General features: G+C 46.9%; 2 protein-coding genes across 2 annotated transcripts; both read left to right on the forward strand.

Annotated features, from left to right (window-relative positions):
* The first annotated feature begins 17,370 nt into the window (after positions 1-17,370).
* On the forward strand, positions 17,371-19,373 carry LOC126541840 (uncharacterized). The gene is made up of 3 exons (XM_055075612.2): positions 17,371-17,395; positions 18,125-19,160; positions 19,260-19,373. Coding segments are annotated over exons 1-3 (1,041 nt in total). The 5' UTR covers positions 17,371-17,392; the 3' UTR covers positions 19,262-19,373.
* Positions 19,374-19,701: 328 nt separating this feature from the next.
* LOC126541747 (uncharacterized) lies at positions 19,702-58,171 on the forward strand. The gene is made up of 6 exons (XM_072286873.1): positions 19,702-19,753; positions 28,341-28,444; positions 33,855-34,878; positions 54,747-54,802; positions 56,386-57,277; positions 58,061-58,171. Coding segments are annotated over exons 1-6 (2,130 nt in total). The 3' UTR covers positions 58,063-58,171.
* Positions 58,172-72,089: the final 13,918 nt, after the last annotated feature.

Below are 72,089 nucleotides of genomic sequence, written 5' to 3' on the forward strand. Positions count from 1 at the left end.
CTGGAAAATTAACTTAGGACCGCTCGGCAAATCGGTTTCAGTAATTCCACTTGCCGCACAAGAGGGACGTCAATGCTAGTGCCCATATGACGAAAAATCTTGTGAGCTACATTACTTCGTGAGAGCCTGTCGCACTGTGGCCAGTCGTACTGTTGGAGTTATCAGAAGGCAATGCGGTCAACGAATGGTAAGAATCACTTGACACCAAAAAAGTTCGTGAATTCGGTCCAAGAAGATCTCGCAGTGCATACCATGCGATATTGGAACAAAATGTAAAGAAATTGTGAGCAGAGTGATCCGTTGCAGCACAAAACCTATTTTTCATGAATTTACGCCTATGCGATTTGTTATATTCGAAGCAAAAACAGCACTTCAGAAACGGAGATGCCAATTATCAAAAGCCATGGGCCCTTTATGGTCAAATTGGTTGAGACGACGTACTTCTGTTCTATTAATGTCATTATCCCTCTGCAACTAGCCCAAACATTTTCTGTCCCCGTCCACTTCGGCAGTCTCACACGCTGCGTCACAGAACAGCGACAACACCTCTTCTCTCCACAGAGGTGAACAGTGTTTGGTAGCCTCGTTCGGCTGTTACATGGTTTCACGCTTGATCGCAAGAAATATTCCTCGATTGAAAGTAAACCTGAGTAGCCCATACCTAGGTTCATCTCGCTACACTGAAGACGCGTAATGGAAACGCACCTGGTGAAGCCGATCAGTTGTTTTCCCTGCGGATGCCATTTCGCTGTCACTGAACGATATAGCTGGGTTGCCACGGAATCGACGAATTTGTCGCTACAGCTTTAAGAAGTGGAGTCCTTCCTTTCGTTTCTAAATGTATTTGAACCAAAGCCAAATTTTCTTTCAGTAGCGTGCAACTGTTCATTGGTTTAGCGTTTCTTTTCATTTTCAATGGCATCATGCTATACAGCCCCTTTAAAAAACCATGCTGAAATCATCCAAGATGACTATGTAAATAAAAGAAAAGCTTTGTTATTCCACTCAGTCGTCCGTGAATCACTGAAATGTAACGGATAAACAAGCAAGACAACTAGGAAATCTCGCTTAAATTGTTGATGATTTTTCGATGTTACATGCATGAATTTTCACTTGCGACCCTATATGTGTCCACACTTCATTGCTGACCTGCAACATGTCCATGCTGGCGGGCTGAAATGCATCCTCGTCTCCGCATCCGTTCACTTCCGATAGCCAACTTTGCCGCTTCCAACAGTCCCCCAGAAAGCTCGCCGCGACAATGACCAGCCCGTACAGAGTTTGGCCGTTGGGTCCCTCGTCTGGCTCACACCCCAATTCCACTCCACTGGCTTCATTACCAAGTTTGCTACCAAGTATGACGGGCCATACCGCCTCTTCGAGGGCCGGTCTCCCGTCCCCAATGTCATTGATTCGGTCAACCGTCTTCGGACAAGCGCCGTCCCAGTCAGCCCACCGTCCACGTCAGGCGCCTAAACCCGCATGACGGCCCTCTCATCATCGCATCGCCTTGAGCCGCCAGAATGGCTCCCCTTTACTTCCGGGGCTATTGTAATGAAGAAGAACAGGAAGCACGTATCGGACGGTGTTAGTTTCATATGACGCGCCGTTGAATATGAGCGCCAGCTGCAAGCTGGAAAATGAAGCACGCTTTACCACGTTTATAATTCCGTCATACCTCGTCATAAAAGAACGGTGCATAACGAAATACCGCGTATAACGAAGCAAGTGATGTTTTCTAAAACAGCTCATCTGATTAAGCATTTAAGACCCTCTTTTACCCAAAGTAGAATTGCCTTGCCAATGAATATTAAGAACTATAGGTTAGTTGCTATAAATAACCGAAGTTCCACGGATGTACAGTCTCGTCTGCTCTTAGGGGAAACACGTGAACGCGTGTCTGGGATCCACGGTGTGCCACATACAAAGGCCAGGAGTACGGCCAATTTATGAAAAACAAAAAAAAAACGAGAAAAATGGTGGGGCCTCCCACGTCAGGCGGGCTGCAATGGGAGAGCGCATGTCTCAGCCGTAGTTGCATTCTAAGCCGCTTGGCTGGGCCGAACGGCGCTAGTTGTCGGGGACGGGACACGTCGGTTTCCACGGGCGACGGCATTCGAAGCGCGTTCCTCAAGAATTTCCTATGCTCATCCCAGACAACAGTCCCCGACTGGTGGAGTCGCGGCGGACAACAGCGTTTTCGAGGCACGCGGCAAGCCGCACTTTCCTTCTTTTCTTTTTTTTTTTATCCAGCGGCCGTAGTAGAACGTTTTGCTAAGGCGGGTTGAAAGCCAGACGTGGCGCATACGGCATGTCGTGTGCTGATATCGCAGCATGCGCAAAGCTTCGCCTGATTCTAGCACCGCAGCTTTGCTTGCATCACGGCGCGCGAACGCCCGTTTTAGAGCACACCTCTGAAGAGCCAGTTCCTGTGTTGAACGTCGGCGTACCAGCCGTCGGCGTCATCGGCGTAACTGAGCGAACGAGCAGTGTAAGGGATGAAAGAGCAAATGCGCAACGCAGCGGGGGATGGAAATCGAAGAGAGCACAAGGATAAAAGCGGAGAAGGAGCCAATAGTGAAAGCATGAAGCAGAAAGTGGAGGAGGAGAATATGGCGAAAGCGTGAGAAGAAAAACGTAGGGCCGCTCTCCGGCGACGAAGCTTACCAGATGACAGCCAAGTCGCACACGTTGTCTGTTCACCAATGACATGCGGCTTCCGCGTTCAAGGATTTTATATATGCAAACAAAGCGCTGCACTAGTGGTCGTCTGACTGCTGCGGCTGCTGTGAACCGCACCCACGCGTCATCTACGCGCAGTCTCTCGCGATCTGCCGATTAGCGCGGCAGTTGTCGCAGGATACACATTACCCACGCCAGCGAATACATCGCGAAATGAAAACACGTATAGAGCTGCTTTCAAATTTCGCGTTAGAGAGTATCTTCATCGTCACTGGAATCAGGGGCGCTATAACGTAAAACTATTCCAAACTTTTCTATTCCAATTCTGCTATCAGCCCTCCACGATTGGTCAAAAACTTTTTTTCGACCACGCCCACTTCACCTGTCTGTCACGCGACGTCACGAAAACCGCGATACCTCCCCATCTGATATTATGTGTACACACTGATTATGCATGATTTGACAGAAAAAATAAAAACAGTTATTTCTGATTCAACCCCTCTTCGCCATTAGCCCTCGGCTATTGGTAAAAAGCTTTCGGGCTGCACCCACTTCACCTGCCTGTCACGCGACGTCACAAAACTGCACAAACTCACCGTGTCAAAGTGACGTGCACGCGATAAAGATGCATTAATATGCCGCACAAAACTGAATTTTCGTCGGAATAGCCGCAGGCTGCCCCGTTCCGAAAGAAATAAAAGATGGCTGCCACTGATCGCTGAGACGCTGGCTACTCGCACCTGCCGGAGAGCGTGGGTGTATTTGCGTATAATAAACTTCTTGCGTGGCCGTGTAATGTTTTCGAGGCCTTTCGGCACATTTACCACCTCATTCAGCCAACTCTTCTTCGCTGAGGGTCAGTTTTAGCGTTATTCTTAAGCTTCCGTTGCATGCCGCCGTGATTTTCGACCAGCCACCTCAAGGTAAGTAAGGAAAAGCCGACCAATCGCAGACGCCGGCCCCACCCTCTTCATCCGGTTATCGATTTTCAGTGCACTGGCTCTGCCCCAGTGAATCCCTCTCCACTTGAGCGTTCTCCTCGCGTCTTGTCAGCCAATTAGATACGACAAGCCGCTCAGTGTAGGCAATGTTATTCGTTTTTCAAGGAAACAAAAGTGACCTCCTATGAACGAGGAGAGCGTTTGATTGGTCTGTTCAGACAACCCTGCGGGTGACCGCCCGGTGCTTGCGTCGGTGGATACGCAAAGTTGACGTCAAGAGATTGGAATAGAAACATAGTGGAATAGTTTTACTTTATAGGGCCCCAGATCCCGCATTTCGGTGGAGGCGAAACGGGAAAACACCTGTGCACTTAAGTTTAGGTGCACGTAAAGGAACCTGATGTAATCCAAATTTCCGTAGTCCCCCACTACGGCGTGCCTCATAATCAGATGGGGTTTCTGTTACATGAAAGCTCATAATTTAATAAATACTTGCGTTTCTAATGCATAAGCATACCTTGGTGAGTAACCCAACTTCGTCACGCCAAATGTGTAATGCCTTGTATCTGCACAAAATGCCCAGGTTTTAAACTTAAGACATTTAACTATTAATATAATCTAAATATAAATGATTGGTAGCTTCATAAGCAATAACGAACAATTCTAGAACCTCCAAAAATAAAGAAACGGAGAATACCCATAGAGATACATAGGGCTCCTTAGAAAATGCATGGGAAGTTTATAGTAAAGGTGGGCCGATTTGAAATCAGGGGGCGGGCCAACTTATATTTGTGGGTTGGCCAACTTAAACTTGGGGCTGGCAAACTTAAATTCGGGTCTTGCTCAGCTTGAAATTTCGGGGTGGGCCAACTTAAATTTGGGGATAAGCCTAGTTGAAGTTTGGCGGTGGGCTAACTTGAAGTTACGGGGTGGTCGAACATGAAGTTTAGGGGTGTGCCTACTTGAAATTTGGGGGTGGGCCAACTGAAATTTGGGGGTGTGGTTCGGATACTTAGACAACTCCAGTGGAGTTTCTGCGTTATCTTTCAATTCTTGAATTTGCTTTGAATTGGGCTTCTACGAACGCATGATTGGGTGACGATTATTATTTGGTTTTCTCGCGGATACAGGCAATGTGCAGGGGGCGTTCTCTTGATAGCGCACCCTTGCTCGCACTGTAATTGCACAACCGTCCCATTAAGTTTCGCAATGAGCTACATAGCTTTTTTCGCATTGATCAAACAAAGAAATGGACAGACGTGGCACTCGCGACTAACTCATTGTACGAAGGCACGCTGAATATAATAGCTTCGGTGCACATGCGCGCAAAGGCAAGAAAGAAAATGCTAAATACAGAGGGATGTGCCACAAGCAATACTAGAGCAGATGCACAAAGTGAAGCATCCTTTTAAGTGGCAGAAAAAAAGATGTCTGGAGTATTGAACTCGCCTCAGAGCTTCTTCATCCTCAGTACGGCCCTTTGACACAGCTTTAAAAAGAAACCAACCTCCTCGTAAACGTTAGCTTCAGCACAGGCACGTACGCGGGGGAGCGCCTTGCCCTCCCCCCCCCCAATTTAGGAGGCATACCCTCACCCCACCCACACCACCACTCCTTACACACATTCCTAAAGCGCCGCCAAATCAATGTTGAGACTTGACAGCTATTCGGTGGTCAACATCTTTCTGCCTTTTCCCCTCCTTTTGTATGGCTGTGGTTATCGGCACCTGCTCGGGTGTGAAGGCCAGTTCTCGCATCGATTCGGTACCCGCGCAATTACCTCGACATGCGTTCAGTTGTCGGCATCTGTTGAACGGTCACGCGCATCGCTGTTGTTTCGTTAGTTCAACCTGCTTTGTTTAGACTGATCCAGAGACCAGGAAAAGGATTCGGCTCGTGGTCAGCTGGTCCGTATGCTCGCGGAACGACTTGCGGTAGGAGAAAACGCCAGTTGTGTTTAACTGTTTTTTTTTTTGCTTCATTATTTCCTCGAGTGAGGCCTCGCCGCGACGCTGCCACATCCTCGGAACCATATACCCGTGATATGGGTCAGATAAGGTGGAAAATAAAATCACGCGAAGCAACGTCCATCATGAAACCCTGTAATAGCAATTGAGAGGGAGCTTTAGCTCGGGTGCTCCTATCTAAATACATATAAAAGAAGAATTCGTTTTTCTCGGCAACCACTGCACAATATTTGCCGTGTTTTGTTGTATTTTTAAGAAAACCCTAAAATCTAGTGACCGTTGGTTAGGAATTTTCGATGTGGATCGTCTATTTTTTATTAAAAATTGCGAAATCGAAAATCTTCAGGAAACGACGCTATCAAGTTTACAACTCGCAAACTCAACAAGGAAAAATGGCATCTCACTTCCGTGAATTGCATCTGATAGTACATAAAGCGGACAAAATTGATATGTTACATATGAATGCAAATATATTCAGTAATATGTAAATACAGCTGTTACAGAACCCTTGTGCACAACGTAACAAATTCAGGTACGATGTAAATTGACATATCGAATTTTCCCGCTTTAAATGGTCTAATGGATGCCGTTTAGCGACCCACGGTATATGTTCTTGATGCAGAGCAAGTAATTTATAAACTTCGTGCGTCGATTTTTTTCCAAATTAAAAATTTTTGAAACTTCTTTTCACAAACTTTACGCCCTGAATCAAGTCTGCTTCTAACATTCACTAGAATTTACCTTTCTTTCTCAAATGACACAAATTTCATCAAAATCAGTGAAGCGATTACCTCAGAAAAGCGCTTTTGCCTTTTAGATGTACTTTAATAGGCCGCGTCGGAGTTGAGGCCAAGCTAAAGCTTCCTGTTAAACTGACTGTCACCCGTTACATCGTCTTGTTCTTCCCTATAGCACACCACTTTTCGTGCGAAATTGGCAACTGGAAACAAGAGCCCCAAGGAGTTGAGAAATTAAACGATCTACAAAGGGAGAGAGCCATGCAACAGCCGAACGGTAAGTAAAGCGAAAATTAACAAATTTAACCGTTATTCGTAAAAATATTTGTGGTTGAAAATCTCCTTATTAAAAAGCAAGTAGAGAAAATACCGCCGGAAGTGGAGAATGATTCTGTGAGTTTCGGATGGCGCTTGTACAGTTATCTGTCGAGCAGCCCCACGTTGGCACTTCTGTGCTGTGCCTATGTGGGTCCATTTCTAACCTTCCGCGGTGTGCGCTGTACGTCTATTACCGCAACGTCCTGCGCTCTATGCGGTTTTGCGGGACTGGCGGCCACGCATCGTTACACGACTTCCCAAATAACAATACCAGTCGGTTTTGGCTCTTGGCAGAGCAGTAAACGATGGATCCAAAAGCACTGTGATATATACAGCAATATATATTGCTGTATAATTCTTCCAGAGCAAATTCAAAATACGCTACTATAGTCGGATCCAACCTAAGTCTTCAGTGAAGCCCCGCCCTGGTCCTCATAACCGCCACCCATTGTTCCTCCGCGAGGCTGCAAAGGAGGAGTAGATTTTAATGAATAGAAAGGAGGAGAGGTCGGCCTGGAGAGCGTGCCTCTAGCCTGCTACTCCTCACTATGGAAAGGGGAAGGGGGAAATACAGGGAAAGGTAGGTGGCGGGTGATTATGTTATGGTACAATGAGATACTATATAGACGTTGCCCTATATGCGGATGCGCACTGTAGACGCAATACACGTAAGAGCAATCTTGTCCATACAAAAAGTAATCTTGTCACAAAACGTCATTGCGCAAACACATTTCGCACTAACTGCACGTCTCACAGCTTCTAGAGGCGATCGTCTAAACCAGTCTCACTTAAAAAGTTCAAAAGTGATTTTGTGGCACGTTGGGCAGAGTGAACACTCCTCCACGCGCCCAAAAGCTTTTCTTCTGAAAAGGGGCGGGAGTACAAGCTGTCAACTGTAGATTTGAGTGTTCTTCGTTCGGCCGGATATTGAGGGCACACACAAAGTACGTGAGCTATTGTCTCGAGAGTGCGACAGACGCTACATTCAGGGTCCCGTATTTGTCCAATCTTGTGAAGGTATCGGTTGGTGTATGCCACACGCAGCCGTAATCAATGAATGAGTGTTTCCTGGCTTCTCCGCAACCGAAGTGGAAGGCGGAATTGTAATCCAGCGTCAAGTCTATGGAGGCGCTCTTGTCGATGTTCGGGGTCGTCTCAATGTCGCACCGTAGAAGCTTTAAGGGAGGTATGGAGCAAGGCGTTAATGTCATACCGGGAAAAATGAATTTTTATAATAGTTCCGTCAGTGTGCGCCTTTTTTGCTTCTACGTCAGCCTGTTCGTTTCCAGCTATTCCACAATGGCCAGGAATCCACTGCAGCACGATGGTATGCCCGGAATGAGACGCCTCAGCAAGCAGGGACATGATGTCATAAACTAGAGGACTACATGTGGTTCTGTCACTCATATAATTGCTGATGAGTTGCAGTGCTGGTTTTGAGTCACAGAACACTGTCCACTTCTCGAGACTCTGTTGCAGTATGCAGCGACCTGCTTCTCGAACTCTGGTCAACTCAGCTGCTGTAGACGACGTCCTGTGTCCTATCTTGAACCGTTGTGCGATCCCCTTTCCTGGCACCGAGTAGGCCACCGCGGAAGAGGTCTGTGTCACAGAACCATCTGCAAAAACATGTTCGTAATATCCACACATGTAAGCAATGTACGATAGCGCGAAATGCTTGAGCCCAGCAAGCGGCATCTTCGACTTCTTCGTTATTCCAGGGATTGAGAGTCTCACCGTTGGCGTTGCCATCGTCCAGAGTGGAACTTCGGGTATGTCATACAGTTGGAAGTCCGACGGCAACAAGTCTTGCTGCGACAACACGGATTCTCAGTAGGCGGACACAGGCCGTACAGGCTGCAAAGAATTCGTACGTCAAACTTGTCGTGTGGCCCAAATAACACTGTAACCACAAAAATAAAATTATTAGAACGTAATTTTATACGTTTTTCCTAGCCTGTTATAGTCGAATGGCTGAAGCCTAATTCTTTATTAGACTGAAATAAAATGTTTGCTTCACTGCAACTATTTTATGTCAAGTTTCACTTCAATTGGCAGTACAGTTTATGAATAAAACGTGTTCAACACTGTACCGCATGTACCGCAGTGTTCAACTGTACCGCAGATTTTGAGGAGTGAAGTGCTCAAACTCCATACACTCTGTGTGTGCTGCACACCTCATTGCTTCTGCCCATGAAAAGATTCTTCAAGAGCAGCAGACGCTCCGGACGAATCAAGTACGACGCCATTTTAAAAAGGCCGCATGATGACGATTTTCTTGCTTCTGTGATTGGCAGGCGGAGTAACACATCCCGCGTCTTCCCTGTGCCTTAGCTGACAACTGCTGTTTTGTTTTTGTCTTCTGCTGCAGTAATGTTTATTTCAAACGTTCGCTTGCTTGTTCTTGGCAGTGTTCTTTCTGCGCTTCTTTCCTGCGCGAGTCCATTTGACGTGGTTCCTTGTTTGCCAAGTCAAGTAGAGGTGTATCTCACAGGCGTACCTATGAGATACACGTTATTTCGTCTCACTTTTGCGGGTTTACGCGTCCTTGTAACGAATTCTGGGCGTTATTCACATTCGTACTAGTAAAGGTACCCTCCGCCCTCATTTTCAAAGAAAACTTACCTTGGCGTGCCCCCCCCCCCCCCCCCCGGAAGTAGTCCTGGGTACGTGTCTGCTTCAGCATTCTCAATGCAGTTATCACCACGATTCCAAACTTTCTACACAACTGGGACGCGCAACCGCACCAAAATCATGCGCCTCCATGGAAACAGTGGCCCGTCCGCGGGAGCCAAGGAGAAAGAGCTTGCAGGGCGCAGAGAGCGAAATTGGCGCGCGAGGAGAATTCTAGTGTTCCTGTATATGCTCCCGTAGGGAGCAGAGTTGCGCAAAACTTTTCCGGCAACGCTCGCACCACTATTCGCCAAGAGTTACCACCTGGTGTAAAATGACTTCAAATGTTCAACAGCACCGCTGCGAAGTAAACTTTACGTGTGTGACGCCTACTCGCCGTTACCCCAGTTTCAACGACATTGCAATAAATGGACCGCCGAGCGTGCGTTGCGTTCATCGACTCAGGGTTGTAGGTACGTTATTCGTCGATATTAAGTCAAAGACCATGCTGAAGTGATACGAAAAACACATATTCACACTTGTATTTCCGTATGACGGGGTGCAGCGCACCAAACTGCACAAACCGCACGGAAAATGGCACGCGGGCGGGTGGACGTGAGCTGGCGACTAGAATGGTTACATCGTATTAGCCGAGTGCGGCCGGCAACTAAACGGACCAGGATGTGCGGGATGCGTTCACCTTATTTAAAGAGGAGAGTTTTGCCTTCTTTACACTAAAGCAACATTTATCTCAAGTAACATTCCCGTTAACGCTGCGATGCATGCGGGTGGCATGAAAGGTTGTTCACTTGTACTATTTTTTGAGTATACGTGAAGCGCGACAAAGACATGGACAACGAATGAACGACACCTCTGTGTCACGCGGCACGTATACGCCAAGATTGTTAACTTGCAACTCGCCCAAATGGCTGTCTTGCTTGTACAATCGTTCTGACTATGCGGCTCTAGAAGAGTGTGTTCAAAATGGAGTATATACTAGCGTGTACAAATTTCCCGATCCACCCTGGTTCTTCCCTCCTGTCTTTTTCTTAAATTTTTTGTCGGCGTTCTCATTTTTGATTGATGTGCTAGTGTTCACATTTTGCAGTAGGCGAAAACCTCGCGCGCTCTCGCTTACAAGAGAGGTGTGATAGCTTCAGCATTTATCGCCCGCAATATCTTGCTTGTTCGATCGGCCTTAGTCGACGTCCGCCATGTAAAATTATGCCTGTATGTTTAGTAAGCGCTTTGTTATAGCAAGTTGACCCGAGCAGTATGAAAAGAACAAGCAAACAAGCAATTAATAATAACTTCGCAGGTTTGCCATCGTGACGTGATTAGCGCCATAAAAATAACCTGTTGTCACTATTAATAGCTTTTCGCCTTTCGAGTTGCTTTGAATTCTTCCCCCCAAGGCTTCAAGAACCAGCACTCTTGCCCGTCTGCCAGCATGCAGCCATTGCTCATCCATTCCCTTGTACGAAATAAATTTAATCTATACGCTCGTCGATCTTTATTCTTTTTCCACTTGAATATTTGCTGATTCGAAGGTAGCTGGTAAGTTCGTGGTATGAGGGAATCGTAAAAATAAGCTTCGGATAAAATGTGTGCACGTGAGCTTTTGAAATGCGTTTATATCTACGTGCCGGCGCTGAACATATCGAAAACGTGTAGCTGCTGTGAACGACGGTTGGTGATAAATAACGCACTGTTAACGGTCCCGGACATAACTGCAGCCACGATAGTTCTCTTGGCAACGATTATTATTCGGCGGGTTTCGGCAGCCAAAATGCACTCACCTAATTGCCCACTTTGCCTGCGTGAAGTTTTCTTTAAACACCCTTTAAGATACGTTTTTGCATTCCGGCCTCGGTGGGAAAACTTCATATGTATACTGGAAGACATTGCACTGCTTTTTGTTGCAAGGTACAGCGCGTTTGCATGTGAACTTTTGAGGTGTTCGAGCCACGGGCCTAGTAAGGATTTTATTTCGGGGGATCGAGGGGGGTCCTACCCCCTGTATATTCTTTCGAGCGTGTGTTTGTACACGTGTGGGTATATATGTACCGTCGTGAGCAAAAGTGGAGAGATCATGGTTCCTCTCCAACGGGGTGTTAGTTTTATTTGAGCAGCGTCACGCAGGTTTGCTGAAATTAGATGACAATAGTGTCTTAGTCAGTTTATGCGTCCAACATTTTACAGCCGCCACCAAGCGAACGTGTTTAAAGAGGGTGAATTTTATCAGCTGCGACGTTTCACTGTCATAACGGCTGCATTCCCGGCTTCCATCGTTAGTGATCAGCTGCGTCTGGCCGCGCAATGACGTGTTGTTTTAAAGAAAATATACTAGCTGGCGTGAAAATTCGCCGCTAGAACCGAGCACAGTCCGTTTGGACACTACCCGCGAAAATGGATTAACCTTGCAGCCTCTGGGTGTGTGGACCGGTGAGTAAAAAAGCAATGCTTCACATTTTCAAATTTTACTGCGTGCGAGGCGGATCAAACAGATTGCAGTAGTCATTTCTTAAAACTGAAAAATAATATTTATAAGATCATTGCTCTTCAAAGAGGATTCAAACAAAGATCTTGTTATTGTTATTATTGTCCCTCGACGTACAAGGTAACAGTGAATGTGTCACCCCTCACAAGGTATGTTTCTGAACACTTTACCTAGAACCGTGAGTTGTTTATTTGCTTGACTAACTTTTGTTTCGCCATTGCGTGCTTGCATGTTTGTCGTGGTTTCATCATTTCTCTTTTCAGAAAGACGGACAAAAGAGATAATATCGGTCTGCAAGCTGCCCACGCCAACCCATAAGAAGCTCAACAGTCACCATAATGATAACAGGTCCTCTTGAACTATATGACTCACCATGAAGTGTTTGCAAGTTTACCAGATAGAGGGGTGTGTGCATCTGGAAAGCAGCAGTGTAGAGTTTTGTACCGAACAGAGTGGCAATGCTAAAATTTTACATACAAGCTTGCCGAGCCATACTTGGCAAGCTGGGAGATAACCCCACGGTCGTCGGTCCTGACGCTGTGAAGCCGCCCAACGACGTGAGATCCAATATTTCCATACACCGGATGCCACGCAATGTGCATCCCACCTACAACGAGGGACGAAGACGAGCCAGGGGTAAAGCTCTGCTCACCAGCGCCCGCTTGAACAAGAATAGAACATGCTTCGTAGACGCTACTTCATACGCTCAAGAAGAAGCCTTCTCCTCAGTGGTCATCGACTGTTATTCCAAAGTCCTCAGCTGCGCTACCATCCGCACTTCTAGTTCCAGCGTTGCAGAGGAGGTTGCTATTGCTCTTGCCTTGACGGACAGTGTACATGACACGATTTATTCAGATTCCAAGGCCGCTGTCAGGGCCTTTCAAATGGGAATGGTCGCTCCCCACGCCCTACGTATAATCGAAAATGCTAAAAAGATCGAACATTACGCATTGGTCTGGTTCCCTGGGCACGTTGGAACCATTGGGGGTGCCTCGCTAAACCCCAACGAGGAGGTGCACTCGGCTGCACGAGGTTTGACCGTGCGCCGGGTAACGCGTCCTCTCCTGGACGACCCGAGGCTCTCTGCTCGTACAATGAGATCTGCAAACATAATTATCTATCAAGAAGACTCCTGCCTTTCCCGCACTCCTCGCTGTGCAGGGCCCAGGCAGTCACTCTCAGACTTCTGCAACCAAGCACTTACCCGAGCCCCGCGGCGCTGCACACAATGTATCCCGCATGGTTTCCAAGCCCGGACTGCCTTTGTGCGGTGGTTATGCGGACTTCGAGCATGTCCTGTGGGACTGCGCCTCTGCCGGTCTTTCTTTCACCCAAGAGGAAATAATGAAGCTCATTAGGGCCCAGGACCAGACCTCTCAAATTCTGGCACTCCGGAGGGCTCGCGAGAGGACCATCAGGTTTCACCTGATGGTGCCCGACTGGGCCTAGCCAGGTGACGTTGAGTTCGCTCGCCTCTATTGCGGACCAAATAAAGTTGTTTCATTCACTCACTTACAAGATTACTTGCATTTAAGGGCGTTTCATGACAACCGGAGAAGTAACATGTTCAGTGCCAACTTGTTTCTTTTCGAGTCATCATAGCCATTGCGATCAGAAGAGAAACAATGTAGCAAGCTTGTACTTGCTAATTCACTATGTCATCTGCTCTTTGCAAATTAGTTTGCAGGCATTACCACAAAGTATCACGTGCTTCCTCACAACGTTATTTTTGAACGTGAAAATGCAAATTAACTCGAAACCTTAAAAAACGCTCGATGCAATTTTGAAGAAATTACACTTCATGATGACTGAAACCCTGGCCGTCGCTCTTCTGTTTATTATTCTAGCTTTTATTTAAAGTACCATCAGGGCCCTATGACATTAAAACGGGCAATGGTTACAAATTAGTAGAGTAAAGCAAGCACACATAAAGGTACAGTGAGTTCTGGTAATGTAATTACTCTTCTGAGTATAGAGTGTTAGCTAATGCTTTCCCAAAAATGTTGCTGTTGGTGATGGCTGCCATACTTGGGGGAAGGTGGTTTCATTCTTGAGATGTACGGAGGATGAAAGATTGAAAGAAAGACTTCTTTTAAAATGAATAAACTCCTACCTTACTGTGATGATCAACGCGGTTTGAAATGTACTCAGGTCACAGTATGAAGTCGTCGTGAAGTGTGGTGTCATGGAAACCTTTATGAAATAGCAAAATACTGGTGACATTGCGGCTGTTATCTAGTGGAATAAGTGCTAGGTTACGTTTTTATCGAGATATTCGTGGTACAGTTATAATGAGACAGAATGAAACTAGTGGAGTGAAGTCATAAGATTAATGCTGCTAGGATCCCATATTAAAGATGCATACTCTGGTTTGAAGCGCATTATTCTTGTAAAGTAGTGGTTTTCAAGTAGACGGTGCTTCGGAAAAGTTGTGCCATAAGTACACGAGCATCTGATTAGTATTGTTAATGACGCATTTTATATTAATGGTCTAATTTAGGTTATTTGTAATGTGTACAACCAGATTTCTATATGACATGATGAAATCTAACAGGGCGTTGTTCAACTGGTAAAGACTAGGATTAAAATTAGATCTGAATACGCGCATTATTTTACTACTACAAAGCATCCCATGAAGAGATGTTTTAAGGGTTTCGGAGGACAATCTCCCTACTGTCATCCAGTTGTAAAGTTTAGACGTAGTTGAAGGGAGGGACTTTCCATCGCTGGCTACCAGTTGTACGGGTAGTCAGCGGTGTAGTCGTGCTTGAAATATGTGGTAGCTGGCCCATGCCGTCGTCCAACTCACCCACGCTTGGGACGTGGTTGTAGGGAGGAACTTGCTCTCATCAAAAACTAGGAGTACGGGATTTATTTGCAGTATTTACATTACGACAGGATGTACATTTCAACAGTCTGGCATGACTCCCAAATGAAGCACGCAAGACGAGGCACACAGCACAAAGCATACGAGCACAAAACACACAGCAAGCAGCCGCAAAACTGCTGCTTAAAAAACCTCAGTCCTCTCTAGATCCCTTGGTGAGGAAAAATGGCTGTCTAACCTTCATCCGATAGGACCATTCACAGTCGCTGGAGGCGTAGTCGACCCGCCTTTGAGGGTGAGTGCTCACACACTCACATACGCACTTCGGATTCCCAGAACCCACCAAGTTGAGTGGGTCCTTGTAGACAGGTGGTCACGCTTGACCCCAGCGGGCACCTCTTCATTCCAGAGCTGACTTCTCAGGTAGCCGCCACAACTTTAAGCAGACTGAGACGAATTCTGGAGCCCGCGAAAACGCAGCGTAAAACACCCTTTTTCAGCAGCTCTCTTGCTGCAAGTAGACCATGAAGGCGACAGTAAATCAAGTAACAATACTCTGTCCGCCGAACGTGGCTAGACTTGCTTGCGCCGTCGACTCTTCGAAGGAGGCGCATGGTTGATTAACTTTGCTGTGGTCTCCACTTCTCCGAAGGTGGTGCGTGGTCGGTTAACTTTGCTGGCGTCCCCAGTTCTCCTACGATACGCATCGTTGGCTCTCCAAAGCCCCTCGTCACAGCAGCCGGGAAGGGTTCGAAGGTCGCTTCACCGAAGGACGCCACCCCCGCAGGCCGATCGTAACAACGTGCGACATGTTCCTAAAGTTATGGTCCTCCGGAAATTATCGCTCGAGAATATCGTCCCTGATTACAACTTTGCTTTATGTGCGTCTTTTATGCTCACAGTACTTATAGACATCTAGAGAAAGTGTTGTAAGCAGATCTTCCACGGGCTGCATTGTCGCATTATTACCGTTATGTCGCTAAGTTTACATTTCCGTTGGAATGTTGCGTTAGTAACTTCTCTCTCTTTCTTTTAATCAATAATACTGTTTACCCCTCTGGCCTTGTTAATTACACTACTTCACTCAACACAATCTGTGTGATTTATTCTTTGTTATTATATTATGTTATGTTTTTTTTTCCCTAGTGAATCGTGAACCAAATAATTCTTTTGCATCTCGGTTGCACTTTACATTGTAGTTTGTAAGCTGATACTGTTTCATAGATGTCATATATTCTATGTATTTTCTACGCACTGCCCCCCTTAGTCAATGCCTCACTTTGAGGCCTGTAAGGTCTTTAAAAAAGTGACTGCTCGCAAAATGTAGCCTGTGCAGCTTCGTCAAGAGCAGTGTACATGCTTTGTGCGCGTTGGCTGGTCTGCCTTTCACTTGCCTTCCGCGGGGCGTTGAACGCTTGCGCCCTGAAAGCTAGGATAGCAAAGAGGTTTTCTGCCTTCGTTTGCGGAGTGTTCTGTGAAGTACAACCATCGCTCGTGTTCAAATATGTGTTCGAGAACCCGACAGCCACGTATCGCGTCCGCATTCTTATAACTGGCATAATTACTGTGCGCAACGCGTGCATTGAGTACGCAATGCATACGAGAGATAAATCCATCAACATGCAAATGTTGAGCAAGCAACGCGCCTATACAGTTTCTGTAGGTATTTTGTGCCTGGGCGCCTTGGAGCAACTTAGAGTTCACCAGCCATGCGCTGTTCTAGGGCATTCGCCATATCCGCGTCACTACCACTCACGGCCGGCCAGGTGCACGCGTCGTCTGATTAGGCACTATTGAAAGGCTGCTAATGGAATGATAGACAATTACCAGCCCTGCGAGTTTGCCTAGATTAATAGTATACGCTATGCACTTATAGACAATTTAGCCCAAGTCAACTTTCTCCCAAGTGGCCTTAAACGCTTCTTATCGAATTCCTAAAATGCCACTGGACGTTAAAATACACAACTTTGGAAATACTTTGCAGTAAAACTAACTTCAATGCGCTCAGCAAAAGTACAGGGCAGTCAAAGATAGCCTTTGATCCCCTTGGCAGTGACCGCGGTCTATCTTGAATGCCTTGCCGTGCGAAGGGTACGTCGGAGCGGGGTGGGGTTCGCAACGCTGCGCTAATTGGACATCACCGTGGTGTACATTTCACCGTTGAGTCTGGGCGTTGGCATAGGCGCCACTACTTCCAATTTTGCAGCTTGTGATGCGCCAAACTTTGAGGCTATACCTCAGCATACAGTTCAGTTCAGATTGTCTTATCCATTTCCTGTAGTACACTGCACTAGATAGCTGAGCGCGGCTATTCTCGCACCTAGTGACACGAAAGAACATATACTTTCGCACTTATTTCGATGCAAATCACACAGACTCAGAGGGTCGAACAAAGGTGATCTTCGCGTTGGCACGTGCGAGTTCGTCGGCAAACTGAATAAGTAATTGAGCACTTCTAGATGGCATACCGGTTTTACTCCATCACATACTATTGCGCGGCGGAACACAGTGGTAAAAAGTGCAGTAAAAAATATGTAGATTGCGTGCTCACTACGTAAAGAAAAGTAAGAACTAGGCAGGTATAAAAAATATGGAAGCTCCTTAGCATTACTTGTGGTGCATGCTGGCTCCCTTAAGCGACGATGGAGAGGGTATTGATGATCTCAAAATGGGCGTTGTGTTTCCCTCGCCTACAGTCAAAGCCAGTTTATAACTTGTTCTCGAAGCCAACTACCAGGTATAAAAGCAGGCTCGAAAGCGGACCCAGTTAGAAGCATCTGCTCCTCCGACGGATTAGGAACACCACAATGGTAAGCCACCGGTGACCTCTTCACTCTCACGAGGCGATGTTACGCCGACATTTATGAATGCGTTGCTTTAAAAAGCACCGCTTGCTTAGAGCTAGAGTTACCATGATTTCGTAGGTTTACTAAAGATGCTGTTCGTTAAACTCATACCAAATATAGCCGCTGTTAATAATTGGACGGTAATTCAGAAGCACACAATCATTTTCAGCAATATATTTTTTCTGAAAGCGAAGGTATTATTCACGTAAGCGATGTTTAGGCTCCAGGCCTAGCGGAAGCCGTTTCGCTGTTCAGTAGACCGCGCCTGAGCTACCTGCAACGAGATCTGACAGCATTCCCTATCGTAACTTGCAGTGAATCTGCACCAAGAATTTGAAGTAAAAAATAATTCCTGTTCATGCAAGACATAAATTAGAAACGCACGCTCACCGAATAAATTTGCGTCAGGAATACTTCTGAGACGTCATGTCATTTACTTCCCCGCCACGGTGGGTTAGTGGCTAGGTTGTTGAGCAAGAGGTGGCGGGATAAACCCCGGCCGCGGCATATGCATTTAGATGCGGGTGGAGGGAAAGCAACAACACCCGTGTCCCTCGCATTGGGGGGAGAATAATGATCTCCTGGTGGCGAAAATTAATCCGAGGTCCCCGACTACGGCGTGGCTCATAATGAACTCGTGGTTCTGGCTTGTAAAATCCGAGAATTTATTTGAAATATCCTTTTCCTTTGCAGCTGCGTGCCTGCATCGTCCTCGCCTTGGCCACCAGCGCCTTTGCTGGTCACGTTGGTCACGCTGCCGGTGGCTACACCCTCGCCAGCAACCTCGGCTACGGCCTTGGCTATGGCAGCCTCGGTTATTCTGGTCTTGGATACGGTGGCCTTGGTCTGTCCCATTATGGCCTGTCCCACGGAGTTGGCTACTCCGGCCTGACCGGCTACGGTGCTGGCTACGGATACGGATACGCCCCCGCCGCCAGCTACGCCGTCGCTGCTCCAGCTGTTACTCGCACGGTCTCCACCTACCACGCTGCTCCAGCTGTGACCGCTGTCCACGCCGCTCCAGCCGTGACCGCTGTGCACGCCGCCCCAGCTGTCACCTACGCTGCTGCCCCAGCTGTCACCAGGGTGGTCCAGGCCGCTCCAGTTGTCCAGACCTACGCTGCTGCCCCAGCTGTCACCAGGGTGGTCCAGTCCGCTCCAGCTGTCACCTACGCCGCTGCTCCAGCTGTGACCAGGGTCGTCCAGTCCGCCCCAGCTGTCACCAGGGTGGTCCAGTCTGCTCCAGTTGTCCAGACCTACGCCGCCGCCCCAGCTGTGACCAGGGTGGTCCAGTCCACTCCAGTTGTCCAGACCTACGCCGCCGCCCCAGCTGTCACCAAGGTTGTCCACTCCGCTCCAGTGGTCGCCAGCTACGCCGCTGCCCCAGCCGTGACTGCTGTCCACGCTGCCCCAGCCGTCGCCACCTACGGCGTTTCCCACGTTGCCCACGCTGCCCCAGCCGTCGCTACCTACGGAGTTGCCCACGTTGCCCACGCTGCCCCAGCCGTCGCCACCTACGGTGTTTCCCACGTTGCCCACGCTGCCCCAGCCGTTGCTACCTACGGCGTTGCTCATGCTGCCCCAGCCTACTACGGCTACGGTGTTGGCTCCCTCGGCTACGGTGCCGGCAGCTACGGTTACGGCCACGGGCTCCTCGGCTACGGCCTGAACTACGGCTACGGCCTTGGCTCTCCTCTCAGCTACTCCACCCTCCTCCGCAAGAAGAAGTGTAAGTTCCGCTGGATTATCTGTAGCGAACAATTCCATCGGGCATCGGTCTGTTCTAGATGTGCGCAGCGCTAACCTGTATTTTTTGTTCTCGTTCCAGAAATGCTCTTTCTCTTGAGTCTTGGACCAGAAAGAAACCCCACAGTCATGGACAACCAGATTTTCTGGTTTCAATGATGTATAGTCATTGTTATGGTAGAATAAACTGTTTGTCTGACAATTTTCTTTCATGACTGGTGTACCACCTTCGAAGACATGATCGTATCCTTAAAAAAATTATTGAGATCCATTCCACCGTAGGAACAAGCTAACGTTAATACTTAATTCCAATGGCAGATTCGGAGTGGCCGACGAACTCTGGGGCACTCACGCTGCAGCATTTGGCAGGAGGTGCTAGGGCACATCCGCTACCTCAAGCGCTCATAATTCCTCGCGTTCTCTCGTCGTTGTCCTGTCTAACCTAGCGTGAGGGAATGGGTATATGCTTCTTTGTAATTGGTAGTGTGCCGTGATGTCGTGAAAACTGGTCATACGATCTTCCCATGCCCAGACGTTTGCAGTGCCCCGCGGGGGCTCTTCCTCCGATGCTGCTCGGTGAGTCAGGCCTCGAGCAACGCCTTACAACAGACTCTTACAGAAACCCCGGACTCATGCACGCCATGTATCCAGACATGTACACTACAAACAGATGCACATCGTGTGGCGAGGTTGCCACACTAAATCACATGTTATGGGAGTGTCGGGACCTAACAAACAAGTCGGGCAGTGCCGACCCCTCCGTCTCTTCCACCGCCAGCCTCCGGTCACGCTGGATGACCGCACTGCTCAGCTCTGACCTGACAGCACAACTCTGGGCCATCCAGCAAGCCGAGGAAGCCGCTTCGAGACAGGGTCTCGGAACCGCGTCCGCGGCGGGTGCCCAGACCCACTAAAAAGACGCCGGACTCAAATCTTGTTGATGTGAAATAAAAGTTTGCCCTCTCTCTCTCTCTCGTCGTGTTCAGCCTTTCTGGCTTAAACTCGCGCTCGCGTGGTGTTTAGAAGGTTCGAGTTTCTTTTTACCCTCCTGAACTCTAATGTAACTCGCACCTAGCGTAAACCTGCTTCTCTCGACCGCCGTGATTGTGTGTAGAAAACGTCAGAGATACAGCGAAGCCTGCGATCAGTTTGGTGGCAATACATCGAGACAGCCTGAAGTACCTTCGCAACTACATTTAATGAACAGTAAAGGCTGTTAAAAGGCGAACTTGTGAAAAGGAGCCATAGGTACCGCCTCATTCGAATACTGGCGAATGAAGTCGTCGACAAAACGCGCAACTTTGTGATCTGGTTGTGATCGATTATCTAAATTGTCAACGATGCATTGGCTTTGGATATCACCTTTACTTTCTGTGTTTTATTTGTTTTCTGCGCATATAAATCATGCTCGTTCGCAAATAAAGATTAATCTTAAGTAGCCCGCTTCGCACTTTTCTGCCCTTTTCCTACATTCGCACGCTACGTAATACCGCCGTTATCAGAAGTGTCGAAGTGGAAAAGCGTAGATATATGGCATGAGAGAGATCGGAAGAGACTGCAAGTGTGTGTGCTATACCTTTTCCTTTTGTTTAGCTGCGCCAATTTTTTATTTCCTTTGTCAGCACAATTCTAACCCTTGTTCTAAATTGCTCAATGCTTACAACGAAGGCGCCAAATAAAACAACGGACGAAGGAAGAAGACACGAGACACCACGTAGGCGCACTAAGAACTGAGCGTTTTATTTCTTGACACAGGAATAAATAGCTGCTGTCAAGGATCAAAACTACAAGAAGAAACAGGGCCATCATTCGCATCGCACACGGAACCACAATACAGAACATCTTCTAAGTACCGTTCCCGCGATACCGCTCCCATGGTGTCTCGTCTCTCCTTCCTTCGTCCGCTGTTTTATGCATAACGAACTCGCCCACCAGCACGTGCTCAACGAGGCGACCATTACTTCTAGAAGAAATCAAAATACTTAACTGAATAATAACACAATTACGTTGAATAGCCTTTCTAGGTAATAATTTAGGGCACACATTTCAATCCTCCAATTTCAACTAGTAAACATGCAAGGCATACTTTTGACGCATCGACGCCGGTGCAATCTCGGAGGCCACGAGTAAGACAAGCCAAGCCATCGCGGAGGAGTTCGTTGGCTTCCTTATTTACGCAAAGGACGGAGCCTGGTGACAACGGCGGGTCAGCCTGAATCAGCTGCGTGTGTGACGCATCGTGTTCGGTGGCACGTGCTTCTCCAGCGCAATGGGCTTTCTTCGCGTCCAAGCGTGCAAGCTGATTTCTTCTCATCATCATCATCATCATCATCATCATCATCATCATCATCATCATCATCATCATCACCATCACCATCACCATCATCATCATCATCATCATCATCGGTACCTACTTACGCCCACTGCCAGGCAAATGCCTCTCCCATACTCCTCCAACTACACCGGTCTTGTACTAATTGTGGCCATGTCGTCCCTAAAAACGTCTTAACCTCATCCGCCCACCCAACTTTCTGCTGCCCCTGCTGCGCTTTCATTCCCTTGGAATCCAGTCCGTAACCCTTAGTGATAATCGGTTGTCTCCACCTGTTCATTACATGTCCTGCCCATTCCCGTTTCTTTTTCTTGATTTCAACTCAGATGTCATTGACTCGCGTTTGTTCCCTCCCCCAATCAGCTCTTTTCTTATCCCTTAACGTTACACCCATCATTCTTCTTTCCATAGCACGTTGCGTCTTCCTCAATTTGAGTAGAACCCATTTCGTAAGCCTCCAGCTTTCTGCCGCGTACGTGAGTACTGGTAAGACACAGCTGTTATACACTGTTCTCTTGAGGGATCATGGCAACCTACTGTTCATGATCTCAGAATGCCTACGAAACGCACCCCAGCCCATTCTTATTCTTCTGATTATTTCAGTCTCATGATCCGGATTCGCGGTCACTACCTGTCCTAAGTAGATGTATTCCCTTACCACGTCCAGTGCCTCGCTACCTATCGTAAACTGCTGTTCTCTTCCGAGACTGTTAAACATTACTTTAGTTTTCTGCAGACTAATTTTCTTCTACCGCGTCTCAATTTCTCCGTTTTCAAGGCACTGCAGCTGGGACAACTAGAAACCTGAACGGCTATCCCAGCATAGGAGCAGATGGCAGCTATCGTAGACAGTCACGTTTGTGTGCATAGTCGTGTGTCGCGTGTGCAGAAGATTGTTCTATTATGTATATTAGGTTTCATTATATTTTTGTCACATCCGCGTTACCCTGGGCCGGAAACTCGCCTTCTTGTATTCATGTTTATTGTGCTGCACGCCATTGAGCACACTGCAGCTAATGGCAATATTGGATTGAACCACGTAATGAACATAACAAAGTTTTTTTTCTTCCCCTCTTACACTTCCTCTTAAGAAGGTTGTTCTTGTTTTTTTTTTCTTTTTAATGCGGCTTCGGGGGCTGATCATGCACCAAAGTGGAGCTGTTGTCCAAAGAAGTGAAATTACAGTGTCCAATACAGGTGCGCACGTTCACGGGACACTGCGGTTTGATCGCCCCACCATGATACCCAAACTTCACTTCTGACGCTCATTACCATGAAAAGTCAATGCTTATGAGCTGTTGAGTCAAGATTTGGGTGACATGTGGAATTTCAAATATTAAGAGATTTCCGGCTATCATCTTTTCTCGAAGAATCCTTCGCGAAGGCAACCATAAAAAAAGATGTCAGAAGAGGCCTTAACTCAAACTGCATTAGTGTTTCCGATCACTGAAGCACTGGAAACTTAACTTAAGACAACTCGGCAAATCGGTTTCATTAATTAAACTTGCAACACGAAAGGGACGTCAACGCAATTGCCCATATGACAAAAAATCTTGTAAGCTACATTAGTTCGTGAGAGCCAGTCGTAGTGTTGGGCTTATCATAAGTTAATGCGGTCGAGGAATGGTAAAAATCACTTGACACCACAAAATTTCGTGAATTCGGTCCAAGAAGATCTAGCAGTGGATCCCATGTGATGTTGGAACAAAATGTAAAAAAATAGTGAGCAGAATAATCCATTGAAGCACATAACCTTCTTTTCGTGAATTTACGCTTATCCGATTCGTTATATTCGAAGCAATAACAACACTTCAGAGATGGAGGTGTAAATTATCAAAAACCATGTGCGGTATATTGTCAAATTGGTTTAGCCGATGTGCTTCCGTTCTAGTAATATCATTATCCGTCTGCGACTAGCCAAACATTTTCTGCCCCGTGCATTTCGCCAGTCTCGCACGCTACGTCACAGAACAGCGACAACACCCCTTCTCTACACTGAGTTGAATGGTGTGTTTTTTTTTAAATCAAATCAGTTTGTTTTCATCTCAAGGATGAGGGCAGGCTCGGGATAAAAGTGACAATAGTCACTTGAAGGGAACCCGAGCAACCCTGATACATGGAATGCATTGAGGACAGACGAACAAAATTCGTTCATAGCAAGAAGGGGTTAATATTTTACGTCGTAATACACATAGATTCATCATGAACTGAAAATATAGATATACAGATTCATTTACGGTTAAATTACACAGTATAATACATGAAGACAAATTCCAATATACACGGAAAGTTTAGTTAGTGCTAAATAATGTTGCGTTGATTTCATGATAAAAGGGCTTCCCTAATAACACGTATGCCACATTCTTCAATTATTATCTTTTTTTTAATTAATTTGTTTAATAAAACAGGAACATTGAAGCGAAGCCTTTGTCTGCCAAAGTGTGTTCTGCACAATCTAATGATCCAGTGTTGTTGGTGACGAGTAGGGTATGGGATAGTGTATGGTTTAAGCTGAAAAATATCCAAAAATATCCAAAGAAACCCCTTCTCTACACTGAGTTGAACGGTGTTTGGTCACCTCGTTCGGCTGTTACATGGTTTCACGCTTGATTGCAGGAAATACTCCTCAATTGAAAGTACACCAGGGTAGCCCATACCTAGATTCATCTCGCTGCACTGGAGACACGTAAAGGAAACGCAGCTGGTAAAGCCGATCAGTTGTTCCCCCTTCGATGCCATTTCGCGGTCAATGAACGATATAGCCCGGCTGCCGCGGAATCGACAAATGTGTCGCTAAAGCTTTAAGAAGTGAAGTGCTTCCTTTTGTTTTCAAATCTATTTGAACCAAAGCTTATAAAACACTTTTCCATTGTGTAGCGTGCAATAGTTCACTGGCATGGCGTTTATATTCAATTAAATGTGGCTATGCAGCCCCTTTAAAAAATCATGCAGAAATCATTCAAGATGATTATGTAATTAAGAGAAAGGCCTTGTTATTCCGCTGAGTCATCCGTGGATCACTTAGATGCAACGGATAAACCAGCAAGACAATTAGGACATGTTGCTTAAGGTGTTAAGGATTTTTTGATGATACATGCATGAATTTGCACTTGCGACCTGATATGCGTGCATACTTCCATGCTGACCTGCAACATGCCCGCGCTGGCAGGCTGAAAACGCATCCACGGCTCCGCCAACGCTACTGCTCAGATTTGGTGTACACAGTGTCAATAAATATATTCGGTTCTGTCCCGCTTGTCAACAGCGGAAGACCTTTCACCATAAACCCGCTAAGCCTTTACCATGTCCCGCCAGCCTTTATGAACGCACTGGCATCGATCGTTACGGACTGGATCCGTGCTGTGTTGCTGGAAATCGCTGGATAATTCTCGCAATTGAACACCTTACGCGATACGCAGAAACAGGTTTACACCCTGCGGCTGGTGCTCGTGAGGCCACTTTTTCATATTGCATCATTTCATTCTCCATCATGGTGGACCACGGGAACTGCGAGTGATCGAGGCCGTGTGTTTTTGTCCAACGTGAACCAACAGCCCGCCCGCTCATGCAGTATTATTCATCGAAGATATACTGCCCAATGCCCTCAAACTAATGGTCTCCGGTTACATTTCAACCGCACGCTTGGAGACATGCTCGTGATACACATTGATTCTGATCATTCGAATTTACACTTCGCCTCTTCTTTGTTACTTGTGCATTTAACAGCACGACACCGTTAACTACAGGCTTTTCACTGTTCTTTCGTTGATCAAACCCTGAATCATCCTCCACGCTTTACGCAATTTTACCGTACTGTACGGACGCCTCCGAATTCATTACAATTTCTGATGACACACAGCGTACAGAAAAGCGTCGGCTACTGGCCCGGTCGCTCACTTCCGACCGCCAACAGTGCTTCTTCCAACAGTCCTCCATAAAGCTCGCCGCGCCAACGACCTTCCCGTACGTACAGAGTTTTGCCGTATAATCCGTCGTCTGGCTCACACTACAATTCCACTCCCCTGGCTTCATTCCCAAATTTGCTGCCGAGTATGACGGGCAATACTGCCTCATCGAGGGCCGGTCTCCAGTCACTTATGTCATTGAGTCAGTCAACCATCCTCGGACAAGCGCCTTCCCATTCACCCCACCGTCTTTGTCTAATTTGCTCTGTGTCGCACGGACGTGTAAGCCAAGATGGTTAACTTACCAACTCGCCCAATTGGCTGTCTTCCTTGCACGATTGTTCTGACTATGCGGCTCTAGAACCGTGTGTTCAAAGCGGAGTAAATACTAGGGCATACAATTTTCCCGCTCCACCCAGGTTTTTCCATCCTGTCTTTTTCTTGAATTTTTTATAGGCACATTTATTTTTCATGTAACGTTGATTGATGTGCTAGTGTTCATTGTTTTGCAGTAAGCGAAAACCTCGCTCGCTCCCGCTTACAAGAGAGGTGTGATAGCTGCAGCATTTACTGCCCGCAAGATCTTGCCTGTTCGATCGGCCCTAGTCGACGTGAGCAATCTAAAATTATACCTGAATGTTTATTAAGTGCTGTGTTTTATCCAGTTGACCCGATTAGAATGAAAAGATCAAGCAAAATGTGTGATAATAAAGTCGGCAACGTATGAATAATACATCGCAAGTTTGCTATATTGACGTGATTAGTGAAATAAAATAACCTGCTGTCACCCTTAATAGCGTTTCGCCTTCGAGTTGCTTTGAATTCTTCCCCCCAAGGCTCTGAGGAACAGCACTCGTGCCCTTCTGCCAGCGTGCAGCCTTTGGTTATCCATTCCCTTCTACGAAATAAATTTCATCTAGACGCTCGTTCATCTTTAATCTTTTTCCACTTGAATGTTTGCTGCTACGAAGCAGCCGGTAAGTCTGCGGTATGAGGGAATCGTAAAAATAAGCTTCGGATAAAATGTGCGCACGTGAGCGTTTGAAATGCGTTTAAATTTACGTGCCGACACTGAACATAGCGAAAACGTGTAGCTGCTGTCAACTACGGTTAGGGTTAAATAACGCTTTGTTAACGATCCCTGACCAAACTGCTGGCACGATGGTTCTCTTGGCAACGATCATTATTCGGTAGGTTTCGGCACCCAAAATGCGCTCCCATAACTGTCCACTTCACCTGTGTGAGTTTTTCTTTAAACACCCTTTAAAACATCTCTTGCCTTACGGTCTCGGTGAGAAAACTTCATATGTATGCTACAAAACATTGCATCACTTTTTCTTGCAAAGTACAGCGCGTTTGCACGTGAACTTTTGAGCTGTTCAAGCCACGGGCCTATTCAGTCAGTCAGTCCAGAACTTAATTGAGGTCCTGACGAGTGTTAAGCCGTTGGAGATCCCAGGCGGGGAGCTCCTCAGGCCGAAACCGTAGGCGACATCAAAGTTGGGACGGGAACGTGGTGACGCTCCGCCAGTTCTTGGGCCCTCTGGACGGTCCGGCATTTTGAGGGCTTCTTCCCATTCGAGCTCCCTTGAGAGAGGGCTCCTTGGTAACGCAGTAAATTACCATAGCATGTGTGAGAGTAAGCAATAAAGTAATGGGCAGTCTGGGCAATTTGCCGGGATGTCTCAGTTGTAGTGACTTAACACGCCTTGTGACGGATACGAGTCCGTTTGTACCATTCGAAGTAAGGATTTTATTTCGGAGGATCGAAGGGGTCCTACCCTTTATACGTTCGTTCGTGCGTGTATTTGTATACCTGTGTGTATATATGTACAGTCGTGAGCAAAAGTGGAGAGACCACGGTCCCGGCCGCGCGAGCAGCTGTGAGGCCGCTACGCGGTACTGCTAACTCGCGCCGCTCGCTCGCTTCGAGAGGGCCCCGAGTGAAGACAAACTTCACCCCCACTTTCGCGCGGGCGCTTATCTCGCTTGATAAAGTTCTTGTGCACCGTTCGATTAATCTGCTGCTGAAAGTGCGTGTAAAGCCAGGCCCCGCACACTCTCAAGTTCCAGCGACCGCCACAGACGGCGAAAAATCAACCGCGGTGCGTTCCAGCCTGAAGCGCGCAAGGGGAGCTACTGTAATTTCCTCGCGTACTTTAATTCGCATTTTTTTCTGCTATGGGGGCGCGCAACGCGGATAAATATTTGATCTATAAATGTACATATAATATCAAAAACACAGTTAACATGTCAGTTTCTTACAAAATAAGTTGACAGTTGTTTTAATGCACTTTTATTAAGATTTATGTTTCATTACTTGAATAAAACTTCGCGATCTCACTGACGTTTGATATGCAGCAGCCCTCTGGTATCGATCGCAGTACGTGCCGTTTCTCGATTCAAATTGTACGGCGGTAATCTTTGCGAACGAAGTGGTCGTTTCCTTTGAGCAGCATCACGCAGGTTTGTTTTAATTAGGCGACAATAATATCTCAGTCCGTTTATGCGTCCAACATTCGACAACCGCCGCCGAGCGAACGTGTTTAAAGACGATGAATTTTATCAGCTGCGACGTTTCACTGCCATATCGGCTGCATGCAAGGCTTCCGTCGTTAGTTGTCTGCCGCGTCTGGCCACGCAATGATGTGTTGCTTTTAAAAAAATGTGGTAGCTAGCGTAAAAATTCCCCGCTGCAACCGAGCACAGTCTGTTTGGAAACTATACCCGCGAAAATGGATAAACCTTGCGTGCACCGGTGAGTGTGTGTGTGTGTGTGTGTGTGTGTGTGTGTGTGTGTGTGTGTGTGTGTGTGCGCGCTTTTCTGTCATGGAGTGTCTTGTGCACTGTTCTTAGTCATGCAGAATCATAAATTCACCCGGACTCCCGCCATAGTGATTGAGGCTCTTTTTTTGTTCTACTACAGCCTGCAAGACGCTGCTCACATTTGTTCACCCCTTTGGACTCTATTGTTCCTCGACGTACAAGGCAACAGTGAATGTGCCACCACTGGGCCAGAATCCTCACAAGGTATGTTTCTGAACACTTCACGTAGAACCGTGAGTTGTTCATTGATTTGACTAACTTTTGTTTCGCAATTTTATGCTTGCATGTTTGTCATGGTTTCATCATTTCTCTTTTCAGAAAGACGGAAAAAAGAGATAATATTGGTCTGAAAGCTGCCCACGCAAAGCCGTAAGAAGCTCAGCAGTCACCATAATCACAACAGGTCCTCTTGAACCATGTGACTCACCATGACATGTTTGTAAGTTTACCAGATAGAGGGGTGTGAGCATCATGAAAGCAGCAGTCAACAGTTTTGTACGGTACAGAGCGGCAATTCTAAAATATTACATACAAGCTTCTTGCATTTAAGGGCGTTTTATGACAACCGGAGAAGCAGCATGTTGAGTGCCAACTTGTTTCTTTTCAAGTCGTTATAGCCGTGACGACGAGAAGAGAAACAATTAAGCAAGCTCCTATTTGCTAATACACAAAATGTCATCTCCTCTTTGCAAATCAGTTTCACGGGCATTACCACAAAGTATCACATGCTGCCTCACAATGTTAATTTGTTACTTGAGAATACAAATAATCTCTACACTTTCAAAAACGCTCAATGACATTTGAAGAAATTATACTTCATGAAGACTGAAACCCTGGCAGTCACTCTTCAGTATATTATTCTTTTATTCAAGGTACCCTCGGGACTATATGACTTTAAAACGGGGAATGGTTACAAATTAGTAGAGTAAAGCAAGCACACATACAAGACCAGTGTGTTCTTGTTACGTAAGGATTATTCTGTGTATACAATGTTAGCTAATGCTTTCCCAAAATGCTTACTATTGGTGATGGCTGCCATACTTGAGGGAAGGTGGTTTTATTCTTGAGATTGACGGAGGATGAATGATTCAAAGAAAGAATTCGTGTAACATGAATAAATCCCTAGCTTACTTTGATTACCAACGCGGTTTGAAATGTACTGAGGTTGCAGTATGATGTCCTCGTGAAGTGTGGTGTCATGGAAACTTTTATGAAATAGCAATATACTGGCGGATTTGCGGCAGTTAGCTAGTGAAGTATGTGCTAAGGTACTTTTTATTGATGTAGTCGTGGTACGGTTATAATCAAAAAGAATGAAACGAGTAGAGTGAAGTAATAAGACTAATGCTACTAGAATCCCATATTGGAGATGCATATTCAGGTTTTGAGCGTATTAGTCTTGTAATGCTGTGGTTTTGAAGCAGATGGTGCTTTGTAAAAGTGGCGCCGTAGGTACCCGAGCATCTGATCAGCATTGTTAATGACGTACTTTATATTAATGGTCTCATTTAAGTTACTTGTAATGTGTACACCCAGATATCCATATGACATGATGAAATCTAACAGAACGTTGTTCAGATGGAAAGGGCTAGGATTAGAATTCCATCTGGATACGCGCGTTATTTTACATGTGTTAATTACAAAAGGGTCATGTACAGTTTGCATGAAGTCAATAACCAGGCTAGCCCTGCACCGTAAGCGATAGCTAGAAAAGGAAAATAGATATAGCTGGCCAATTCTGCACTTCTCAAACAAGAAAAATCCCTAAAAACAAAATTTTGTTCTCATCAAACAGCAGATGACAAACCTGAGCAGTGTCTTTGCAAAAGCTTTTTGAAATATAGCCCGACTAGGTCTGGCTTAACATTGAGCCAATCAATAGTGGACGAGCAAGGGAAGCCTCAGAGAGGGAATTTGTCTTCGCCATGGGCCTCACAAATATGTTCGCTTGTTGAAGCGTTGGCTCCAGACTGAGGCATTCCTTGCTCACCTCTGTTATTCAATTGAAATGATCATCTCCTAGGGACCCCTTTGACTTGTTTGAATACACAACCCGAGATCTTTTTTCAACATGAAACCATAAATTAAATTTTCCAAGGATCCCAGAGCAATAATTGGCCATTTATGTTTAGTGTCCTTGTTTATTCACACAATATTTGCAAAGGTTCTTTTAATCACTGTTGTCTCCATAACCTTCCTCGCTTTCCTGCGAGTACTACCCTTGTGTTGAAGCCTTTCCTGCCGCACCTGCACAATTAATGTGCAGCAGAAATATCAAGAGCAGACAATGCGTGATATAAAATTTAGCATAACTTTTTTTTACTTCTATACTTGTTGCAACAGGGCGAATGTGTTATGAATAGAATGGGACATTGCATCTCGAGGTCATCTTGCGGAAAGTACATCCTTGCCGAGCATATTTTATGTTACTTTTTTATTATAGCTGAAATCGCTGAATGGAGACAAAAGACTATGAAACACGTCAAGCAGCACTGTGCACAAGTACTAGGGTAGCCTAGCATAATATCGTTGTCTTAAGCTTCGTTTTCCGTGTTTTGGCCGAACAGCATCAGAAAACTCAATTTCAGCTTTCAATTTCATGAAATAGATTGATATCTGCGTTTCTGTATGTTGTAAACTGCGCGACTGACAGTATTAACTCCACCCGACTAGTACGAAAATTGTGGCATGTACTGCTTCATTCACGATGGCAATAAACGATGTAAGCTTACTTGTTTGAAGCGTTTGTTTTTGCCAATTTACGCCTCTCGGTCACTTGGCGATATAATAAAGATATATGTAGTCATGTTTCGTAAACGTACTAACGATACCTCCCGAAGGCGGTAACAAAGCGCCCAAAACAAACGACCGAGCAGCGCGATCAGCGCCACCAGCCGCTACCGTAGCGGCCATATTGCTAACTACGTAATAACGATGATATCAGTTTGTATTTTACTAGCACAATCTCTCGGTCGTATACTTTCGTTCACAACGCCACCGCTACTCTTATTTTCGTTGCGCAGTGGAAGGTACAGTGTGCCTACTACAAGTTTATATGGGTGTCCAGTGGTAAAGTCACGGGCTTACACGGTCATGGTAAAGTTTCGGCCAATGTGGTGCGGCCGTATCGTACTCTGAAATCGTACGTTCTCCGCCACATCAACACCACAACTGCCTTATCGCGTTTTTCGTTGTGACAAAGGCAGCATGCGATTACTGCTGACACCATTTCTGGCGCTGTGTCAGAAAGTCTTTCGTCGATACTACAAAGCGTCCCATGTAATGGCGTGCGACCCATCCCTGAAATGATGGTCCACCGGAAATGATCGCTCGAGAATATCGTGCCTGATCACAATACATTTGCTTTCTGTGCGTGAATTTTGCTCGTAGTAATTATAATCATCTAGAGGAAGTGTTGCAAGCAGATCTTCCACATCTTCCTTGCAAAACGTAGCCTGTGCAGCTTCGTCAATTGCGGTGTACATGCTTTGTGTGCGTTGGCTCGCCCGCCTCTCACTTTCTTCCACGGGGCTTTGAAAGCTTGCGACCTGAAAGCTAGGACAGGAAAGATATTTTCTGCCTTCCTTTGCGCAGTGTTCTACAATCGGCAGCCATCGTTCGTGCTGAAATACGTGTTCCAGAACCCGACGGCCACGTATCGCGTCCGCATTCTTGCAACTGCTCTAATTACGAGGGCAACGCATACGAGAGACACACCCATCAACTTGCAAATTTCGAGCGAGCCACGCACCCCTACAATATTTATTGGTATTTTATGTCTGAGCGCCTTGGAGCAACTGAGAGATCAACTGTAATGCACTGTTCCTGGACATTCGCCATATCCGCATCCCTACCGCTTACACTATGTGCTTAGACACTATGTAAAGGCTGATAGGAAGTTAGGCAATTACACGCCTTGCGGGTTTTCCAAGATTACTTGAATAGTATACGCTATGCACTTAAAGACAACTTAGCCGAAATTAACCTTAAACGCTTGTTATCGAAGTCGAAAAATGCCATTATACGGTAAAGTACACTATTTCCGAAATACTTTGCAGCAAAGCTAACGTCAGTGCGCTCAGCAAAAGCACAGTTTTAGGCAGTAAAGATAGCCTTTCATCCCCTTCGCAGTGACCGCAGTGCTTCTTCAATGCCTTGCAGTGCGAAGGCTACGACGGAGCCGGGTGGGGCTCGCAACGCTGCGCGTATTGGACGTCGCCGTGGTACACTTCACCATTGAGACTGGGTGTTCGCAAAGGCGCAAGTCCTCCCAATTTTGGAGCCTATGACGCTACACACGTCAGAGGCTACACCTCAACGTACGATTCAGTTCAGAGTTTCTCATCCATTTGCTATAGCACAGTGCGCTAGATAGCTGCGCGTGGCTATTCTCGCACCTAGTGGCACGAACAGAGCATTTACTTTCGCACTTATTTCAATGCAAATCACACAATTTTCGAAGGCCGAACAAAGGTGATCTTCGTGTTCGCACGTGTGAGTTCGTCGGCGAACTGAATAAGTAATTGAGCACTTCTAGATCGCATACCGGTTTTACTCCATCACATACTATTGAACGGCAGAACACAGTTGTAAAAATGTGCAGTAAAATATATGTAAATTGGGCGTTCACTAGGTAAAGAAAAGTAAGAACTAGGCAGGTATAAAATATGGAAGCTCCTTAACATTACTTGTGGCGCATGCTGGCTCCCTTAAGCGACGATGGAGAGAGTATTGATGATCTCGAAATGGGCGTTGTGTCTCCCTCGCCTTCAGTCAAAGCCAGTTCTTAACTTGTTCTCGAAGCCAACTACCAGGTATAAAGGCAGGCTCGGCAGCGAGCCGAATTAGAAGCTTCTGCTCCTCCGACGGATTAGGAACACCACAATGGTAAGCCACCGGTGACCTCTTCACGCTCACGAGGCGATGTTACGCCGACATTTCTGAAAGCATTGCTTTAAAAAGCACCGCTCGCTTAGAGGTAGGGTCACCATAATTTCATAGGTTTACTAAAGATTCTGTTCTTTCAACAATCAAATTATACCCGCTGTTATTAATTCGGCGGTAATAAAGAAGCACACAATTACTTTCAGCAATTTATTTTTGCTGAAAGCGAAAGTATTACCTAAACGATGTTTAGGCTTTATGCCAAGCAGGAGTCGTTTCACTGTTTAGTAGCTCGCGCCTGAGTTATCTGAAAAGAGAGGATCTGATAGCCTTCCCTGCTGCAACTTGCAGTGAATGTGCACAAAGAACTTGAAGAAACAAATAATTGCTGTTCATGGAAGAAATTAATTAGAAACGCATACTCGCCGACCACATTTGCATGAATACTGCTTCTACAGACGTTATGGATTTTACTTCCCCGCCACGGTGGCTTAGCGGCTAAGATGCTCTGCTAAGCATTAGGAGGCGGTATAAAACCCCATGACGCGGCGGAAGCACTTCGATGGGGGCAAAAAACAACGTCCTTGTCCCTTGTATTGGGGGCGCAATAATGATCTCCTGGTGGCCAAAATGAATCCGGAGTCACCAAATATCGCGTGACTGATAATGAACTCGTGGTTCTAGTCTGTAACACCCTATAATTCAATTCAAATCTCCTCTTCCTCTACAGCTGCGTGCCTGCATCGTCCTCGCCTTGGCCACCAGCGCCTTCGCTGGTCACGTTGGTCACGTTGCCGGTGGCTACACCCTCGCTAGCAACCTCGGCTATGGCCTCGGCTACGGCAGCCTCGGCTATTCCGGTCTTGGATACGGTGGCCTTGGTCTCTCCCATTATGGCCTGTCCCACGGAGTTGGCTACTCCGGCCTTACCGGCTACGGTGCTGGCTACGGATACGGATACGCCCCCGCCGCCAGCTACGCCGTCGCTGCTCCAGCTGTTACTCGCACGGTCTCCACCTACCACGCTGCTCCAGCTGTGACCGCTGTCCATGCCGCTCCAGCCGTGACCGCTGTCCACGCCGCCCCAGCTGTCACCTACGCTGCCGCCCCAGCTGTCACCAGGGTGGTCCAGTCCGCTCCAGCTGTCACCTACGCTGCCGCCCCAGCTGTCACCAGGGTGGTCCAGTCCGCTCCAGTTGTCCAGACCTACGCCGCCGCCCCAGCTGTGACCAGGGTGGTCCAGTCCAATCCAGTTGTCCAGACCTACGCCGCCGCCCCAGCCGTCACTCGTGTCGCCACCTACGCTGCCCCAGCTGTCACCAAGGTTGTCCAGTCTGCTCCAGTGGTCGCCAGCTACGCCGCCGCCCCAGCCGTGACTACTGTCCACGCTGCCCCAGCTGTTGCCACCGTTGCTCACGCTGCCCCAGCCGTCGCTACCTACGGCGTTGCCCATGTTGCCCATGCTGCCCCAGCCGTCGCTACCTACGGTGTTGCCCACGTTGCCCACGCTGCCCCAGCTGTCGCCACGTATGGCGTTTCCCACGTTGCCCACGCTGCCCCCGCCGTTGCTACCTACGGTGTTGCTCACGCTGCCCCAGCCTACTACGGCTACGGTGTTGGCTCCCTCGGCTACGGTGCCGGCAGCTACGGTTACGGCCACGGTCTCCTGGGCTATGGCCTGAACTACGGCTACGGCCTTGGCTCTCCCCTCAGCTACTCCACCCTCCTCCGCAAGAAGAAGTGTAAGTTCCGCTGTATTGTCTGTAGCAAACAATTCTATCTGGTATCGATCTCGTCCGCAATCTCGCAGTGCTAACACGTATTTTTTGTTCTCGTTCCAGAAATCCTCTTTCTCTAGAGACTTGGACCGCACAGAAACCACACAGTCATGGACAACTAGATTTTCTGGTTTCAGTGGTGTATAACCATTGTTATGGCAGAATAAACTGTTTGTCTGATATTTTTCTTTCTTGACTGGTGTACCACATACGAAGACATGATCGCATTGTTAAAGAAATTGTGATGATCCATAACACCATAGAAACAGTTTTAAGTTAATACTGAATTCCAATGGCAGATTCAAAGTGGCCGACGAAGTGTTCGCCGGAGCAGTTCTCTAAGTCGGCGAGTACCAGAAAGTCTGCGATTGAAACACAGGCACTCACACCACTGCAATTGGCAGGGGGCGCTATTGCACATGTGCTTCTATGTGCTTCCGAAAGCGTCCAGCATTCCTCATGTTCTCACGGCATTGTAAGCCTTTTCGGCTTGAACTCGTGCGCGTTGTGTAGAAAAGATTCGTGTTTCTTTTTAGCCTTCTGCACTCAAATGGACATCAGACCGAAGGTAAGTTTGCTTTTCTCGTTCGCCGTGATTGTGTGTCGGAAATGTCGGAGAATCAGCGAAGCCTGCGATCAGTTTGGTGGCAATACATCGAAACAGCCTGAAGTGCTTTCGGAACTGCATTTGATCAGCTGTAAAGACTGGTAAAAGGCGAACTTACGAAAAGGAGCTGTTGTAACCTCTTGATCCGAATACCGGCGAACGAAGTCATCGACGAAACGTGCAACTTTGTGATGTGTTTGTGATCGATTATCTGACTTATCAACGATGCACTAGCTCTCGATATTACCCTTTCTTCTGTGTTTTATTTCTTTGGTGCGCTTATAAATCATGCTCGTCTGCAAATAAAGAGCAGTCGGAAGTTGGCGCTCCTGGCTCTTTTCTCTTTTCCTGCATTCGCGTGCTACGTGTAACCGCCGTTATGAGGAGTGTCAATGTGGAAAAAGTATATATGCGCCATGTGTGGAAAGCCGGTGGCGTGGTGAAGGTAGATAAATCACATGGAAGAGCTCGGAAGAGCCTGTGGGTGCGTATAATAACGCTTTTGTTTAGATCAACCAATTTATTTTTACAGAGGAAGCTGTATATGAAGAAACCTCTGTAGTTCTTTCGGCATCCGGCAACAGAAATGGACTTCGCGATTTGTAGCAAACACATACACAAATAGTTTCTTTGTTTGCTTTGTGTGCGATGACGTACGGATGCAGTGCGGCGGCGCAGATGTCAAAATGCGGAACATATTAGAACGCTCGCCCTGAAAAATAGCGTGAAGTCAAGGTTTAATTATTTATTTATTTTTTGTTTGTTTACCTATTCATTTATTTATTTATTTCCAATTGACTGAAAGGCAAATGCATTTTTAGAGGGGAGTGGTTACAAAGCAACTGTAATTTATTGAAAACTTTAAAGAAACGGTAATACAGTAGCTATTAAGGCAAAATACAAGAAAGTAACTACAAAAAAAAAAAACAAGCAGCGTGATATAAACAAAATGACTCGCTATGTGGCACAGTTCGTTACAATGCAAAAATGAAAATAAGGATGGTCTGAACAGAAAATGATTCGTGATGGCAACAAGATTGGTAGGAAGGTGGTTACAGCCACGTGATGATTTCGGTATGAAAGGGTATAGAAATGTATTCGTGGGAGAGGATGCACACCCTACTTTACTAATAGGGTCAACCCGCGACGAAAGATACGTAGGTGAAGGGGTGAGCTAGGAGTGTAGATGTTGATGATGGTAGACTTTCTGAAGTAAGCATAAGCCAAAAAGTATGTGCGTAGCGATAGTGCGCACCCACAACGCTAAAGTGGCTTTTACTGCTGTTATACTGGACGTTCGAAAATAATTGGCCAGTATAAAATGTGTGGCTTTATTCTGAATCGGTTCAAGTGCATTAGAAAGATAGAGAAAGAGAGAGAGAGAGAAGGATGCATAGAAAGGCAGGGAGGCTAACCAGAGGTAGTTCCGGTTGGCTACCCTGCACAGGGGGATGGGCTAAGGGGGATCAAAAGTGAAAGAGAGTGGAACGGGGAGATAGGGAGAAAGACAGACGAGCACGAAGAAACCGCGTACACTATAGAGCGATAGGGTTCTGCGTTGTTAATGTCTATCGTGAAGCCCCGTTGACCGCAGGAACCTTAATAACGCGAGTAAGGCCTTCAGTGCGGATGTTCTTTGGGAGCACGGACCCAAAGCTTTGAGTTCTGGTAGTGGACGATTATCCAACTGTTCCAGTACTTTGCACATCATTTTTCTGTGGGCCCTTTATCGCGGGCCGACAATGATAATATTTGCGAGCATCTCAATGCTGTTTCATGCGTCGCATAAGGTTATCATGGTCAGGTGCCCAAACAGCAGCGGCATACTTTAATTTGGGTCGCACAAGCGTTTTATAAAGAAGCAATTTTAGTGCTGTTGGAGACTTACTGAAATTTCTACTTAAGTATCCTAGCAATCAATTCGTGTTGATAATTATAATGGTGACGTGAGTTTTCCATGTTAGATCAGACGTTACATTAATTTCAAGATATCGATAGCACGAAAGTTGTTCAAGTGTACTACCTTTAAGTTTATAAACTGGGCGGCATTCGTTTGTGCGAGAAACATGCATTAATTTGCATTTATTATTGTTTCTATAAAACTTTTATCGCACCAACCCATCATGCAATCTAATCCAGATTGTAATGTGCGTTCATCGTGCTCACTGGTTATACGAATATAGAAGCATAAAAGTTATCGGCGCTAAAAACAGTTGCGTTATTGATTGGGTCGACATGTATAGTTCGTACACCCGAAGAACAACATGCGTACGAGAAGCGCTGGAGGGAACAGCAACGAGAATGAAACGACGCCGGCACGGAACGACTACCGATGAACTTTACAACGCTGAAAGAACAAATGACAACCATTCCACTTTGTGAAGATGGAATGCATCGAAAGCAATTTGCCTTTCGTTTTAGAGCTTTGATTGTCGTCAGCTTTCGCTGCCCTTCCATCTTCCCAGAGTGGAATGGTTGTCATTTTTTTTTCCTTTGTCAGTTAGCACAATCCTTACCCTTGATGTAAACTACTCAGTGAGGTGAACATTGCGTCTACGAGAAATAAAAATGCTCAATTGAATAATTAACACAAGTGCGTTCAATAAATAATTTTTCTATTACTTCAGGGCACATATTTAAGTGTACCGATTCCAGCTGGTAAGTGTGCAAGGCATTGCTTCCTACGCATCGACGCCGGTGCGGACTTGGAGGCCACGATAGAGGCAAGCCAAGCCATCGCGGCGGAGTTCGTTGGTTTCCCCATTTGCGGAGCGGATGAAGCCTGGTGAGAGCGGCGGGTCAGCCTGGACCAGGTGAGTATTCCACGCCTCGTGTTGCGTGGCAGATGCTGCTCCAGCACGATGGACTTTGTTCGCGTCCCAGCGTGCAAGCTGATTTCTTCTACCGCGTCGAAATTTCTCCGTTTTCAAGGCGCTGTAGCTAGGACAAGTAGCAAGCTGAACAACAATCACAACGTCGAAACAGAAGGCTGCTATCGTACTGGCAGTCACGTCAGTGTGCAAAGTTGTGTGTTGCGTGTGCGGAAGATTGCTTTATTATATTTTTTGTGTTTCATTAAAATGTTATTGCATATGTGGTTCCGCGGGCCGGAAACTCATCTCCTTGTGTACATGTTTACTGTTGTGCGCGCCGTTGAGCACAATTTAGTCAAGGGCAATAATGGGTGTAACGAAATAATGAATATAATGAGCTTTTTCTTTCCTCTCTTCAACTTCGTCTTCACAAAGTATTTTTTAAAGGGCTGCGGGGATGGTCATGCACCAACCGAGAGTTGTTTCGCACCCAAGTGAAATTCCCGTGTCTCATACAGCTGTCCACGTTCACGTGTCACTGCGCTTTGTTTGTGCCACCGTGATTCCCAAACTTCACTTCTGACGTTGGTCACCAAGAAAAGTCGGTGGATACGAACTGTTTAGTCTAATATTGGATAATACATGAAATTTAACTATTTAGAGATTTCCAGCTCTCATATTTTCTCGAGCAATCCTCCGCGATGGCTACATAAAAATGCCGTCAAAAGACGCGTTAAGTCGAATTTCATTTGTATTTCCGACCTCTGAGGCACTGGCAAATAAATTTCAGACATATTGGCGATTCGGTTTCATTAATTACACTCGAAACACAACAGAAACGTCAAGGCAATTGGCTGTATGATTTAATAAGGTGCACTTAAAAAAATGCTACAATAGTTCGTGAGAGCCAGTTGTGATGCTGCCATTCATAGGATTGGACATATCATTAGCCAATGCAGTCAATGAGTGGTAAAAATCCCTTACCACGCAAAAACTTCGCGAATTCATCCCAAAAAGATCTAGTAGTGGATCCCATGTTACGTTGGGGCAAAAACGTTAAGAAATAGCGAGCAGAATAGCCCATCGCGACACATAATTTGCACGAATTTACCCCTATGCCATTTGTTATATTCGAAACAAAAACAGCACTTGAGAGACTGAGGTGCAAATTATCAAAAACCATGGACGCTATATCACAAAACTTGGTAAAGGACTTTGCTTCGTTTCTATTCCTGCCCTTATCCCTTCGAAATTAGCGAAAAATTTTCTCTCCCCGTCCACTTCGCCAGTCTACCAAGCTGCGTCACAAAATCACGACACCTCCCTTTCTCTCCAATGAGGTGGACTGTGTTCGGTCACTTCGATCTGTTCTTGCATGGTTTCACACTTAATTGCAGCAAATACTCCTCGATCGAAAGTACACCTGGGTAGCTCATAACTAGATCCTTCTCCCTGCACTAAATGCAAGCAAAGGAAGCGCAGCTGGTACAGCCGATCAATTGTTTCACCCGTGGATCAAATTTCGCGGTTACGGAACGATATAGATCGGCTGCCGTGGAATCGACACATTTGTCGCTATCGCTGTAAGAAGGGGAGTTCTTCGGTTTGTTTTTTAAATGTATTTGTACCGAAGCTTATAAAACAATTTTGCGTTCAGTAGCCTGAAATTGTTCCTAAGCGTTTCTTTCCAATTAAATGTTGCTATGCAGCCCCTTTAAAATTATTCATGCAGAAACAAACCAACATGATTATGTAGATAAGCGAGAAGAGAGAGAGAGAACCCTTTAATGAAATGTACAGATTTCAGCTGGCGTATAGATATCGCTGACATGCTACTCTGAGTAGGGAAGGAATTGGGGAGAGAAAGACAAAAGGAAGCAATGGAAAATCTTTGTTATTCCACTTTGTCGTCCATGGATCGCTCATATGTAACGAATATACAGTCAAGACTGTAAGACCAGTCTAATTAAGGTGTTAATGATATTTTAATGATACACGCATCAAATTGTTATGTATTGTTCTGGACCCACAAAGGCTCTAACGTTTTGCTGGAGCAAACAATGATGGTTGTTTTTATTTATTTCTAAGTTATCGGTCCTGAGTGTCGTACTGGAACCAGAAGCGATCTCGCGCCTAAACAGTCGATAACGAAATGCTTCTCGAAGTACTTGTCAGCGCAGCAGCCCAAAAATGACTGCGGATGTTCCTGAATCCCCGCGGTGAGCGCTGGACTTTCCTATCTGGTCTAGGCATCATTGCCTTTCCGCACCCCTCTAGCCACTAGATATAGCGCCCTCAATCCTTTCTTGATCGTAGACGACGTCGCCCAGCTAGTCTACATCCCCGAGGATCAGTTCTGACGGAATTCTAACGCTTCGCTGTCACGCCACCATGACCATCGAGAAGCCACCGCAAGTAAAGCGAATGGAGGCGGACCAACGGAAATACCGGTACCACTGTCCTCGCCCTTCGCTCTCCTGCGTGGGGCCGTAATGACCTCAGCGCCGGTCTGACGACTCGGAGAGCCCTTCTCGCACGGTGACGCACTTTCGCAGGGCTTACTCGGCCCACCCGAATTCATTTCTACGTCTGCGTACTCCTCATCTCTCGTCAGCCGACAGAAATCCTGTCATGGTATAAAATATTATTGATCTTTAAACCAAAATATGCACCCCGTGTAAATGAGGACAGCCTTTTATTGGGCCATTCAGAAAGCTTTGCGAGGCTCCGCTCGCGCTTGCATCGCTTCTTACGAAACATCAAGAAACAATGGGCTATATAAAATCTCTTTTAAATTGTCAACGTAACCCGTCTCATAGGATAGGGAAAATAAGATTTTCAGGGTATGCACTGTTTGGAACTGTGGGCGCTTATGTAGGATATCGAACAAGTCATCGAACAGCCGCAATTTGACCAAGTTACTTTGCGGTCGTGCTTACATCATATAGACATGCTTAATTTGTAAAGACATTACTTGTGTCCTGGCCTAGTCCCAACAGACGTTGTTGCTGGCAACCTTGTGCCCACACTGGGTTGCCGCCACCATCATGAAGGATAGACCAGCGGGCGAGTGCAGAACTCACGAAGAATATTTCTTGACCACGCCCGCTCTGCTACAGGTTTAAGTTTGCTGTGGTGTTCTGACATGCACATATCGTTTCGCCGCAGAACTTAGTCCTACGAATACAAGTTTGGTTCCCTGCAATGCGAAATTGGAAATGTCTTGGCATGCTAGCGCGCGTGCACCACGAAGGTATCGGTGATTGTTACAAAGGAAAAGCGGTGATAGCCAGGGATTTCCATGTTAGAACGGCCACGAAGGGCGCCCGACATCACAGGTTAGGTCGGTGCCTTGAACGGCGTACCGAATTTTGCATAATTTTGCGAGAACTGTACACGTGCACACAACGCTTGCAAACAGCATGCACCTGCAGGTTTCCATGTAGAATTTCAGTGAAGGAGCGCAGGAGAAACAGCGCAAGACATGCATGTGCGCGGTGGGGAAGATTACTGGCTACCGGAATCCGCTTTTGATCGATTCCTCACAATGATGGGCAGAAACCAACGCTGCCTGACTTGAGAACAGGGTTCTCAGCATTACGCAAGTCCCCTATAAACAAGTATAAACTGTGAAAGCCTTTAACAATATTCCGGTTGACAGTAATCACATTATTTCCTTTTAACTAGAGCTATTTGTGTCATGTAACGTTTACACATGCTAACCCATGAATAAGTTTTCGTCATGGACATTTTCTGTGAGTTGGTGCGGCGTGCATTTTTTATGACAATTGCAATGTCACAACTACATTGCGTAAGAAACATTGCATAAGCTCCACTGCCAACTCAACTACTTCAGCATCAGTAGTAACAGGCCAAGCGCTCGCTTTGCAGTACGCATTATATTGCCACGACCAACTTGGTGACATTTAAGTTGCGCGCCCTTTGCATTGGGCACCGTGCACGCCGTACAGTGGTGGTGTTCAGCAACCATAGGCAGCGATCTTCGTGGCACGGGCAGCCAGTTGGACTCGGCTCGCATGCGCCACGCGCACGAGGTGTCACGCGAGGCGAAGAGGAAGACGGTTCGAGCCCAGTTTGAGAACGCGACTGCCGCGGATATTCTTCACGACCGCAGTGACTTTTACTAGTGGGCACAAGTTCGCCTTTAATAAATATCGTTCTTTTACGAACATCGTTACATTTCTGGTGGAGGTGCGGGGTATGAGTCGAAGCCCCACGAACGAAAGTCAGCGTAGCCCCGACAACCTGCGAGTCCATCCCGTGGAACTGACACCTGTACACCAGCGGACCAGCCGCCGTCTTCGAGGCGACTCGCCTGAATTCGGCCCTCTTCTCTTCGTGCCAAGAGAAACTCCCACAACGGACGCCGCCACAATGACTACCCAGGTAACACCGGCACAGCTAGTCGTAAGCCAACCTCGCAAGCCGCCAACATTCCATGGTGACTCGTTCGAAGACGTGGAAGATTGGTTGGAGCTGTTCGAGAGAGTGGCGAGCTTTAATGAATGGAATGAGAGACAGAAGCTCCGTAACGTATATTTCGCTTTGGAAGACTTCGCAAAAACGTGGTATGAAAACCACGAACCCTCTTTGACCTCTTGGGAGGAATTTCGACGACAACTGCTAGCAACGTACGCCAGCACGGATCGTAAAGAAAAGGCGGAAATCGCACTTCAAGCCAGGAACCAGCTCACAAACGAGAACGTGGCGATGTACATCGAGGACATGTCCCGCCTGTTCAAGCGGGCTGATCCCACCATGAGTGAGGATAAGAAGCTACGCCATCTCATGCGTGGAGTAAAGCAGGAACTCTTCGCAGTTCTCGTCCGCAACCCACCGCGCACGGTCGCCGAGTTCAGATGTGAAGCAACGACCATCGAAAAGACCCTGGAACAGCGGGCTCGGCAATACAACCGTGAGGCAAGCTGCGCACCTGTCCATGTCTTCCCTGGAGGCCTGCCAAACGACCTGGAAGCCCTGCGGGAGCTTGTCCGGTCAGTGATCAGGGAAGAGCTCAACAAGTTGCAGATACCTCAGGCTCCAGCTGCACTATCTATAGTCGACGTTGTCCGGGACGAACTCAGGAACATCATACGGGATGCAGAGCGTGAGCCACAGCCGACGCGGCGCACCCCAACGTACGCCGACGTACTCAGGCAACCCGCGGTGCACAGTAGTGGAGCAGTTGCGACGACCGTTCCCTACCCGCCTACAGTACGCAGTGCACCTCGTCTACTGGAACCACCGGCTGCCTATCAGCCTTTAGCACGTAGTGCACCTCATTTTGCGGAACAAAGGCCCCGGAAAAGTGACGTCTGGCGTGACCACGAGCGCAGGCCTCTGTGTTTCCACTGCGGCGAAGCGGGTCACCTGTATAGGTTCTGCCCGTACCGTCAAGTTGGGTTAAGGGGTTTTCCCTTAAGCGCACCATGCCCCCGAAACGGTGAACGGCCAGCGGAGATCGAAGAATACTTGTCGACGCGCCAAAGCCCCGTGACTCCTCGCCAACGTCAACCACGATCACCGTCGCCCATGCGCTACCGATCGCCTAGCCCACGCGCGCCTCCAAGATTGCCTAGGCGTCGTTCACCAAGCCCACACCAGGAAAACTGAAGCAAGCGACCTGTGGAGGTGAGGCCGCTGATAACCAGAGTTACGAAGATCCTCCAACGCGATTCCAGTGCGGTGACGATTCCAGTCTACAGGTGCAGGAACGAAACGATTACGTCAGATTTGCCGTTGATAATAGACGGATGCGAGCTGAATGCCTTAGTCGACACCGGCGCTGATTATTCGGTAGTAAGCTTCAAGATGGCGAAGCACCTTAAAAAAGTTGTGACGAAGTGGACTGGTCCGCAGATACGCACGGCAGGCGGTCATCTTATTACGCCCCTTGGACGATGCACCGCAAGACTTACGATAAAAGGCTTTACTTACGTTTCTGACTTTATTGTACTGCCAGAATGTTCACGGGAACTTATATTGGGAATGGATTTTCTACAAGCTAACGGCGCCATAATTAACCTACGTAGGTCCAGTGTATCTTTCTCCACAAAACAAGCTATACCTGTGGAAGAATCCGAGGAGCGACGTCTCGCTGCACTGCGCGTCGTTGACGATGACGTAACTGTGCCGCCACGCTGCAGTATAATGGTTCTTGTGGAAAATGAAAGATTTTCCGACCGCGAAGGCATAGCGGATGGAAACATAGAGCTCCTTTTCAACAAAGGTATTTGCGTGGCTCGGGGCCTTGTTCAGTTAAGCGATGGCCGTGCACATGTCGCACTTACAAATTTCGGTAATGAATTCCAACACATCGCACAAGGAACAGCTATTGCCTATTTCCGCGAGTTCTGTGCAGCGACCGAATTATGCAGCCTAACTACGTCAACTGCCCTTCCAGGAACCTGCAGTGTCGACAGATCAATTACCGTCAACCCGAGACTCCCGGAAGCCCAAAAGAAACAGATATATGCCCTGATAAAGGATTTTTCTGACTGCTTCTCCACGTCCTCGAAGGTACGGCGCACGTCTGTTGCGAAGCACAGAATCATTACAGAGGACGCCGCAAGACCAGTATGCCAGCACCCGTATCGAGTTTCACCAAAAGAAAGGGAGATCATCAAGAAGCAAGTAGAGGAGATGCTTTCAGATGACGTTATTCAGCCTTCCAGCAGTCCATGGGCGTCTCCGGTAGTGCTCGTTAAGAAAAAGGATAACACACTTCGATTCTGCGTCGACTACCGTAAACTGAACAGCGTAACCAAGCGGGATGTGTACCCCCTTCCGCGTATCGACGATACGTTAGATCGGCTCCGATGTGCAAAGTTTTTCTCCTCCCTGGATCTCAAGAGTGGATATTGGCAAATAGAGGTGGATGAACGGGACCGTGAAAAGACAGCATTCGTAACCCCTGATGGCCTCTACGAATTTAAAGCACTTCCATTCGGCCTCTGTTCCGCGCCCGCAACTTTCCAGCGAATGATGGACTCTGTGCTTGCAGGATTGAAATGGCAGTCATGCTTAGTGTATTTGGATGATGTGGTCGTATTTTCCACCACATTTGACCAACATCTCGAGCGCCTGCGACTAGTATTAGAAGCTATTCGCGCAGCAGACTTGACAATTAAGCCGGAAAAATGTCAGTTCGGCTTCGATGAACTTCGGTTTCTCGGACACGTTATCAGTGCTGCAGGCGTTCGTCCAGATCCCGAAAAGACAGCAGCTGTTGCGAGGTTCCCGACACCCACAGACAAAAAGTCAGTACGACGTTTCCTGGGTTTATGCGCATACTACAGAAGATTTGTGGAAAACTTCTCAAACATTGCTGAGCCCCTTACAATACTGACAAGAGAAGATCAACCTTTCATGTGGAAAAGCGAACAACAAGACGCATTTGACGAGTTAAGGAAACGCCTGCAAGCTTCTCCAATCCTTGCCCATTTTGATGAGACAGCCGACACTGAAGTTCATACCGATGCGAGTAACGTCGGCCTCGGTGCCATACTAGTGCAGTGGAATAACGGCCAGGAGAAAGTAATTGCTTATGCCAGCCGTAAGCTCTCGAAAGCAGAGGCAAACTACTCCGCAACCGAGAAAGAATGCCTTGCAGTCATTTGGGCAATATGTAAATTTCGGCCCTACCTCTATGGTAGACCATTCAGAGCGGTCAGCGATCACCATTCGCTTTGCTGGCTGGCGAATCTCAAGGATCCATCCGGACGACTAGCAAGATGGAGCCTTAGGCTTCAAGAGTATGACATTACTGTCGTATACCGATCCGGGAGGAAACACAGCGATGCCGACTGCTTGTCCCGCGCACCCGTCGAGACAACTGTGTCAGAAGAAGAGGATTTCCCGTTCCTTGGCATTGTTGACGCGTCACAAATTGCTCAACAACAACGAGATGACCCGGAATTGCTTCCCCTTATACAGCGCCTGGAGGGACTCGACGTTCAACTCCCGCGTATTTTCTCTAGGGGGCTATCTTCGTTCTGTCTGCGAGGCAGTGTCCTCTACAAGAGAAACTTCGAGAACAGTGAGATAAAGTTTTTACTTGTCGTACCCACATCTATGCGAGACGAAATTTTGCATGCATGTCACGATGAGCCGACGTCTGGACACATGGGCGTGAGCCGTACAGTCGCCAGGATTCGTCTGAAATACTACTGGCCCAAGTTATTAGCATCCGTGCAGCACTACGTCAAGACTTGTCGCGAGTGTCAAAGGCGCAAGACTCCATCCGTAAAACCGGCCGGCCTCCTCCAGCCAATAGAGCCACCAAACGCCCCATTCCAACAAGTCGGTATGGACCTCCTTGGACCCTTCCCAACATCATCTTTAGGCAAAAAGTGGATAGTTGTGGCCACGGACTATCTGACCCGTTACGCAGAAACTGATTCCCTGTACAATGCAACGGCTGTCGAGGTTGCAAAATTCTTTGTCCACAATATCGTGCTCAGGCATGGCGCTCCCACAGTTGTTATTACCGATCGTGGAACGGCCTTTACTGCGGACCTAATGAAATGCTTGTTGCAAATGACACATACTGATCATAGGAAAACTACGGCGTACCACCCGCAGACAAACGGTTTAACTGAACGCCTCAACAGAACACTGACCGACATGCTTTCGATGTATGTCGACGTTGAACATAGGCTGTGGGACGAAATTTTGCCATACATCACCTTCGCATATAATACGGCCGTTCAGGAAACAACACGAGTCACCCCGTTTGAACTTGTATTCGGTCGAGCAGTAACCTCAACTTTGGATGCTATGTTGCCGTTAGATGAAGAAAACCATAACTCATCTGACCTAGATGACTTCTTGCAACGAGCCGAGGAGGCACGACAGATGGCAAGGTACCGAATACGCCGCCAACAACGCATCGACTCCAACCGGTACAACCAGCGCCGTAGTGAAGCTCATTACCAGCCCGGTGACAAGGTGTGGGTATGGACCCCAGTGCGACGCCGTGGACTGTCTGAAAAGCTTCTGTGCCGATACTTCGGCCCCTACGAAATACTTCGTCGCATAAGCGACGTCACTTACGAAGTCAAATCCGCTGGACACGAGAGCCCCAGACGGCGCAACTCCACGGAAGTTGTGCATGTTGTCCGCATGAAACCCTACCAGGAGAGGTCATGAACAACAACAACAACAACAAAAAAAGTGAGAGCCCACAGGAACCCCTACTTCCTCTCACGCATCGGGCCGATGCGGTAAGGAGGGGGATAATGCCACGACCAACTTGGTGACATTTAAGTTGCGCGCCCTTTGCATTGGGCACCGTGCACGCCGTACAGTGGTGGTGTTCAGCAACCATAGGCAGCGATCTTCGTGGCATGGGCAGCCAGTTGGACTCGGCTCGCATGCGCCACGCGCACGAGGTGTCACGCGAGGCGAAGAGGAAGACGGTTCGAGCCGAGTTTGAGAACGCGACTGCCGCGGATATTCTTCACGACCGCAGTGACTTTTACTAGTGGGCACAAGTTCGCCTTTAATAAATATCGTTCTTTTACGAACATCGTTACAATATGTAGACATCTGCAACTTATAAAATTCTTAGTACTTACTATGGTAGAGGATAGCTAGGCCATGCTACTAACACAGCTAAGTGAAATATGGGCAAAGTGTTCCAAACAAGACGGACTTTAATTTGCCTCAACCACCCCCAGGCGCTCAGTCGGGTCCTGCCAAAAAAACAAAACAAACTCCGTAGACCCGTTACGTCGATCACTTATGTAGCCTTACAAAGATGGGTATCGAGAAATCATGTGGGCACGTGCGGCTAATTGCAGATTTTCACACGTGCGCGTAGATCTTGGAAGATGTTGGTACCTGCACTTTAGACTTCCTGCACGGTTGGTTCTTTCCAGCGCATCGCATAGCAACAATTTTCCAACAAAAATTGAGCGTATGCATCTCATAGACTACGATGAAGAGAGAGGATACGAGACGCGCGTGTCAGCGAAATTCTCTCCATCTCTGACATGGTATTGTGGCCCTGTGGAGCGTTTCTACTAGGTTGAGCACATCGTGTTTTCTTATTCATCATAGTTTATTGTCGATTAAAGCTTTAGCTTGATCTGCAAGGTCCACCATCGTGGCGGATAGAATTCGCGGTGCGTCTCTCGTCCTACTATATGGTGCCAGGGCACAGCAGTGCTGTTCTCTGTAAATAAAGAGACCTACGAATTGTATCTGCCGTGTGTGTATACATGTGTTGTGTTGACACGCACCGTCCTACTGGGAAGTTTTGACTACATGCCGGGATATGGGGGTTGCGTGCAGCATGATTTGTATTTCATTTCAATTGAACATAAGAAGTTACATTACCCCTAGACTTCCTCTAGCTTCATTATCTGCTTGGTCGTATAGTTGTCACTAACGAACACATGGAGATGCAATGAAATGTTGGAATCCAAATAATGTGAAGCCTCTTTGAGCTAGCGAGGCAGCAGCAATAGCGGATGCCACAAGCGCAGCATTGTCGCCTGCAGCTGTTGGCTGCCTGCGTCTCGAAGAGGAAGGCGTTGTCTCATGATCGTTGAGGGAAGAGTATAGACTACAGTCGCAGGCACGGAGAAATACTAAACATGTGTAAATCAGTTTGATGCATCGAACCCCTTGTGTTACACTGGCAGATGCATATTGAGGGCCTCATCGTGGAAAGTTTTGTGCACACAAAACAACGACAACAAGAAAACGACACAAAGGCGAACGCAGACTGACAACTGAACTTTATTCCTAGAACAGCCCATATGCACCCTCGATACCCATCTCATGATCACCGCGAATGGGCAACAGAGTATCAGTTCCACATGATAACAACATGCAGAAATGCAGCATAAACGACGCACTAGCTCCTATTAATGAGCAAGTTCATTTCACTGTCATTCAAAGCTATAGATAGATGGATAACACATTCTCCTTGCACTGTAGATATGTGCCAAGCGTCGACAATTTCTCTCACTATCTGATTAGGTTTCAGGTACAATATAGCGGTTTGGTCAAAAATGGCTTACAAGGGCTCGATGAACATTGCGCGCAGTGCGTTACCAAATGTGTGTAGGGCATTCCCTTCAAGTTGGCCAGGTATAAGCCATTGTTTCACCAAATGGCTATATTGTATCTTAAGCCTAATCAGACAATGAAAGAAACTGTAGGAGCTTGTAACATTCCTAGACTGCAAACAGCATGCGTTAGCCATCCGTCTATCACTTTTAATGAGAGTGAAACTAACTTTCTCAATAATAGAAGATAGTTTGTCGCTTATGCTGCATTTCTTAATGTTGTGACCATGTAGGACGGGTGCTCGTTGCCCATCCGCGGTGATCACGAGATGGTTCTCGTGGTGTATATGTGCTGTTTTAGGAATAAAGTTCAGTTCTCAGTCTGCACTGGTATTTGTGTCCTTTTCTTGTTGTCGTCGTATAGGGTGCGCAAAACTTTCCACAACGAAGTCAAGCCAACTAGTCTGCCTATCGGTGTTATTGCGCACTGCAGGATTCACCCCCGACTGGGCACATACCCGCAGTTGCACACTAGGATCTTGATCTCCGTGGGTTTCGGTACTGAGTGGTTGTCTATATACACCGTGATGTTCTGCGCCAAGGGTGTCCTCGGGTTCTTCAGGATGAGCAACTCGGACTTTTCCGGCGCACACTGGAGGCCTCTTTCCCTGGCGTACTGGTCCACCGTGTCCGCTGCTGCTTGAAGACGCTTCTCGATCTCGGCGTCACTCCCCGAGTTGCACCAGACAGTGATATCATCCGCATACAATGTGTGTTTGATACCCGGGATTCCGGAGAGAAGGCCTGGGAGTTCTTTCATAGCCAAATTGAACAAAAGGGGTGACAGTACCGCCCCTTGCGGAGTTCCTATCGGGCCTAGAGTGATGGGATCTGGTTTTATTCCACCGAAGTTTATAGCGGCTTGCCTTGCTGATAAGAAGTTTTTGACATAGTTGAAGGTTCTGGCGCAGGGGCGACAGAACACCATCACTATGGAGAAGCTTACAACATCCAACGAGCAAATCCTCCGCATGATGTATCGTATCAAAAATAAGCACCATGGCATGAAGGAAAGGGATGCCATCCGCTTAGTGCCGGCTTTCGTGATTTCTCGGATAATGTACGGGGCGGCATTCCTTAACCTCTCCAAGTCAAAAGTTGAAAAGTTGGAGACACTGATCCGGAAGGCCTACAAGACGGCACCGGGGCTACCAAACTCCACGCCAACGGCAAAGCTCATGGCACTAGGAGTACATAATACCCTCAAAGAGATGTGGGAAGCACAATGCCTCTCACAACTCAATAGGCTCGCACTCACAAAACCAGGTAGAGATCTGTTCGAAAAGATCCATATTAATCTGCCCTATACGATAGACCAAAGGGCAGAGGTACCACGTGATGTGAGGAGACGCATCAACGTGTACCCCATTCCGCGGAACATGCATCCCGCATATAACATCGAAAGGAGAAAAGCAAGAGGGGAAGCCCTGAGGAAGAAATGGGACGAGCAACCTAACACCCTCTATGTGGACGCCGCAGGGCCAAAGAATGGAGTGATGACTATTGTGGTCTCAACGCCTTCAGGATCGATGGTGAATTGCGCCTCGATGAAAACATCCAACCCCTCTCACGCAGAGGAAGCAGCTATTGCATTAGCTATAGCATCTAACTCCAACGCCGATGTGCTCACTGACTCCCAGAACGCCTGTCGCAACTTCAATAACGGATTAATTCACAGGTCAGGGTTGTCATTGCTGACTAAGCATCCACCCAGCCAAGCCTGTCACCTGGTTTCCCGGTCACCTGGAACTACCAGGAGGAAACGAAGCTGCTCACAGGCATGCCCGAGCTCTTCTATACCGGGCGTTTCCCCCTGATGACCGTGAAGAGTGCTGGGACCTAACTGCTTTAGCAGTGTATGCTGACAATCTCGCACCGTACAGAACAGCCAGGAAGGAGTACCCAACACCACATAAATCCCTCAATAAGTTGGAAGAGAACGCTCTTAGGAGACTACAAACTAATACACACCCAACAACAGCTAAGTTACACCAGTGGTACCCTACACTATACTCCCCGCAATGCCCACACTGTGGAGAGGTAGCTAACCTCTACCACATGGTGTGGGCTTGCCAATTTAATCTCATAGTTGACCCCATTCCAAATCCCTCAAAAGAGCAGTGGGAGGCTATTCTGCTCAGCGATGATCCTGACCGTCAGCACTGGCTGGTGGGGAGGGCTAGCGCAGCAGCAGTAACCAGTGGGCTACCGGAATAGGCGGCCCACCCACGAGTTCTACGGATATCCTGCAAATAAAGATGTTTGCAATCAATCAACCGCAGTTGCCCATGCCCAATGGCAAAGTTGTCTGCTCGGGCACATACCGAGTCGCACGTACCCATTGGTCGAAGTTTTCTACTCCTAAAGACAGCAGCCAGCACATACTCAGTGGCCAAAGTTGTCTATACATATCCACAAATTTGTCCAGCGTGGACCAACGCCGAACGGCGGGGCACAAGCAAAGGAAGCTTAGCTTCAAATTCGAGCCTTTCAAATCCCCCTAGTGTATTGGCCCAGTTGCCTGCTTTTAAGTTCATGTACTGCATGAAGGCTGCGGCTGAAAGGATGTTATCTGCCGCCTTGGGCGTGAGTTGCACGCTCTAAGACTCTTCCCTCCCACTCCCCGCACCCAAAGGAGAATCTTGTACACAAATACCCAATAAATTAGACAGCAGAATGACATGCTGCGGCAGCTTGGTTGCTGGTAAACCACGGCACATGTCATGCGGAAAATGTGGATTTGGGCCACACCTGCAGCAGGTTATTTTTCTACGCGCTTTCACTTACGTTGAAATTGAGCTTGTTCAGTGACTGCAAGGCTGCTCTTCATTGTTTGGTTTCTGCCTTACGCCACGGACACCATGAACAACTACTTCTAGAAATCAGAGTGTTGCTTCACCACCTCGTCGAGCAAGGACACGACATCACGTTACAGTGGATTCCAAGCCACTGTGGCATGATGAACAATAAACATGCCGTTGCAGCAGCCCAATTCGCAAATGAGAAGGGCTTGCAGGACTCCATTCCATTCTCAAAAACAGACGCAGCCATGAAATATCGTGTGCTTGCAAATGAAGCCGTAACATAAGTATGAAACACACCAAGCTTGAAGCACACACGTCTACACCGACTGGACCCGCCCTTTTGACTTGGACCGCGATCTGGACTCTTTCGACTCGAGACAGTAGTACGTTGCCGACTGTAGCTTGGTGTCGCTTTCACAAGATCTTTCGCCCTCCGAGTCGGCCTGGACGAGAGCGCGGCTTGCAGTCACTGCAGCGGTGAGTAGACTATAGAACACGTACTTTGCCACTGTCCTCGATACAGAGCGCACCGGTTGTCCCTAGCAGCCTTGTTGGTACGCTTTGGCGACAGGCCACTTTCAGAACAGACAGTCTTGGAATGCCGGCGTGAACTGTCGTCGCACCGAAAGTCGATCAAGACTTTGTTGAACTTTTTACGTGGCAGTGGCCTATTAGAAAGACTTTAATGATCCCATCCCGTCCCTCTCTCTTTTACGCCTTTCTCTTTGTCCCCGCTCTTCTTTCCGTCTTTACTTCCCCTTTCCTTTGCCCTAGTGCAGGGTAGCAAACCGGAGGCTTTAACTCTGGTTAACGTCTCTGCCTTTCTTTCATTTGATCTCTCTCTCTCTTCATTTACGTTTAGCTTTTTTGTCAGGCGGCATTAAATCCCGCAATCGAGCACGCCACCAACGCTAGACAGCACTGTCAAGGTTAATGGGGACATCGACGTGCGCGCTGCTGTGCGAACACGCTACATAAGCACATTTGGGCGTTGTGGCCTTAAGCCCTTCACAGATGTGAGTCATGTCTTTTGAGACATATGGTACATTGAGCTATGCCAGCGGTATCCTAGCTTCAATGCGACAAAGCAGTGGTGGGGTTACCAACAGAACCTCGGCCGCACAACTGAGGATGCCGTAACGACTGCGCGCAATACGCTAGCAACTGCAGAGAAGATGGGTGGCAACGGTGTGCCCATTTTCACAGGCTTCCCCGGCCCACCGAATAGATGCCGCAGGCAACGTGGATTTCACCCAACGCCGCCAGCGTGTCGACGACCGCAGATCATCTTGATGCCCCCGTGAACGTGGCGTGCCGGAACGCCACCTGATTCCCGCGTTGTCAATGGCTCGCGCAGTTCGTAATTCCCGTAAGTTGCCGTGTTTACGGGGAGCATGCTTCTGTGAAACTCTGGACCTACCCAATACGCTTACGAATGGACTAATGATAATCATGGGCAATAGTTTGCTATGATAACTAGGCGTACAACAACCAATACGACAAAGCAGTACATGAATTAGCATGAAACACATCCTTAACAAACACGCATACAAAATATGTTTGCCATTTGGCAAGCATTCTTCTGAATAAAAAAAAAATTGGAAGGACGAGAAACAATTTACTCGTGTTGCCGCCAGTGTCATAAATGAGCAGCATAAAAACTGAGTCCTAATATTTGAGCACTAGGAATTTTTCCCCTGTCATTCCAATGAAATTTCCTATCAGACGAATATTTCTTGTGAAAGAACTGCTGGGCGACTAAGTTGTCGTGGTTGTTATGCTATCAAACTAGCAGGTGCGCTCACGAAAACGAATGATGACAAATAACAAATTGAAAGGCAGAGAAGCGTGCACTATTCTACAGTTTAACGAGCTACGTGAACGTTTGTAGAGAATGGCGACGAAAGCCTCCGCATGATAGAAACCGCGATAGCAAATCTTGATCTAGAGAGTGCTGACACAACCGCCCGCGACAGAACGTAAAGCCGCAGCGCCTATTAACGTAAGTGATAAAGGGATGCTCACGCAGGGTTAAACCCGCCAGGTGTGATTCGCGAAAACTGAAAACGTTCGTTTCTCGGCGGGAGGATCGCTTGCGAGACGGGTTTTCATGGCTAAATTATACATTCGTCCTGGGCGCTGCCAAACGGGCGGATCCTTGAGTATAAAGAAAACTGCGGGCAATTAATGCACCATCAAGTGGGCCATCGCAGTGAAGTGCTCCATACTACGTGAATGCTTTGTGGGAGTGCAGGCGACCCTGATGAATAGGTGACAGATAGCAGAACGGAAAGAAAGGCGAACAAGTGAATCGGGTAAGGGCGTACAAGGGAATCTAGAGCCAATCTTCGATGCAGTTTTCTTTTCCCCTCCGTGCTCTTCTCGGTTTACACAATCCGGCGCTCGTTCCTCTTCGCACCGCTGCAAGACGGGTTTGCGGCGTGTTGACAGAGGCGGGTGCCTGCACCTCGCCCAAATGCCCCTCGGCCTGCTTTTCACACAAAATTTCGTATATAAGGAGGCGCACTGCATTTGAAGTCTCAGAAGCTCCTTCTCCTCGAAGAAACTGACATCATGGTAAGCGTGCGGCAGTTTCCTACGTCTTTCGCCCTGGGATCGAAACTTCCCAGCGGCTTTTGTGCAGATTATACTTCAACCTCTTTTACCGAATGCCACCTTCATACCTTCACCCGCATGTCCCGTTATATTTCGTTGAGGTAGGCACGTAATCCGGCTTGCAGCATGGCGCAAATGCACCTAAAGCACACACACGAAGACTATGCCCAGACAGAAAACAAAACGAGCAAGGAAAGTCAACGATTTACGGTTTCCCTGCATGCTTCGTCGCTTAGGCCAGCAACCGCGTTGCATTCACATTAAATGCGAGGGGGCCAAGTCAAGGCGCTTTCCTTAGTTAGTGTTCAAAAGAAAAAGATCAGTAATGTAAAAAGAAATCTATATTAGGTGAGAAAAAGCGCACACCTATGTTTTATTTCACGTTGTTAGTCACCGTACTTTGGCTATGAGATTGCACGCTTTCGCTATGTTAGAAGCGCTAAAGTTAAGCTGCCCCACGCCTACTTCTCGATGCCCGAACTAAACGATTTCTGTACACATAATTGACCCTTCCGCTTTGGTGTGAAGAAAACTGGAATAATCAGTATTCTATGGCGACTGAAGTGTGATAGGCTATGCCATTTAAGGTTGTTTTTTTTCACATGCTGCAGGCGGAATGTAATATACTATGTTAATAAACTAGGAACGATTCTCGTGAGTTGTTTTTCCTATTTTGAATAAGGTCCTGGACATCTTAAAGTGAAACGCCCATTGCGACATGAATGAGTTACAAAAGAAAACCACTCAACATTAGGGCTGCGATGGTCCCCAAAGAGCGAAGTCTATATCAGTTTTAAAGAAAACAACATGCCTCAGGGAAGTTAGTGCCCACGCCAAAATAAAGCAGGAATGCTCTGAAAATCAGACATAGACAATTGTGCCCCTTACGATTCTGAGGTGTTTTACCGAATATATTGGATTATTGCATATAAAAACATCCTATTATTGAACCGTAAAGCAACCACAAGTACAGCAACGAAACCAACTCAATGCGACATCTATGTTTGTATGAGTTTGCCCACATCACAATAATACACTATGCTTAGCAATCTTCCTGCAAGCTAGCTTCCAAGTCCTCTGTTCCCGTAGATGCTCCAGCTTTTAGCTAAATATGTATCCTTATTTCACAGCTCAAGCTATAAATACAGAAAATAGTGTTTTTTCATGCAGTTTGCATTGTGGCACATTTTTTCAGCGATGACACACGTACCATAATGCTGATTAGAGACCAACACACACACGAAAAGAATGCTTCGAATTTAAAGTCATCAAGCACAGGAAAGCAAAACAATACCAGTGAACGACTCCAGATCATGAACTTGGAACTGTCATTTAACGAGCCAAACTACACAATTAGTATCACTGCTTACAAAATCTTGAGAATATAAAGCCATCATAATCATCTGGCCATTTGTGTTCACCCAAGGGCGAAAGCCTCGAAGGTCATCACCGCTTATCTCTATTATAACAGGGAATATGTGAGAAAAATTCATGCCCTTGTAAATCACCCTGACGCCATATTGTAACTGTCTACTTCCATGCAGATTCGCGCCGCTATCCTCCTCGCCCTGGCTACCAGCGCCTTCGCTGGTTACGTCGGCGGCGGATACGCTCTCGGCCATGGTGTCGGCTACTCTGGCCTAGGCGGATACGGTCTTGGATACGGTGTCGGCGGATACGGTCTTGGATACGGTGTGGGCGGATACGGTCATGGATACGGTCTCGGAGGCTACGGCTATGGCGGATACGGTCTAGGCTATGGATACGGATACGCTCCAAGAGCCAGCTATGCTGTTGCGGCTCCCGCCGTCCACACTGTCGCTACTGCTGTTCACGCTGCACCAGCCGTGGCTGCTGTGCATGCTGCTCCAGCTGTGACCGCAGTGCACGCCGCTCCCGCAGTGGCCACCTACGCCGCTGCTCCAGCTGTCGCAAGGGTTGCCTATGCTGCCCCAGCCGTTGCTAGGGTAGCCTACGCTGCTCCCGCGGTGACCGCCGTGCACGCTGCTCCAGCCGTTGCCAGGGTTGCCTACGCTGCTCCAGCCGTTGCCAGGGTTGCCTACGCTGCTCCCGCTTACGCTGCCCACACTTACGCTGCTCCCGCTGTGGCCGCTGTCCACGCTGCTCCAGCCGTCGCCAGGGTTGCGTACGCTGCTCCGGCCTATACCGCTGTCCACGCTGCCCCAGCCGTTGCCACCACGGCCGTCCACCACGCCGTGCCCGCAGTAGCCTCCTACGGTGTGGCCCACGCTGCTCCAGCCGTGGCCTCCTACGGAGTCGCTCATGCTGCCCCAGTCTACGGATACGGTGTAGGTTCTCTCGGGTACGGTGCCGGCCATTACGGATACGGTCACGGCCTCCTCGGCTACGGTCTCAACTACGGATATGGCCTCGGCTCCCCCTACCACTATGGCGCTCTCCTCCACAAGAAGAAGTGTAAGCAACATGATCTCTTTTTTTCGCAATCATTCTAAAAACATTCCGAAAGGAGAAGATGGATGAGATAGTCGAGACTGCTATTATTTTCACGACGCTCAGGCCAAAGTTATCGCGTGTAAGAACTTCGAAACCTGCTTCATACAAAAATGTGATTTTAGGTGTGCCCTGCGCGCTTTTTAGCTCGAGATCTCACATTTATTAGGGTAACATGGCTTTTGATCTCCATTGTGCGGTTAACCTTGCAACGTCGTACACGTCTCCATCAACTAGACAATGCAATTCGCATTCTAATTACACTCGAAGTGTGTGTCGCACCTATGGGAAGAAAAAGCAGAAAAAACAATTTAGAGTACTGATCTCTCGCTTCGTCACTAACGATATAAATCATCACTTCGCAATACTTTTGCAGGATTACCTTAAGTGGATGCTGTAATCCTGCAAATTTTACAAGAGAAGAAATTCGGTTCAAAAACATGTGCACCCTACTAATAGACTTAGAAATAATTGCATCGATTTGTAACAAGACATGTTATAAGAAACCCAAGATATTCCAGTTTAGAGTTTACTACTCTTGTACAACCGAAATTGCATATGCTCTGTTTGCTGTACCTCAGCGCTTTAGGACCCATGCCCATTTGTGACGAAGATTAAAAAAAAAAGGCTTAATCTCTTTCTCTTTTTGGATGTGACGGCGTACGCTTCAGCAAACAGAGGAAAAAACGCTAACTTTGCATAAGACTTTTCTACATTGCTGTCCGTCTGTTCTCTATAAACTTTCAGAAATTCATCCCTTGAACTAAACGGATGGACTCAACGACGCAAGTCATCGCATGGACGTTTCTCTTGGAGTTGTGACGCTTCGAAGGAAATAAACCTATGTTTTGTTAAGTATCTGTAATCGTTTCCATGCTTCTCACTCCATGGAACACGACCATGTCTGTGTTCCAGCGAGTAACACATCCTCAAGCCGCACATGGACGAGTACAATTTATAATCAACCACGAAGGTTCCTTTATTTGGTATGTCTGCGTATAGAAAAAAAAAAGAATATCTCTGTAAAGCAACAACCGTTGTCGCTTTAACGAAGCATCCATTAAATAAAATAATAAACTTGCACCACATTGCGCAAGATCCGCCAAAAAGAAAACTTTATGCCACACTACGGTATTTTCGGTACATATCTGAACATATAGGTTCGGGCAATAAGCCAAATCGTTCAGCATATTTCCCACCGTAAGGGTAATCTTAAATTCTTTTTTGCTTAGTACTAAACTTACAATATGCACCGTTTACTTCTCCTTACAACAGTTTTGTGCAAACAGGAGCAAAATTTGCCCAGCACGCCTTACTCAAGTATAACCAGCGAAACTTCAAATGGGATTCAGAAATTACAGGCTAAAGAATAGTGAACATCCAATTATTTCAATTACCCAAATACGTTATGAATTTACAATCTTAACGCGCACTAAACAAGTGTAGCGATGCCGGATACTGTCAGTAATCCCATTAACAAGTTAAGTCAGCAATAAGTATTAAAAGACTGGCAATGAATGACATGAAGTTCTTGGGTATGTTATTGATACCTTTCACTTACCATCACTCACATTCACGTTTATACGTCTTGTACTGGTTGTACACTGTACTGTGTTGTCAGGGGGCTGAGAGTTTTTTCAACCCGTCTCTTCACGGCTTCCTTTTTCTCACCGTCCTCCATGCTCAATGCGAAATAAAGCTTCATTCACGCTATTTCTATTAGATTGATGGCGTTACACTTCGGTATCCACGTTCTAGATGTCCGTTATATCCATCTGTTAGCTTTCCGAGAAGTATACTTGAAAAGAATTGAATCGGTCTAGCGGTTTCTCTTGCATATTATTAAAGCTATCACACTTTATTCTCCTTCCCTGGGAGTCAGAGAACCAACATTATTGTTTAAAGAATCTTAGTCCGTGTCGTCGCAGTCGGGGTCCAGCTGAATCGCTCGTCTTAGTGCCCAGTCAATTTGTCTATAACTGGTAACGGTTTTTATGTGGATGACCAGCAGTGGCCATATTGTAGGACGTAAGTCTTACGGAGAAGCGTGTCCAGCACTCCCGGGTGTAGGGAATGAACGGTGGAATGTTTGAACAAATTAATGTGTGTAGAAGGAAGTTCCTTCGGCGTTCCAAATAAGTAGAAAATGCATTGGCCTCTTCGCCATAAACTAAGCATGTCGGTTTACCAGGTCCGTTCGCAAAGTGGTTTGAGATAACGTTGTTGGGTATAGCGTACGCGTTTGCGCCTAGCTGGTTAGTACAGTGTCCTATACAGATGCTAAGAGGAGTCTGTTGCTTTACAAATTGTTGAGACGATTACGGAGTTGTTTTTAATGTTAGGCTGTGATATCTTTGGTGGAATAGGCGTCAGGACACTACGCGGGGCTGTTCCGTGTTATGGGAACGCGAGAAACATGAGCTTCTTATTGCCCTTTATCGCATGGTCATGTGGTACCAACTCCAGGATGACCTGTACCGCAGGGTGTACGGGCGCATATTTGGTGAGTATAACGGAGGTATGATCCGGGAGCGTATTTTATTGTTAAAGCAGTTAATGTGCCCCGACTGTCTGAGTGTATTGACAAAATGTCCATAGTATGGACGTGCAGGCAAATGGCTTCTGCAATAACCTGAATCTCTGCGCCTGTAGGAGGCATTACTGATTCATGGCCTGGCTTCCTGGTCATGTGACTGCTTTGGTAGTTTCCTCCGAGCTACGAGCAGCATCGGCATGGCACACCTGATGTTCAGATGATCAGGACGAGTATGTTGTCTGCCTTGGTGAATGTACACACGCATATTTTGGAGATAGGTAGGATCTTGATGTTCGCAGTAGTGTCCCATGGTGGAGGACCTGGCTGGATATCAGGCACATGCCGAGACACGTACACCACGCTTCGCAGGCTACAGCAACCTTGGCTAGATGTACTCTGCCGGTAGTGTTGAGCTTCCATTTACTCATTATTTTTCTTATATCGTGTTTTTTGTTGCGAGCACTTGTAGTTCAAAGTCTTTGGCATAATGTGGAAATGCAAACTCTGTTCTTTGGTACCAGGGTATCATGCCTTCTAGTTTGTTTTCTAAGGATTTGTTTAGACCCAGGGCAGTATACGCTTACACGCTGTACTGAAAAGTAGCCTCCATTAGTCTAGGTTTTTTTTTTGTTGCTTAGGGCCAATTTTCTTTAGTAATTCTGTGCATCGTGGGCAGGACCTTGTATATTTGCTGTGTAATGCGCTTCACCCACTCTGCACTGCGACCATCTTGATGTCAAGAGAAAGCAAGAATTTCGACGACACGTCTTCGTGAGATGGCAGAGCCGTGTAAATGCTATGACGGATACGACTTCACTTTCTGGTGTATCAACGGCAACATTGGGCAGCAACAGACGGCTCTAAAGTGATCCGCATGCACAACAGTTAAGCATACACTGCTTTCTTGAAAGTAAATGGTGTCGCCGTTCTCAGTTTAAACCGCAAGCCCGCCTAACACAGCGGAGATTCTATAAAACTCCCTGTTGACATGTATCGATAAATTCCACCTTTTATTTTTCGACATAACGGGGTCAATTTTTAAATATCGTACGTTGTTTTAGGATTATGTCATATAGACAAAGATATCATTTGTAAGAATGAATATTAAACGCGTTAGTGCACCTGAGGCAAAGTTCGAAATCTTAGTATTCAATAACATTACCAGCTGTGATGTTGAAGACATACAAATGAAATCTGTGAAATTTGTCATTGTAGTGATAGCACTAGTCGTAACGCACTTGTTTAATGTATACTTCAGCAAGAGAATCTTTTATATAGAAATTCAGATTGCGCAGGTGATAGAAATTTCATAACAAAAGGTAATTTAAATTATTTTGCGAATTACTACCAGTTTATATCACTAAGTCTATTCAAAGGGCCTAGAAAAACTGACTTTGATGAGAGTTTAGGACACACTTATTGAACTATCCATTCTTTCCGAAGCGCAGAACAGTTTCCGCCCACATTGGGGAACGCAAATTGGGCTACGTATGGATAAGGAGTATATTATTGTAAAGAATGGAGACACCAGATAACTTGAATTGCGAATGTTTGTGAATTTTACGAAAGCAGTTGATTTTTTTACAGTAAAAACGACTAATTAAGAAATTGCAAATTTATCGAGCACGAGGCGAACCCTTGAAGATAATATATTCTTATCTCTCAGCCGTTTTCAGTACGTAGACATGATTGGCTACTGTGATTTCACTCCCGATTACCCCAGGTGTAACTCAGGGCAGCATGCGCGGGCCTTTTTTGTTTATTCTACAATTACACGATTCTTGATTGCCTGTGAAGGAAATTGCGTGATTTCCTATTAAGGTCCTGAAATATTTGAGGACCTTAAGAGAGAAAGTGTAATACTGGGGTAGAAGAATATTACGCAGAAAACAGAGATTATGATGAATAGCCTGGCAAGGAAACAAGGGTTAAGGATCGCTAGTCAGCCTCCAGAGTATCTGAAGGAATACGTTTATCTAGGTCAATTGCTCACAGGGGGCCGTGATAATGAGAAGGAAATTTAAAGAAGAATGAAAATGGGTTGGAGCGCATACGGCAGACATTGGGCGCTATAACGAAAAACTATTCCAAACATTTCTATTCCAATTCTGCTATCAGCCCTTCGCGATTGGTCAAAAACTTTCTTGGACCACCCCCACTTCACCTGTCTGCCACGCGACGTCACGAAAACCGCAATACCTCCCCCTCTGATATGGTGTGTACACACTGATTATGCATTATTTGACCGAAAAAAGAAAAACAGTTATTTCTGAATGGACGCATTTTCACCATTAGCCCCTGGCTATTCGTCAAAATTTTCGGGCTGCACCCACTTCACCTGCCTGTCACGCGACGTCACAAAACAACCCACCGCGTCAAAGTGACGTGTACGCATTGAAGATGTATTAATATGCCGAACAAAACTGAATTTTCTTCTGAATAGCCGCAGCCTGCCCCGTTCCGAAAGGAATAAAAGGTGGCTGCCACCGATCGTTCAGGCGCTGGCTACTCGCACTTGCCGGAGAGCATGGGTTTATTTGCGTATAATAAAGTTTCTTGCGTGGCTGTGTAACGTTTTCAGCATTTTCGGCACGTTTACGATCTCATTCTGCCAACTCTTCGTTGCTAAGGATCCGTTTTAGAGTCATTCTTAAGCTTCCGTTGCATGCCGCCGCGATTTTAAACCAGCCACCGCAAGCAAAGTAAGAGGAAGCGGACCAATCGCAGACGCCGGCACCGCCCTCTTCATCCAGTTATCCATTTTCCGTGCACTTGCCCTGCCCCATCGAATCCCTCTCCACTTGAGCGTTCTCCTCGCCTATTGTCAGCCAATTAGATACGACAAGCAGCTCAGTGTAGGCAATGTTATTCGTTTTTCGAGCAAACAAAAGTGACCTCCTATGAACGAGGAGAGCGTTTGATTGGTCTGTTCGGAGAAACCTGCGGGTGACCGCCCGGTGCTTGCGCCGGTGGTTGCGCAAATTTAACGTCAGGAGATTGGAATAAAAACATATTTGAATAGTTTTACGTTATAGGGCCCATTGTCAGACCCTGACAAGAAGCTTAACATTATCATTGAAAAAAAAGGTGCAACATCAGCGCATTCTACTGGTGCTAACATACGGGGCAGAAACTTCGAGACTCACAAAGAAGCTCAAAAACAAGTTGACTACCCCGCAAAGAGTGATGGAACGAAGTATGTCAGGCGTAAGGTTAAGAGACAGCAAGAGAGCGGTGTGGATCAGAGAGCAAACGGGGATAGCCGATATTCTAAATTGCATTAAGAGAAAGAAATGGAGCTGGGCATGTAATGTAATAAGTAGGTTATAATAAGGTTACAGAATGGGTGTGAGGAGAAGGAAAGCACAGTCGAGGATGGTAGAAGACTAGGTGGGGTGATGACATCAAGAAATTCGCAGGCGCTATAGTTGGAATTGATTGGCGCAGGACAAGGGTAATTGGAAATGGCAGGGCCTTCGTCCTGCAGTGGACATAAAATAGGCTGATGATGATAATGCTGATGAAATCATTCTTGATCTGGATCTAGAGCTCAAGTTCGTAATCAAACGATCCCCAGTATCGATCTTCTAAGCTTCTGCAAATACCGCAAACTTTTTATCCAGCAAACAAGGTGCTAACAAATATTAGTACTTGGGCAGCTCAACATGCGGTGCTGAATAACATTAGCCAAACAAGAGCAGTACTTTTGCATCTAGAAAGAAAGATAAATGCACCATGACAGAAGCTCATGCAGTGCGACATCGAGAGAGAACTGGGAAACGAGTTCGAGGCTTTGGACGTGATACTGACAGCAAACATGTCCTGGGATAGAGGCATTGAATATATGTCGTCAAAACTTGTGCATATTACGCGACTTCTTTACACGCAGAATGACCACCCACAAAGACATGTGCTCTATGTAGCACCTGAAGAAGTAATCATTCGCAGGTGCGCCATTCTCAGAAACTGATACATCATCGACAGCGAAACCGCGTAAGCCAGTTCTCAGATCCTTCTGAAGTAATAGGGGTCTGTTTGCTTGCTGGTCTTGTTAGCGATTGCTCCCGCAAAAGCTGCATTGTAGCGTTACGCTGCCAGCTTTAGCCACCACAGTCGTACCAACCCCTTGATGATCTGCAACTTGAAGCCGGTGAAATGCGACTTGAGAAAGAAAAACGAGCTACCAGCCTAAGGAAACGCCAGTCTCCTTTCTCTAATCAAATGAGGTATGCCGAAGGAGCGCTTTGCTTTATGATAATTTATAATTATATTGCGAAGCCAAAACCAGTGTACCTGGATGTTCTTTGATTACCATTTCATACCTAGCTCACAACCGTAAAAAAACAGCTGTAGAACTAGCCTTACTAGCTTCGCTGTAAAAGAGCGCGACAAACTTAGTAAAATGCATTACCCGAACTTCAGATGGATGTGGCTCTCGGGCGGCAGTGAAGACGCACTGCGTAATATCATCTTTGGTTAAGCGGCGAAAAAGATTTTCGCTAAGTCAGGAAAACTGCAGCCGAGCCTATAAGATACAACAAATACAGATGATTTTTACTTTTCCTACAATAAATTTCTTTGAATAGAAGAAAACAGGTTATTTTGTTTTAAAAGTGTCTTATTTCTAATTACCAAAAAGGGAATCTTTCTTTATTTGTATGGGAACCAACAGAATTGGTTCCCATATAGCAAAGTGCAAGAATTTGCGTCACTGCTACGAGCGAAATGAGATTAGATCGTCTCTTTACTATCCTTAGTTAACATTTACGTCCAACTTCACCAGCCACGCAACGCAAATGTAGGCGAGCCAGTCCGTATTAGTTTCTGAATAAGATACAGATGCCTTCAGCACAAGTAACCCCACTCAGACTATGGCTATATAAACTCGCAGAGTGAATACATGGATTTGTGGCGCAATGCTGGAAGTCTTCGCACCAGATGTCTTGTCGGTAGTCGCATCTTACTTATTCTGCTATAATTCTGCGTAGCTTTCCTATCTGTACGTATGTGACCTGTTATAACCGCCATCGCAGCATTCGACTTTTTCGTACTACAAAAAAAGCTACAGTTGTGAGGGCAGGACAAGTCACTCCTTTAATAAAATATACTATCGAAGAATTTATTCTGTAAAATTATATAACACAATCTAATAGTAAAGAAAAGAAAAGAAGATATGTTACATAAATTGCCACACTTTTCGTGTGTTCCTCAAAAATTTTTTTAAAGAGTATCGCAACGCCAAGAAAGGGCAATTTGGAGCCATTTCTGTAACAGTAACATTCGCCACTGACTGCAAATAGCTAGTGCTTATCCTGCACGTTGTAAGTTCATTTCGGCGTCCCTACAGGCCAATGCTTGGGTGCTTTACGCAAATTCCACTATAACCTCTCAACTTTAATCCAATATACGCCTACAGCCACTTCTAAACATCCGTTTCTTTAGAAAAGCGAGTAATCCGCCGTGCAGGCGCAGATTTCAAGCGAAGTTATCTCCTGCACGTAGATTCTCCATCATGTTTGTGCAGAACACAACCTCCAGCATTCACTACTTATTGTAGACGAAGCAGGATCGAATTTTAACTGTGTGCGCCTGCGACAGAGTATGATATTAGCATATGCAGAACCACTACTTCTAACACAACGCCTTCTGCGCGAGCTACTAATTTCCAAACTTTTATTTGTGGCCAGCATAGCAGTATGAATACATCACAGCCTTCTCAATAAGCGTCAAGAAGAAACTGCTGGTGAGGGACAAAAGCAAACGGTCGGGAATAATCAGTGGAAGCTGTAGGTGACTTCCAGAGTCCTCGGCGGGGCTAAGTGTCGCTGAAGCGTTCTGCTTCGCTGCTTCGGGTTACATAACGTTTCCTTTATTTTTGTGGAACGCAGTTTGGACTTCGACATGTTCGCAAATGTCATTTGTGCGAACAGCTGCTGCAACACCGACGCACCTCCATCGATCGCTTCGGCGGATCGGTCGTGGAGCGTAATTGCATCATTAATTCATTTGCGAGAAGCGCACGTTTTCGTACTATCCAAGTCGAAAGGCACCGAATGGAATGCGTTTCCTTTCTGGGAAAGCGCACCGTCAAGCCAGTGAAAGACGATGCGTAACGTGTTGCAGCAGCGACGAGCGCGCCGATGTCCGCTGGCTGTGCTCACTCAGCTGCTCTCCGCCGCAGCGCACGCAGCAGCAACGTTGGCGCGAGAGAGGTGCGTATTCTGCTGCTTCGCGTGTCGACACCAGACGCATCTTAACGGGAAAAGTGCGGAAACCATGAGATACGTCAGGTGTCCTTCCATAAGAAACTGCCGGCTCCGCCTAACTTACGCCTAAGCTGAAGAGATCGTGGGAGGTTCCTTTAGCGACAGCCTCCGTTTATATATTGAATAAATATCTAGACTTTACATTTGTACTTGGCAGTATAGTTTTTATCACCTTTCTTGTGTACCTCTTGCTGTATCCAGAGCGGGGAAGAGGGCTAGTCAAGCTGTTTGTACAGATTTTTGCACCTTCCTCTCTATCAATAATGGGAACCAACTGTTTTGTATTTAGTTCTCCAGTATTTTTTTGCGTCGACTCATTCTGAAAAAGGAGCAACTAATTTCTCAGGCCTTCATCTTTGCTCTTGTGGTGAGAAAATTTGTCTTAATCTTCACTGTCTCCTGCATCATGCTAATAGCAAAAAAAAAGCACAGCATTTCAGATGAGCTCGAAAGAATTGTCTACAGAAACATCTAGCGCACGTGCAATCAACTTCATCATTGTCGCTATCTGGGCGCTGATAGAAGATAAAGTTGCAATAAATATGTTACCTAACGATGCGTTCAGACATGATCAACTCGGAACACAATTAGGTATGCGTCCATGTCCAGTGTCAGCAAGAAACACATTACAGTGCTCAAAACGAAGTCATCAAATACGAGTTTAGGCACACGCTATACTGCACAAATATAATAATTCGGCATTTCATAGACGCCCTACAGCATGGTGGGATGGCCACTCGACAATCCCATAAGATTGCGAGTGCTATACACATACGAAAGCACCCAAGAAATTCAGTTAGGGCACATTCACACCGGCGACTTGAGGAGGTCGCGCGACCATTTGCGACTCGCAATCAAAAAGCGACCGAAGGCGACTGATGCTCACACCGGCAAGCCCGGCTGAGCGCGACCCGCAAGTCGCAATCCCGGAGATTATCGTTCTCAGCGAGAACTCTCGGAATCTACGCGGAATTTGAACGCGACGCCGGAGGAGGCCGGATGTAGACACACGAAAGACCACTTCCGGTGCGCCGCTGATTGGTTTATCAGTTTTGCGACCACGGTCGCGCGACTGAAAAATCGCGCAGAGAGCGACTGGCCCAAAATGGTCGCTTTTCAAGAAAGGCGACCGTTTGCGACCATTTGCGACTGGTCGCTTTGCGACCAACTTGGTCGCGCGACCACTGTCAGTCGCCGGTGTGAATGTGCCCTTAGAGTTATTTGTTTTTTTTTCCTTTCTTTCTTTTTCAATCACGCCACTGATGAGATGCCATTAACTCAGTTCAATTAACGCCCGCCATGCCAAAGCAAACTCATCGAAAATTATAAAGGTGATATTCTCTCTGTCAATATCCTTTTTTGGCGTGAAACACTGTTATCACGCCGCATTCCTGATTTCTCTAGGGAAGAGCGCGGACGCTGCGCTAAATTCTTTCGCTATCGGGTCTACGACGCTTTCTCAACCGTCTTCACATTTCGCAATACAATCGAACAGCGGATTTCTCTTTCGCACACCAAAGTTTCCCGGATCGAAGGTACCTTTTTTTCGTGTGGCCTCTGCGAAGAGAAAGTATCTCTTCACCTGAGATTATATTTATTGCTCCAGTGGTCCACTCTGTTCCATAGCCTGGCTAATACAGGGGCTAAATACAAAAGCACCCGTGTACCCCGCATTGAGTGCACGTGTGTGATGACCCACTTATGGGGGCAAAGGTTCGTGTAGTCAATGTTTCGGTTGGTTCTCTAAGGCGGAGCCTCCGAGAACCCAATTGAGGACAAAGCCGTTGGTTTGAACACACACACAAAGACTTTTAATCAAACTAAAAAAGGCTTAAGAGAAACAGAAGAAAATAGAAAACATGCCTAAAATAAACACTCAAGCAGACATTGCGGCAAGGAACACACATAGGGCTTGCATGTGGTTAAAGGGTGCGCGAGCTCGGGCTTGCCTCGAGGGCGGGGACGCGTCACAGTCTCGACGCGGCGACGCGGCGACAAGCTGGCGAAAGGAGTGGTGCCGGTCTCACCATAGGTCGCAGTGTAAGCTGATCGACCGGGCGACCGAAGTGCGCCAGCTCTGGCTAGGCGAGGTAAAGTGGGCGGCTTGGTGGCAGGAGTGGACGGCGGCGGCGTTCTGGCCGGGCAGCTGGATGTAGAACTCGGGCCCGTAGCCCGACTGCTCCTCTCTCGCCCACGGGCGCAGAAGCTCGAACGCCGGCCTCGAGCAGCAGGCGGCACGGCAGACGGGGGTGGCGTTCTGGCCGGGCAGCTGGCGTAGAACTCGGGCCCGAAGCCAGACTGTTCTCGTCCTGCCCACTGGCGCAGAAGCTCACCGGCGTTAAGGAGCTGACGGCACGCTCGGGTAGACGGGCGACGCACAGGAACAGGTTGGCAGGAGGCCCCGCGCGGGTGAAGTCCTAGTGGGCTCGGGTCCGGAACCCGACGGCCCGTCTTCAACGCCCGCTCCGGTGGTTGACCTCCTCCTACCGTCGCTTCCTGGGACTCTCCTGGCGTCTCCCCGGCGTCTCCCTGCGTGTGCTCTTGCGTGTCCACTTGCATGTCCCCTAGATCTACCAGCGCACGACGCTTTTTCTTCTGGTCTGGCCGATTTGGCATTTTCCGATTGGCTGCCCGACGCCCCGTGGTCTTTCTTGATTGGTGAGGCTTTTCTTCTTTTAGTTGCTTTTCATGCGCCGCGCGTTCACGTGCCGGACGCTCTTCGGCGTCGTCGCTTCTCCTTCCAGCACGGAATCGGCCGCGGCGCGCGCACTCCTTGTCGTCTGCTCTTGACCGTCGCGATCACCGCACCATGTCGCGCACCACACATCACAACGTGAAAGTACCCCAAGTGGTTAAAATTAATGCGGGGCCCCTACACTAAGGCGTGCCTCATAATGCGATTGTGGTTTTGGCACGTAAAACCTAAGCACTTTTTTTTTTCAATAATACGAAATATTTATGCGTCGTAAGCAGGTTCCACTTGATGATATAACAAATACAGAAAGGTGACCTTTAGGGGAACGATTTCCATGGATGGCCAAACAAACGTTTTTGAACGTCGCAGTATCTCTGACAGCGAAAGTTAAAACGGTAAAACTGTCAAAAAAATGTTGAGCAGGAATCGAAGCAGGATGATCAAGCACGAGCTTTTGATTACTTCAGCCGCATAGCTATTTGGGCTTGTTGGTGCACGATTTGAATAGCAATGAATAGCCCGCAGAGGACAAATCGTGTGCGCCTGGATTTTACTGTCTCGTCCGCCGCGCGCTATTCGTTGCTATTCTATATACATCTGTTAAGCAATGCAGCTTGAACCCTTATTTCTTTAGATTTATTGTTTTATACTACGCGACTTGCATGCGTTGTGGCGTGTGGCCATGTGCAAGTTCACTCGCCAGGCAGACTTTCAGCCTGACCATGCGACAAGACGAGAGACACGATTTTTGGCTTCTCTACACCTGTTGTTACCTCTACGTTACCTCTACGTTACGTACGTCCACGTCCTGTCCTTCACTTAAAATCATCAGTGTAACACTAAGCGCAATATAATCATGAACGTTCACCAACTAGTCCCCTTCATTGCTTTACTAACCTGTTTTTCCACGATGGCGTGGTGGATCTCGGAGACCATGCTTCTAGCATAGTGCCTGCTTCAAAAATAGTTATACGTATGTCTTGCACTAGACTCTCAACACCTGCAGGTATAGTAGTTAGGCCGGCAAATGAATTATGGGACGCAAGGGATCGTGGCCACGAATCTTCTTCAACATAGAAACTCTGCAACGTCTTCATGACTTCGCAAAATTGGTCATGCTCAACAATTATACAGAACAAAATATTGAGTTGTGAATGCCACAATTCGCACTGATTATGTATACGCGTAGCGATTAATTGTTATTGCCTTAACGGGCATAGAAAGATATTTGGCTGGAAACTTTAGGCCAATAAAGACAGATAAACAGCAAGAGAAGAAATGTATAAAATCATCTGGAGCTATAGACGCGCAGACAGCAGTACGCATGCTACTAGTGCTTCCTGCGACATCTGAAATGTAGCAGTGCCAGAGTTTCCTGTAGTAAATTTAGTAGGAAAATCTAGGGGTTACATCGCAGATGAATTCAGCCGATAGATGAGAGATCTGAGTGCCAGATTTCCTTGAAGCCATGTAAACGAAGAATGACTACCCACTGAAATTACTAGAAGGCACTTTAGAGAGTTTACCACCCTATGTTGCTCAGCGCGTTCACGGCGCGTTAACAGCACACTGCTTCCATGAATATTCGTGCAGTTTATTTTTAAACTGCACTACCTAACAAATAAAAACGAATAACTTACTCACAAATATAAACGGCACTTCGTGCAGTTTATTTTTTGTGAGGCTTCAACAACTTCGAACAAAACGAGCATGTGGCTGGTTTTATTTATTTATTTATTTATTTTTCATTTATTTATTTCTGGTCATGAAATATGCTTTTTGGTTGCTGTCTGACAGGCACTCCGTGGGCGCGAATGTCCTGCAGACGAGAAGAAATATGCGCATGCCGTCTCGGTAGCTCCGCGTCACAGAATCACATTTAAAGAAATTGATGCGGTATGATAAGTAGGTAGTCGAAAGCCGCAGAAGACGTGTGTGAAACCATGGTGCCAACGCGGAACCATAAGACGGTGAGCAGAGATAGTAACTTTCCTTGAGGCGGCTAACATCGGCAGGACTCCTACCTGTGGTTCACGACACGGAAAAATAACTTAAATAAAAGAAATGTGGCAACCACTGCGCAACACATAGTATTCCATGTCGCTGCGGAAATGTTTCTGAATTATCCTGTTAAAAAAGAGCGTGCGTTAATATTTCCCGCACGCATCCTCGCGAAGAATTCATTGCTCGAAAGGAAACGTTCTTCCACGGATATCATAAACAACGTCAGTAATCAACGGTGTTCCTGAGTGACCGTATTGTTGACGGAGACCATGCTAATATTGCTTTAATACCCAAAATTCTAGGGTTGTTCTAGTTATGAGCACCGCACGTGCAATGAAAGTGGTGACCAAGGAGAGCGCGAGTGGCACGTGCACATCGATGGTACCAGCCTGCGCGACTTGCGTAGTCACAGGCTTTCTAACTCGTTTCGAAGGTCACTCGCCTACGCTTACTCTGGCGTAGTTATCTAACTAGGCCTGTTGTATTCATTGCCGTTGATACGACGTTTTCTCACGCCGGATTGGCCGTGTGGTATGGTGAAACACCGCTATACCAAGGTGGCTGTCTGCGGCTTAGCAATCAGGAATCGTAACTGAAACGGCAAGGTTTTTAGAGCTCGCACGTGATCGACTCCGACCGCCGACGGTCTCTTTAGGAGTCGAGAAATATGTGTGGGAGCGTTATCGCACGCTTCCACACATAATCAGCCGCACGAGGGCTCAAACATGCGAGATTTCGAAAGAAAAATAAATCCGAAGTGGTAATAATTAGTTTATGCAATACATGGCCACATCGCTAGGCGTTTTACACACATACTGAGGCCTAGGTTAGTTATATAAATATGTATAGTGCGTTGAACGACGGGCATATGTCTTTATGTCTTCGCTTAATTTGCACAATTACGTCTATAAAAATTTGGCGTTGTAAAGCATCAGCGCACGTTCCTGCACGTCAAGAAGTGTTTCAATCGTTTCGGGGCGCGTGATAAAACGAACGAAGAATTTCTGATACCAGAGCTCTCACCAAGTCAAGCCAGAGAAATAACGAGACGAATGTGTGTTGCCACACTAAAGGCCTTCAGCTTGACATATCGACAACCAGTCTGAAGAAGACAGTGGGCATAACATTTTAGCTTTCCTGACAAGGTGAGATGGAGGGCGGCGATAGCATAAACCACAGTTTTCTTTTCTCGTGAAAGGGTGACGTGGTTCAGAGATAACTCCCCACTTGTTTAAAACACGTTGGTGGGCTAGTTAGTTGGAATCCATGATATAG

This window comes from Dermacentor andersoni, chromosome 3, assembly GCF_023375885.2.
Source record: "Dermacentor andersoni chromosome 3, qqDerAnde1_hic_scaffold, whole genome shotgun sequence".
Taxonomy (NCBI): Eukaryota; Metazoa; Arthropoda; class Arachnida; order Ixodida; family Ixodidae; genus Dermacentor; species Dermacentor andersoni.

Coding starts and splice junctions, on each gene's coding strand:
- LOC126541747 (XM_072286873.1), top strand. CDS start 19,702: ATGCCCAGACGTTTGCAGTGCCCCGCGGGGGCTCTTCCTCCGATGCTG. Junction 28,445..33,854: donor TGGGCCAGAATCCTCACAAG/GTATGTTTCTGA, acceptor CTTCCTCTACAG/CTGCGTGCCTGCATCGTCCT. Junction 54,803..56,385: donor TCGAAGAAACTGACATCATG/GTAAGCGTGCGG, acceptor ACTTCCATGCAG/ATTCGCGCCGCTATCCTCCT.